General features: G+C 41.4%; 1 protein-coding gene and 1 long non-coding RNA gene across 6 annotated transcripts; one reads left to right on the forward strand and one right to left on the reverse strand.

Annotated features, from left to right (window-relative positions):
* Positions 1 to 7,096: 7,096 nt before the first annotated feature.
* Positions 7,097 to 42,676, reverse strand: SERP2 (stress associated endoplasmic reticulum protein family member 2). 3 transcript variants are annotated; one of them, XM_075199744.1, is made up of 4 exons: positions 42,593 to 42,676; positions 34,296 to 34,317; positions 22,634 to 22,706; positions 7,097 to 7,493 (listed from the first exon to the last, which is right to left on the reverse strand). In XM_075199744.1, exons 1-4 carry the CDS (start codon positions 42,674 to 42,676, stop codon positions 7,370 to 7,372), a joined length of 303 nt encoding a protein of 100 aa, XP_075055845.1. In that variant the 3' UTR covers positions 7,097 to 7,369. The 3 variants fall into 3 exon arrangements, with proteins under 3 accessions (XP_075055845.1, XP_075055846.1, XP_075055848.1); XM_075199745.1 differs by lacking the exon at positions 34,296 to 34,317 and having other exon boundaries at positions 7,361 to 7,493; XM_075199747.1 differs by lacking the exons at positions 7,097 to 7,493; positions 34,296 to 34,317 and adding an exon at positions 22,219 to 22,306.
* Positions 42,677 to 42,961: 285 nt separating this feature from the next.
* Positions 42,962 to 59,870, forward strand: LOC142141353 (uncharacterized). 3 transcript variants are annotated; one of them, XR_012688655.1, is made up of 4 exons: positions 42,962 to 43,319; positions 56,844 to 56,908; positions 58,063 to 58,155; positions 59,387 to 59,870. It is a non-coding gene; the product is annotated as an uncharacterized LOC142141353 (long non-coding RNA). The 3 variants fall into 3 exon arrangements; XR_012688653.1 differs by lacking the exon at positions 42,962 to 43,319 and adding an exon at positions 54,175 to 56,681; XR_012688654.1 differs by lacking the exon at positions 42,962 to 43,319 and adding an exon at positions 54,175 to 55,684.
* The last annotated feature ends 12,219 nt before the right edge of the window (positions 59,871 to 72,089 follow it).

The following is a 72,089-nucleotide window of genomic DNA, read 5'->3' on the forward strand; positions in this document are numbered from 1 at the left end:
TTAAACGCGCCGGGTCATTATGACCCAACCTCAATGACACTGGGTTACTTGGAGCACATAAACCAATAACAAGACTATTGTTTAGTAATTCATTGAATTGAAAGTGATTATCTTTTTGTGAAAGTCTGGTCCACTGAAGGAACATGTAACCATGCAGATGTAGAGGGTCTGTAACAGTGATCACATGTAGGCATTAATGTAGCCCACACTGTTCTCTCTTCTCCGTACTGTAGAGACACACACACGCCCTCTCACTCTCTGATGATGGTAGTTTATGTTTAACAGAGGCTTCCATTATTATAACCCTATTTTCAGATGCTGAAAATAGGAAATATGGAAATATGCATATGGCATGTAGAGGGATATTGGTAAGGTGATTTCATTTTATTGTATTATCAGTGGAATCAGTTCAGCCACTTTTGAAAAAGAAACAGAGAGCAGTTTAAATTTATAGAGAAGGAAAATTTACTTTTGGAACTGTAAAAGGTCTGTGTCGCATGATCATGTTTTATTGTACCAAAGCACATTGTATCATTTGATCTTATCACTGAACTAAAAATATCTATAAACGATGGAACGATGTCGGACAAATTCTGAAGTGTGTATGCACTAGCTACCAGCAGTGTAGGCAGATCTCCATAGAGTATGTAGTGTTACAATCTTTTCAGCAGATGGTTTTGACAGATGAAGAGCACAGATCTAAAGGTAAATCGTGTAAAATCATGTAAGTGTTAATGCATGAATCGGCATACTGATCGGGACTTTAGTCGTTAGTAAAATCATTAAAATTGCATCGGGAGAAATTTTCTATAGTGGGTACCTAGCTTTATTTTCTTTGAGTCTGACACAATTTTGAGCTACTGGCTACATTGTCTCACATGTCAGTCCAATTTACACAGCCGGTCTCTATATTGGCTTTCCACTTAGTGGAAAAACTGAGGCACAATCTATACTTTATTTACGTGCTTCTGAAGATATGGCCTCTAGAACCGAACATAGTATTTTAGGTGATGATGAATAAATGACTTCTATATTTGCATTGCTACATCTTCCTGATATTAAAGAGCATCTGTCCAAGTACAGATCCCTATGGTACACCGCTGGTAACCTTTCCCTCCTCTGAATATCTCAATTTACAAACATTCTCTGCTGTGTATAATTCAAACAATATCATATCCACTCACCATCTCGAATTCAATCTCATACTTTCCCATTTATTTATCGGTTAACCATGTGGAACAATGTAAAAGGCCTTTCAAAAACTAGATAAGCTACATCTGCATTTTGATCTACCTTGATCTATTACTTTAGTCACCCAGTTAAAAAGGGTGTAGTACCATTTAACGATACTGACTACCCTGACAGCGACTACTACGACATGAGGATTCCAAAGACTACCTTACCTTTACAAGCCGAGTCTGGCTTGTAAAGGTAACGTTAACCCTAACCCCTAAAAGAATACTTACATTAGATGATTGGCACCTAGGTCCATCCATCGCCGCTTTAAGAGTCGCGTTTTGACGTGACGTCATTATCCACAGTCGGCAACACATCTGGTCGTCACATCACTTCATCTTGGTCATGGCAAGTCGTTCTTTTTTTCAGGTCAGGGTAGTAGTCACTGTCGGGGTAGTCAGTATCATTAAACTGACTATCTCTGGTTAAAAAAGTCACATTTCTTTGACATGATCTTCCCCAGTAAATTCATGCTTCTTGAGGTCTTATAAGTTGCTGCATTTTGGATATTCTACAATTCTTTCAGCAGTGCTTCCCTTATTATTCTACTACTGATATTAGATTCACTGGTTTGAAATTGCCAGTGTCTTCCTTACTTTCGCTTTTGCGCAGTAGCACTACAGTAACTCTTTCCAGTAATAATAGTGACTGGGTGAATAATTCTTCTAATGGTGTTACCAGCTCATCTTTCAGCTCTTTTAGGGTCATTGGATATATCCCATCTAGTGCCACTGACGTATCCACTTTCAGCTTTGAGGGATCATCATCATCATCACTGGGATCTGTTAATATATTTGTATATCTAATTTTTTTAATAGGCATGTTACTTAACTGTGGTCTCTTCCATTCTCCTTCTTCTGAATATTACATAAAAATAGTAGAGATTTGCACTGACCCCCGTGCTTTCGTTTTAGATGTAGTTTTGGTTCTAAAACGTCTTCATGTTTTAGTTTTGTTACAGGTTTTACCCAAAAATTCTGAAAGGTTTTGGTTTTGGATCTGGATTTAATTGAAAAATGTTGTTTCTTGCTCCTATATTACTATTTATATCATTAACATTAATTTACAGTTATTTAGTCTATTTTTTAATGATCTTTTCACAACTGTCCAAATTTTCACTTATTTTGGCCAAAGCCTGTAGCGAGCTGGCTGACTAAAATTAGTGACAGAGTCTCAAAAGTACATGGCAGTTTACTAAAAGATGCCATTTCTGCTTTTAATTCAATTCCATATCTCACATTATAAGTTGACGTTTCGGTCCTACATTTGGACCTTTGTCAAGACAACCACATAGAACAACAGAAAAGACAGATATTAAAAAAACTTGACTTCTTATGCAATCCCAGATTGTCTTCGGCTGCAGCTCATGATTTATCAAAAGGTGATAGTCTGCATATCATTGCAAAATATATGAGACAATGGCTCCCTTGTATTCTCTATGAGGAACTTCAAACAATATACATTCCACCCTTGAACGCATAAACCGGACATGCTAAAACCGGAAGTACACAAACAGGTTTTCACTATAACAAACAAACATTGCGATTCCTAGTTTATCGCTGGGACATATGCCTAGCAGATGTGTATTCCACATGAGTACCACATGACATGTACCAAGGAGGTGCAATAACACACCTCCACTATCAGTATTCACTCCAGCTTGGAATGTATTAACAGGAAGTGCAATGATGGACTTCCTGTATAACAAGCGTTTTGGTTCCATATTTTCCTGGAACTCACATTTTGCCTCATTTTCAGGTCAAATTTCGACGCAACAAATTGAGTCGTGTTTTGTATCTACTCGGAACCCAAAATCTCGGATATGTTGGATTTGTCCGAATCCGAACCGTTCACCTCTAAAAATTAGTAATTATGATGATTTTGTTAAGGCTGACGGCAAATATCATAAACTCGTAGAACAGGTAGCAGAGGTCTTCACCTATAGCAGCCGCCTTTCCCGTAGAGCTAAATGTGCTCACAGGTACTCGGATGCCCCCAGTTCTTAAACTCAGAGTAGTACAAGTTTATAATCTTACCGTAGCGCAGGCGAGGGCCAGGAAGGAGAAACAGCGAAGTTCAAAATGAGCCGAAGTCAAAGGGTACACCAGGCAGCGGTAGTGAAGTCCAGGCAGAGGTCAGGGCTGGCGGCAAACAACGTATCCAGGTAACAGGCAGAGATCAGTAAGCGAGCCGAGGGTCATAGACAAAATAATCAATCCAAACAGCAAGAGCAGAGGAGCAGAGAAAGAAGCAGGCCAGCAGTCAGAGACTGAAGCTATAACCGGCAGGGAGGCTAAGCCCTCCCTGCCTTAAATACCTGAAATGGCCAATGGGAGCTGGAGGCATGAGAAGTAGCATTCCCCAGCTGGGGGTAAACTAATTAATAGAAGATGTGCACACGCCCGGCTGTCCAGCTGGCCCGAGTCGCGGCAGTAATGTACTGAGCGTCCTCGTTGCCTTGGCGACGTCCGGGATGAAAACCGGAAGCGACGCCCAGGTCGTCATGACGACGCCCGGGACGCGTCTGAGGGGCCAGAGTGAGTCGCTTAGGTGCCAAGCCACCGCGGCTCGTAACAGATTTGCTATACCCTTGTCTCCATCACCCTATGTTTTTTGTCTTACTATTCTACTACAATTTTGTTTCTCTTCTTTCCCATTATTTACCTAAAAAGGCTTTGTCCCCTTTTCTTGTCTATGCTGTTTCTCTTCAGTTTTTGACTTTGCATATCTGAATACTTTTGTGCTCCCCTTCTGCCTAGTAAGATATACATGTGTTCATTCTTCTGAGACTGCTTATATTTCCTGAAGGCTTTGTTTTCTTCTTTTACAATACTTGGTACATTTATTGAGAACCAAATTGCCTTTCATTTACATAAAGACTTTTTAGAGCAGTTAGTACAGAAGGTGTTAAAAAATGAGGTTAATATGGAGTTAGGGACTGGAGAAACAGACCAGTCTAATGATGGGGGTCTTGAGAGAGCGTTCTTTCCTCAGTACAATTCTTAATGTCATTTTGCAGGTATGGACTGCTGAACAGTATGTACTCTCTTGCCCTGTATGCTTATCTCTCAGCATCTTTTCTCATTTTGTATATGTAAAAAGTTGTACAGTACCACTTCTCTTTACATATATGCTGTCGATTCCAGTATCTGTTCATATTCTATATGTGAAAGGACAGCTGCAAAATACAGCTTCTCATTTTCTTGTATCCTGGAAATAATTTTCAGAATCTGTATTTATGGTTAATGGTATGGTACCACTAGAAGCAATAAACTACTTGATACATCAGACAATGGGAAGAGAGGTAGTATAATTCTGTGCACGGATCAACCATTCTCTGGGAACAAGATTTATAGAGAGGGCCTCCTAAAGATCTTCAAGCTTTGTAATGCTAATTTGCAGCATCTTTTCAGTTACATTTAAAGAGATTTTCTAGATATACAGTATTTGTAATGATACTTCTTAAACAGTACCTCAATTGTTTTTAGTTTTTCTCAGGACAATTGAGTGACAGTTCTTCCACTTACAGAATTTGCTTATAACAAAATTAAAGAATTGTTCCATCCAACAACCTGCCATGTCTAGTAATGGTCTCCAACATTTTACATACCAATGTGACTCTTCCTGAACATGATTCAAAACATTTCTCACATACTCCTACAACAAACCATAGCTCCAGCTAAACAAAATCTTTTCTTATGGCTCTGAACAGAAATACACACAGAGGACCTCATTCATGTTCAGACGCGACTTGCACACAAGTTGCTTTTTAAAAAAGAGAACAGAACTTGAGCGTAGTTCTGACTGTGTTCAAATCGAAGCGGATCTCAACATGTGTTTTGAATCATGAGCTTTCACATAGGAGTATAACATTGCCCTGGATATGAGCCTCAAATTGGAATTAGCAGCATATTATTCCATTTAATAAATACATATAAAAAATGGCTGCACTAAAATATTACCATTCACTGTAAGTAGTAGACACATCCTCAACAGCAATAACTGATATTGATTTCAAGGTCTGGATTAAGTCAAATGAGCTAAATAAATCGTAGTAAATATCACAATAAGTCACTTAACAGTTTCTTGTTTGTAGGATTTCTGTAGAACTGGTTTTATCATTAACTTACTCCTTCATCTGGCATCTGATGAGTAATAGAGACCGATACATAGTGCCCTCATAAATGAGACATTTCAAGTACATTCTTACTGCATTAGTCATTGCTAAGCCAATCAGTAAAACAGGTACATTAACTGCTCATTTTGCCATTACTGCATCCACCCATCTTAATTGTTTAAGAACAATCTCTGGTCATTTCACAATGAAATATTTATATGTTTGTGTTGTGAGAAACAGTTCACAATTCCTAGTATAGAATAGGTATGGCACAGGATATTATTTGCAAAAAGGCAAACCGGGCCTAGTCTGGTAACTCACAGCGAGCAATCAGATCTATTTGCTTTAATCAAGAAGTTGCTAGTGGCCGTATTTTTGTACAACTGCCACATTTGTCCATGAATTGCCTCCTTATTCATGGCGGTTTATAGTACTATATTGACTTCTGAAGATTGCCCTCCTTTGTGTCACTGGCAAGACTCCAAAGCAGCTCAGCAGTTTATCTGAGAAAACACTGCTACTCTCATAGAAACTGATCACAGGCACTCACTCATTAAAGCTGCTGTCTGGCTACTAAAATAGTATAACTGTAAGCTACACTAGTACTTTGTAGCAACGGACAGTTGCTGGAGATGCTTCGCTGTAGATAAGGATAGTGCTGGTAGATCAGAGGAGTGGAGTCTAACAGACCACTGGTATTCACCAGGAACCCCAGCAAGGAGGTTTGGACTTTGCTGCAGTGTTCCACGGATCGCGGCCCTCTGAACTGCCCCCTGGAGTAACAAGCTAGTAACTACAGGATGCATAGCACAGAATCAGTATGGAGAAGATAGGTCAGGCGATCTGAGGTCTTATACACAAGCAGACACCGTAACACAAAATTAGAAACCAAGAAAAGAGTCAGGACAAACCGGTGTCAAGAACTTGGAGTGCTGAATCACAGAGCAGAAGGGAAATCTAATAAGTCAGGTCCTGTACACAATGAAGCACAAGCCACAGAAAACTCATGAGAAACACTGGAGCTAGGAGACCTCAATAACCTAATAGTCTAGCACTGAAAAGTATACAGAGTCCTGTTGAAATAGGCCTACCTGATTTGAAACAGACAGGACTGGTGACATCATAGGTCAGTGCGCCCGCTGCTATAAGCAATACTGGAAAAACAGCAGAGAAGCCAGGAAGAGAGCGCCGGATGTCACTTTGGTATGTCAGACACAGACACAGAGCTATTTTACCTTAACTAAACCAATAATTGCCTTGATGGGTATTTATTCTTTGAGAAAGTCAGGTTCCTATACATGTCAGGGTATATATTCAGTATATTGCAGCAGTGAAGGTCACATCTGGGAAAGGCGATCAACAACCTTAAACTAGAAGAACATGCTACCACCTAATATACACGCAGCAGCTACAAACTGTTACATCAAATTGATCCTGGAATAGACCAAGCTATTTTTTACTGTTTATTGCCATTGTAAAAGCCCACTTGCTGCACTAAATAGAAGATACCACATTACATACAGGACACATTCCTACACTTGTGATCTGTTTACTCCACTTACTTAAATACAATGCTCTGTATATAACCTATTAATTATAATTTGCCCTTTTAAGTTATCAATCTAATTTTAGCTTAAGAAGCATTGAAAAATGAAGTCACCTGTCATGTCATGCAAAGCTTTAAGGTTTTAGATAAACATTATACTAACCTATTGTTTAAGTAATTAAAAAAGACCCAGTACATCAAGAAGTTTTCTTTATTTAAAAGCAAATACCTAAAACAACACTAATGTATTCATGTAATTCTTTTCTTTTGCACACCATCCGTATCTAATAAATAGATATAAAAAAAGGCAAAACAAATAAATTAAATAGTAACAGTGCTTTAGTTGACACATTTATAGAAAAGAAACAAGTCCTTCCTTGGAACAGAAGTTGAAGTGTTAATGCACCAAGACGAAGCAGAGCCTCCGTCTTCAAGGTAAACTCCTTAGGCACAAAATAATTAATGGGTTCTCAAGACTTCCACCAACTCACAGCTGTGGCTTTGTCCGCTATGACTGCTAACGTAAGGCAAATGTCCAAACTCTTCTTTTTTCTCACATGCCCATTCTGATGCTCTGGATAATTTGAAAAATTGCTGAAACAGAGATGAGAGACACTTCAGTCGGCACACAGAATCCAATAGGTTATACAGTGTGTTAAAAACACAAGTAGATTATTATATGAATAGCTTTACATACTCCACCTCTTGACTATTATGACAGTACAAGTAAATTCTTCTGATATTTTTGAGATTAGCTTTAAATATATTTATTGACAATAGTGCATATTTTGGTGTAAGTCTGACATTTTTAGTATTTCACTTCCGAACAATTCGGTATGGATCTCTACAACGGTCTTGCACATGACAGTACTAATTTGTGTGATTCATTGCAGCACCTCGGTAACTGTAAAGTTTAAAGGGCCACTAACCTTATGTACATGCTGCCTTAAGTAAGAGATGATACTATTCACAGATCGTTGGGCAGCATGGTGGCACAGTAGTTAGCATTGCTGCCTCACAGCACTGGGTTCATGAGTTTGATTCAGTGCCCTATCTGTGTGGAGTTTGTACAATCTCTCCAGGTTTGCGTGGATTTTCTCTGGGTGCTCTGGTTCCATCCAAAAATGATATTTATAGATTTATTGGTTGTTGACTAAAATGGACTCTAATATATATGTGTGTGTGTGTGTTAGTAGAGAATGTAGACTTTAAGCTCCAATGGGGCAGGAACTGATGTGAATAGAAAATATTCTCTGTACAGCGCTGCATAACATGACAGCGTTATATATTAGCAATAGTAATATATTATATATATATATATATATATATATATATATATATATATATATATATATATAGTTTCAGGAGCTTAACAGAAATTACAGTATTTAAGATGAAGTTATAATCATGTGTGTGGGGTGTAAGATATTTTTCTACATACAGACTTCTGATGATAGTCCAGCTGAAGGACACTTCAGTCAGCCACCAGTTGCACAAATTAGCAGATAATAACTTGGCATATATAAATGGGATGCCAAACATCTTAAGATTGCTTAGTATTTGGTTATATTTGCAAAAAATAATATATAATCTTTTCTATATGGCAACTTGTATTTTAGGTTTGGTGGTCCTTTAAGCACGATGTTACATGGATAAATTAAGCTGACAGTGATTCTTCCCCGTCAACCCCCACAGCCTTGAAAGAAATCGTACATCACTCTGCATATTTCCAAACATGAAGTGTTTTGTATGTTTCCTGCTGTTGCCTACATGTTTCACAGTGCAGGGATCAATCTTTTGACAGTGATTGTTTGTTCAGAAAAAAGCTCACTTCAGATATTAAAAATTACAAAGATAAATAATCCCTATTTGATAGACGGTCAGTGGTTCATACAACATAGCCTACATAGAAAATAACACTGGCTGAGGTCTTCTGCTGAACATAGCCACGTCTTTACATGAAGGTGGCCACTTCCTCACATACCAGTGGCCACTGGACTGGGAATACACAATGATTATTCAGGCGTGCCAGCATAGCAATATTTATGAGTAGTCACAACCATGGATTTCTTGTTGGTAGGAATACGGACAATGTTTGTAGACTAATGTCTTTATTTTATGTTGTTTCAAACAACACACAATCAAAACCTCACATTTGATAGCCAAAGAATGCAGCACAAGAGCAAGCAGTGATGTATATTGTCTTTCTGCTTACATAACTGTTTTCCAGTGAACAATAATGTTGGCCACAAATGGGCTAATCCTGACACTTGGCCAGAGCACATACATGTAGGTGGCCAAATTGTGTGGCGCACAGAGCAGCCAGATATCTTTTGACATGATAATAGTGCGGGAGGAAGATGACTGCACACACAGGCCAATAGTTTCTTAATGCATTTACCAACATACTCTATAATGATCCATTCAACTTAAATCACATTATCATTGGGCATTAGGATATTGCAACATAGTCAGTTTAACAGCAAGATAAGATTTATTTTTCTATTGGTGCAGATAGCTCTATTAAGGTTACCTCCCACAAGTTAAGATATCTTTTAAAAACAATATGTTAATCTACACATGAATGTGAACAAGTGAATTATTAAAAATCTATCCTATATCTCAATCACCACCTAAATTGTCAACACTCCCCCAAAGACCTCCTAGAATGAAGAGCTATTTGGACCAATGTAGGATCTGGAAGAGTTAAGACATGTCCCAGTAGCTGGTCCTTTATACAATTCATTTTCTGTTCACACTGAGCATAGATATGATACTGAAGTTGTCCTTCCAGTGGAGGAGGCATGTTGTAAAAGCTTTAAGATTCTATTTTATTCGATTATATACCACTGGATCTAGAGTGCTTCCAACGCATTTTTATTTCACTTACACTTTGCACATATTAGTCACTACATTTTCGCTATTTATTTTATTTATTTATTTTATTTATTTATTTGACCAAGAAAAGTTATGTTTTAGACCTTGAGTATTATATAGTTTCAAATATATCCTAAAACCTTTCTTCTTCTTTAATATACATGTTGTAAAAGCTGCCAGAAATATGATAGTTCTAGAAATGGCAAAGTAAGAAGAGTCCTTTGAATGAAGGAAACATTGAAGTATACTAATAATATTGATAATGCAAAACAAAAAAACAACAAACTGTGTTCTACAAACTAACTGGATTTGCTCAATGCTGATTGAACAAGTACAGGGCCCAGGCGCAGGCTGGGATACTTTAGGCAGGGGGGCAAACAGGCGGCTGCATCTCATTACATGGGATGCTGCCGCGTCATTGATGACGCGGCCGCATCCAGTGTCATGAGATGCGGCCGCCTGTCCCCCCGGCCCTAAAAGCGGAAAGTCTGAGCGGCCCGGGGGGGGGGGGGGGCGATGCCCCCCTGCCCAGCCCGCCCCTGACAGGGCCCTAAGGGCTACTGCAGGGCCATCTTTTCCATTGGGCACGATGGGCAGCTGCCCGGGGGCCCTACGGCACGGCTCTTAATGAGAATAAATAATCCTGCAAAAGAAAAAAAACTGCAAAAAAAGCCTACAAGGGTCACTGAGCAAGTACATCTATCTATCTCTATCTCTATATATCTATATCTGTATCTGTATACATCTATATCTAGGGGCCCCGGTGCACTGCTTTGCCCGGGGGCCCATAATGTTGTTAAGATGGCCCTGAGCTACTGTATGTTGTAGCACTTTATGACATTGCTACACAGATAATATAGAATCTACATAGCAATGTCTGCTGATGGAACTTCATCCCTTCTCAGTTATAAGGTATGTAAAACTGAAAGAACAAAGATCCATTAATAGAAAATATAGTGTAGAGCAGAACGGGCTATATATACCTGGTTGAACAAGCTATTAGTTAAAACATTAGAAAGTGATTTCCAGAGGTCTCAAATAAGGACAAACCTACAATGCACTAATGGAAAAACAATGCCAGCGAATGAACAAATAAAAATACATATACAGTAGAACGATAAAAGTTGGATTTATCATCCACATCATCATTTATTTATAGAGCGCCACTAATTCCGCAGCGCTGTACAGAGAACACATTCACATCAGTCCCTGCCCCATTGGAGCTTACAGTCTAAATTCCCTAATATAGACACACACTCACACACAGACATAGACATAGACAATTTTATGAACTTTGTTTTATATAAAGGTGCGTTTAAAACACCAATCTTCCTGCTTCAGTTTGAAAAGAGCCTCACATCACTACTCTGTGTTGCTGGGGGGCTATGCTGTTTCCACTATCTAACTCTCAGACTTTAGATTCCCATTTACCTACATCAGGACACTGCCTCTGTCACAGGCAGCCCTGTCCTCAATAACAAAAATGTAGGTCACTACTCCCGTAAAATCAGTATAGTTATCTCTTAAAATACTATATAATGCTGCTAACAATCCAAATGATCTGCCAAATAATCTTAGTACAAAAACAAGCAGGAAATGAGAACACATTACAATAAAAAATATACCACACACCAATCAGCCACATTAAAACTACAAGTGAATAACACTGATTATCTCGTTACAATGGCACCTGTCAAGGGTGGCATATATTTAGCAGCAAGTGATCAGTCGGTTATTAAAGTTGATGTGTTGGAAAGAGGAAAAATGGGCAATCGTAAGATGTGAGCAACTTTGACAAGGGCCAAATTGTGATCGCTAGATGACTGGGTCAGAGCGTCTCCAAAACGACAGGTCTTGTGAGGTGTTTCCTTTTTGCTGTGGTTAGTACCTACCAAAAGTGATACAAGGAAGGAACCAGCGATAGGGTCATGGGCGCCCAAGACTCGTTGATGGGTGTGGGAAGCATAGGCTAGCCCGTCAGGTGCAATCCCACAGTAGAGCTACTGTAGCACAAATTGACGAAATAGTTAATGCTGCCTATGATAAAAAAAAGTGTCAGAAGACACTGTGCATCACAGCTTGCTGTGTATGGTTCTGCGTAGCCACAGACCGGTGAGAATGTCAATGCTTACCCCTGTCCGCCAAAAGCACCTACAATGGACAAGTGAGCGCCAGAACTGAACCATGAAGCAAAGGAAGAAGGTGGCCTTATCTGATTAATCATGTTTTCTTTCACATCATGAGGACAGCCGGGTGCGTGTGGGTCGTTTACCTTGGGAAGAGATGGCACCAGGATGCACTATGGGAAGAAGCAAGCCCGCGGGGGCAGTGTGATGGTCTGGCAATGTTTTGCTGGGAAACATTGGGTATTGGCCTTCATGTGGATGTTACTTTGACACATACCACCTACCTAAACATTGTTGCAGACTAAGTACACCCTTTCATGGTGATGGGATTCCCTGATGGCACTGGCCTCTTTCAGCAGGATAATACACCCTGTCACACTGCAAAAATTGTTCAGGAATGGTTTGAGGAACATGCCAAAAAGTTTATGCTGTTGACTTGGCCTCCAAATTCCTCTGATCTCAATCCGATTATCTGTGGGATGTACTGGAACAACAAATTAAAGCCATGAAGGCCCCACTTCGCTACTTACAGGACTTAAAGGATCTGCTGATGATGATACTAATGTTGTGGCTGATCGATGTATATTTTCTAAACTTCAAGTCTATTTTAGAACTAAATTACACAAGTGATTTTCATTTGCTCGATTGCAGATGACTAATCACTTGTCAGTAATCGCCCATCTATACAGGCGACTTTTAATTGCTGTGTAGCTTGACCATTGCCTTTATTGGTGCTATGCCATAATTTACTTCTGTTGCAACAATTCAAGCGATTAATCATGTTCCTTAAATATAATGGACGAGCGATTAATCACTCATTAATGTAATTAATTTTTAGGCAACTCAGGACAGGAAATGCTATTCTGACCCGTGTAATGAGAGTTTAGAGAGATTAAGCTCAGGCGATTAATTGGGCAAAGAAGCATAGTGTTTTCTAAGCTATTAATCTCCAGAGATTTAATTACATAGACTAAATATTGCCCGTGTAGTTTATGTTTTATAAAGCAGTCACCCTTCAAAAACATTACATTACAGAGATTCTCAAAATATGTCCTGGCATCCGTTTGAAAAATATGTTTATCATTTTTAAATTTTTAGATCAGGAAAACATTAATTTAATGCAAAATATCTTTACATACAGGTTTATAAAAATGCAACTTAAAATCCAATTCTCAATGATTATTTTGCAGTAGCTTATTATTAACCTTTATTTATAAGGCACAACATGAATTCCCCAGCGCCATACAGAGGGCAAACAACAAAACAGTACATGGTGTAACAGTACAATTCATTAAACAAATAATACTACAACTCTCAACACAGCTACTGGTGTGCAAGGGGTATATTCAACGCAGGCAGAAACCTGTGCCCATTAGCGTGGGCACAACTAACATGTTTAGAGACACTGAAACAGGTGCAAAGAGAATGGAGGAGTGGAATCAATGGACGGAGAGCCCAAGGAGGAGGTGTGCAGTGTAGAGCATACAATCTAAAGGGAAAGGGGCAGACAAACAATTGACACATGGGGGTGAGCCAATGTAAGGGGATCTGAGGGCAAGAAGCAAGAGTGGGAGAGATGGAGGATGAAAGAGGGTGAGGTAAACTATATGGTTAAATGGTTAAGCGGAGAACTGGTAGGCTGGGTTTTCAATGACAGTTTGAAGCTATACATAGTCTGGGCTAGGGTATAGTCTGATAGAACGAGGGAGATGGTTCCAGTGTTGGTGGGCAGCACAGGAGTAATCTTGCCTAAGGCAGTGAGATGTGGTTACCAGAGGGGAGGAAAGGCAACGGTTATTAGCAGACCGTTGAAGGTGGGAGGGTGTATGTATGGAGAAGAGGTTTGAAATATAGGGAGCAGTGGAGTTGGAGAGGGCCACAGTACATAGTAGTCAACAACAAAATGGAACCATATTATTCATGTTCCTTAGTTCCACTATTCTAAATTATTAAATGCACCATTTTAAATAACAATATAACATCCAGGTGGAGGGACGTATGTGCAGATAATATATACTTCAGACATACTTACTGTCAATGCCAATGGGTTTACCAGGTACAGGTGACTTCTTATTGCTACAGTCTTGAACCTTAAAATGGCTTTCACACTGCCAGCATGTAACTCATAAGGCAGAACTTTGTTGGAGCACAGATGATACTAGCTGACATCTCATAATAACATTTTTTGGAAATCTTTATTTAATTTTTCGATAATATATTGAAGAAACTGAAGAAACTTCTTATTTCAGTCTCCTGGACAAAACCATGTTACAATGCAAGGGGCGCAAATTAGTATTCTGTTTTGCACATAAGTTAAATACTGACTGTTTTTTCATGTAGCATTTACTTTTGTTGTGTTTACACACTGTGTGATAACCATCAAATGCATTCATCCCTAAGCTAGATGTTGTAAATGTGTCCTCAGGCATCAACACTTACATATATGTTAGGAGAACACTGTTGATAAGATCTGATGGCAGATGTGACCAAAAGTAGTCCAAAGCAAAGGTGCACAACCTGTCTGTGAGGATAACAGGTCTATGTCTAGCTCCACTTATTGCAGGCTGGTCTGCCTGAAGCCACCTTATGTGCTGCCCGAGAGTACCCAACACCTGTGTGAGTTCTGAATCACTTCGGAAAAGACAACTGGAAAGCTGCAAAAACATCTTTATTTTATATCAAAATTAGAATCCAAGACAATGAACAATAGACTGAGGGTTCACCGAAAATTAAGACTACTAGACTAGCCGAACCAAAAGGGTCTACAGTCACTGTTCCTCTGGACCACTAAAAAGGCCACTGAGCCACATTGTTCACTCCTCTGCCACAAGGCAGGGACCAAATGCAATGTAATCCTGCAGGTCTACAATGTAGCAAAGTCCTTTGGACTTTAGGATTAGCAAATTTGATAATTGTCACAATCCTAGACCAATCAGACAGGAGCCAAAACTCTTAGTCAGAATGCCTGAAGAAGAAGGTAGAGCCACCCCTGGATAGACGGGATCCCTCTTTTAAACCCACCTCTCCAGTTCCCACGGTGGTGTGAGCTCAGTGGTGCTGGTTCCAAATAACAACTCCCCACTGGATTAGGTACATGCCTCATGCAGGGTGGCAACTATGCCTCCCTCAAGTCCTCAGATTGCAGTAGGCACTGTGTGGATGTTTGGCTAAAGATGAAGAACAGCGGGCATCCATTTGTCATAAAAGCTAACTCACTTAAGTGCATGTTCGATCCCTGATTTAACCCATGAGTGACGTTTTGGATAAAAGTGATTCTCGAGCTGATCTGCATTTCTGGCTCGATTGGTCTGACCTCTAGTGGAGGAAGTCCCGCAAAATCTTTAGCCAGTGGTCGGAGCAAATTCTCTTAGTGCCTCCTAAGCCCAGGTGAAAATAGTTCTCTAAGGAGCTATGTTACCTAAAATGTACAATTTAACGGTACCTAAAGAACCCACCTGGCGACCTTTAATAACAGGCAAACACCACACTTTAAAAATTAACACAATGGATTATTATTATTATTAGTTTTTATTTATAAGGCGCCACTCAGTGTCCATAGCGCCGTACAGGGACAAACAAGTACAATACAAGGTGGGACGGCACGGTACAGTAAACAATAAGCACAGTAACTCAGTAAGCTCAAAGCACAGCAAGAGTGAGGGGGGAGGGAAGACCGGCAGGCGCCGGAGCCCAAGAGGAAGGTAGCTGGAGAGCAGAGTTAAAGGTGCAGGAAACAGGAGGAGAGATGGCCCTGCTCAAGGGAGTGTACAATCTAAGGGGAGGGGTAGACAGACAGACAGACACAGGGTGAGAGGGAGAGAAGGGGGAACGGAGGCAGATTCAGGGGAGGGGAGAAGGGGAGGGGGAAGAGGGGAGGGAGGCAGAAAAGGTAGGAAGTTAAGTGGGAGACTGGAAGGCTTTGAGAAAGAGGTGGTTTTTAGAGCCCGTTTGAAACTGGACAGAGTAGGTGATGTTCTGATGGAGGGAGGGAGCTTGTTCCAGTGGAGGGGGGCAGCGCGGGAGAAGTCTTGGATTCGCGCGTGTGAGGAGGTAATCAGAGGGGAGGAGAGGCGACGGTCATTGGCAGATCAGAGAGGGCGGGATGGAGCGTGAATAGAGATGAGGTTGGAGATGTAGGGAGCAGTGGAGTTGGCGAGTGAGAGTGAGGAGCTTGAACAGGATTCTGTAGGGGAAGGGGAGCCAGTAAAGGGCTTGGTAGAGGGGGGAGACAGAAGAGGAGCGGCGAGAAAGGTAGATAAGCCTAGCGACTGCGTTAAGAACAGAACGAAGGGGAGCAAGATGAGAATGGGGGAGGCCAGTGAGGAGAAGGTTGCAGTAGTCCAAGCGGGAGAAGATCAGAGAGTGAATAAGACATTTGGTGGCATCTTGGGAGAGGAAGGGCCGGATGCGTGCGATGTTACGCAGCTGGAAGCGGCAGGATTTAGCAAAAGAGAGAATGCGAGGGGCAAAGGAGAGAGAGAGGAGTCAAGGATGACACCGAGGCAGCGAAGTTGGGGGACAGGGGAGATAGAGGTGTTGTCGACAGTGATAGAGAGGTCAGAGGGGGAGGAAATATGAGGGGGAGGAAAGACAATGAGTTCGGTTTTGGCGAGGTTGAGTTTGAGAAAATCGAGAGGACATCCAAGAGGAGATGGCAGAGAGGCAGGCGGACACCCTAGAGAGGAGGGAGGGAGAGAGATCAGGAGAGGAGAGATAGAGTTGAGTGTCATCAGCATAAAGATGGTACTTGAGGCCGTAGGAGCTGATGAGTTCACCCAGGTAAGAGGTGTATAGAGAGAAGAGTAAGGGTCCAAGGACAGAGCCCTGTGGGACCCCGACAGAAAGGGTAGAAGGGGTGGAGACAGACCCAGAGGTGGTGACAGAGAAGGATCGGTCAGCCAGGTAGGAGGTGAACCAGGACAGGACAGGGCCGGAGAGGCCAAAGGACTGGAGGGTGTGGAGCAGGAGGGGGTGGTCGACGGTGTCGAAAGCTGCTGAATGATCAAGGAGGATAAGGGAGAAGTGGCCCCTGGCTTTAGCAGAGAGGAGGTCATTGGTAACTTTAGCCAGGGCAGTTTCAGTGGAGTGAAGGGGGCGGAAACCAGACTGGAGAGGATCAAGGAGGGAGTGAACAGAAAGGTAGGAGGAGAGACGGCTGCAGACGAGCCTCTCGAGTAATTTGGAGGCAAAGGGGAGAAGAGATATGGGGCGGTAGTTAGAGAGAGAGGAGGGGTCGAGATTAGGTTTCTTAAGAATGGGAGATACGAGAGCATGTTTAAAGGAAGAGGGGAAGATGCCGGTGGAGAGGGAAAGATTAAAGAGGTGAGCGAGGTGGGAGCAGGTGGTGGGGGAACGGCAGCGAAGAAGGTGGGAGGGGATAGGATCAAGGGGACAGGTCGAAGGGGGGGAGGAAGAGATGAGGGAGTGGACTTCTTCACCTGAGGTGGGGCGGAAGGAGTGAAGGGAAAGGTGGCTAGGGGGAGAGGACGGAAGAGTGGGGGGGGTGGACGAGAGAGTGGAGGAGGAGATGTCAAGTCGGATGGCCTCGATTTTAGAGGAGAAAAAGGAGGCGAAATCGGTGGCACACAAAAGAGAGACAGGACAGAGGTTATATACCGGGGCACTCAAGGATAATTGGTTAGAAAAGGTATAGGTATAAATAAAATATAGATTTTTATTAGTATACATTAAAATGAAGTCATCCTAGCAAGGTAAAGCTACGCGAAATATTAAAAAAAAGACAAAGACAGTGAATTAAAAGTTGCAAATCAACTGCAACAATCGCTCTGTGGTCAAATTCTAGGAACTGATAGATCATATAATATGATATAAATATATGAATCAGAGGGCAAATTGAGATATTAGGCAGAACTAGTAAAGACTCAGATGTCCCCTATATGTTATAATGTGATAAGTATCATGGACGGGAAAATCTCCTTTATTAAACCATGGGATTATAAATCACTTGTTCAAGTATAGTTTGATAAGATGGAAATCTCATATATTGAAATAAAAATATATATACATATAAGATCTATTAGGTGAATGCTGCAGTAAATAACAGACTCACTGACTGAATTACAGAATGGTAACACTGTATACCAAAGCACTATACTCTGCCTCTAAAGATAGACACTATTAACAGTGTGATTCCCTAATGTGATAGTCTTGACTGTTAACAGACTGAGTCTAATAAAACAGGGGAATCACCCGTGGACACTGTGATTAGTGACACAGATACTGGTAGTCTATCAGATTGATAATATATATTATAAGCCCTCTGATCCTAAATAGGCAGGAGCGCTAATCGCTATTGTGTCTTAGGAACCCCACACATAATTAGTCTCAAATGTGTTATTATAAGTCTGTGAGGACCAGACAAAACAGAGCACTATCTACATAATAGGATCACACAGAGCGAACGCCAACGCGCGTTTCGCTTAATTAGCTTTCTCAAGGCAAACCCGAGTGATGGAAATCGGTGGCAGTCAGGGAGGAGAAGGGGCCAGGAGAGAGCTGAAGGTGGCGAAGAGGCGGCGGGGGTTAGAGGACTGGGAAGAGATGAGGGATTTAAAGAAAGATTGCTTAGCGAGTGAGAGGGCAGAGCTGTAAGAAGAGAGGATGAACTTAAAGTGGAGGAAGTCAGCCAGGGAGCGGGATTTTCTCCAGAGGCGTTCAGCAGTACGGGTGCATTTTTGGAGGAAGCGGGTAAATTTGGAGTGCCAAGGTTGGGGTTTAGAGCAGCGAGGGTGGAGGTGAGGGTGTGGTTGTAGAGGGAGACCGCCTGGTTGGGACAGGCCTGGGAGGAAAAGCGGGAGAGGAGAGTATCGAGAGAGGAGGACAGAGTGGCTGGATCGAGCGTCAAGATTGCGAATGGACAGCGTAGGTTTGGGCTGGGGGCGGGGAGCAGGTGAAGAGGAGAGTGAGAAGGAGAGGAGATGGTGGTCAGATAGAGGAAAGGGAGAAATGGAGAAGTCAGAGAGACTACAAAGGTAGGAGAAGACAAGATCAAGGGAGTGACCAAGGCAGTGGGTAGAGGAAGAGTTCCATTGAGTGAGACCAAGAGAGGAAGAAAGGGTGAGCAGTTTGCTGGAGGCGGGGTCAGAGGGGTTGTCGATGGGGAAGTTAAAGTCGCCGAGGATGATGGAGGGGAGGTCGGAGGAGAGGTGGTGGGGAAGCCAGGCAGCAAAGTTGTCAAGGAAAAGGGAGGTGGGGCCGGGGGGGGCGGTAGATGACAGTGATGCGGAGATGGATGGGGTAGAAGAGGCGGATAGAGTGGGCTTCAAAAGGAGGAGAATGAGAGGGAGGGTTCAGGAGGGATGACACGAAAAGTACAAGTGGAGGAAAGGAGGAAGCCCACTCCACCGCCAGGGCGGGCCCCAGGTCTGGCGGAGTGGGTGAAGGAGAGGCCACCATAGGAGAGGGCAGCAGGGGAGGCAGTGTCGGAGTCAGAGAGCCAGGTTTCAATAATGGCAAGAAGGTTGAGGGAGTTGGATAAAAAGATGTCATGGATATCAGTCAGTTTGTTTTGGACGGATCTAGCATTCCAAAGGGCACAGGAGAAAGGGGGAGAGGAAAGGGGGGAGATGGGAATGAGGTTGGCAAGATGAGCAGTGCGAGGGGGAGTGCGGGGAGAAGAGGGGGATGTGGGGCGGGGGGAGAGTAAGGGTATGGGGCGAGAGCGGAGAGGCATAGCAGAGAGAGAGAGAGGGCAGAATAGAGGGTGGAGGAAGGGAATATGACGTTAAGAGACGCCAAGAATTAAGTGGCGCAAAAGGCAAAAGGGGAGGCAAAAGACGTGAGCAAGAGAGTGAAAAAGAGAGTGAGATAAGGGAGTGAAATAAGGATGGGAAGAGAGGCCTAAGATGGCACATAATACAGTATTGAGTGGCAGAGAGTACAGATGGGCTTAACCTTTAGTTTCAACATGCCCAGCACTCTGCTCTCATCACATTCCCCCCTCTAATTATGACTAGAATCCGGTTGTCCTGCCTCCGGCCAAGTGGCAATGATGGGGCCGGTGGAGTTTGTATGAGGGAGTCCGTTTCTTCCTGCCAGGACAGTCCATTCACATTCCCATGATCTTTTTTGTGCAAGAGTTAAATCCTTGCAAGGCCAGGCTCCAATGCAACAGCCATCCATTATCACCCTCAGTCTGGTTTAATCAGCAAAGTGAATTATGTTCAGTCACCATGAGAGCTCCCTCCTGTACGGGGGTACTTCTTTTCAATGGTGGTATAAGTCATCTCCAAATCTATTCGTTTCAGGGAGGGGAATGCAATGGGGTACTCCCTACTATCATCCGCTATTTGGCTATGCACTTCTCCCCGTCAATAACTCGTGACATCAATCTGCAGTTAAATGGCTGCCTTTAACTGATTGAATGCTTGATCGCATTCTGGGGTCCATAACTGCTTAGCTTGCTTCTTTGACATCAGGTCTGTCAGGGGCTTGTCAATGGAGCTACACTGTGGCACAAACTTCCGATAATACCTAGCTGTCTTTAGGAAGGCCTGGACCAGCTTCTGTTTGGAGGACGGGGCCAGGATAAGATAGACTTGACTGTGGCCGGCTCTAGACAAAGTTTGCCTCCTCCAATTTGTTATCCCATGTATAGCTACTCTGCTGTCCCCATTTCGCACTTGTCAGGATGGATAGTCAAATATTTCTTGCGAATGCACTGGAGTACCTGAGTGACATGCCTGAGATGTTCTTTCCATGTCTTGCTGAAGATGTCTATCATTCAGATGTGCCTGGGGAAAGCCTTGACATCCTTCCAGGAGGTGATCCCGTCTGCTGGAAAGTGGCTGGGATGTTCTTCATCCAGAAGGGTATAGCAGTAATCTCAAATAGCCCAAATGTGTGATGAATGCAAAGTGCGCCTCCCTAGTAATAGGTATCAGACAGTACCTCTTACTCTGATCCATGGTGAATAGTTCATCTATCAGGGGCATGGGATAAGCATGTCAGTCATGTCCAACCGGGTCAAGGCGCAATCAGAACGGAAGGTTGGGACAATGGCAGTCTGGTGTCCACCCATGGACAACCCTGAGATAGACCCCTTACCCAACATTAAGTGAGAGATAGGGGTTGAGGCAGTACAGATAGGAGAGCCGCTAATGAGAAGCAGCATACAGAGAAGGGGTAGGTATTGGAGGCACAATAACCCCATTTTACCAGCAGGTCAGTACTCATGTAGGACCCCATGATGACATTGGAGAGATCAGTCTATTAGTCGAACCGAATATCAGATGAACTCCAAGGTCCTCAGTATGGTCAAGAAGGTGGTGTATGAGATGCTGGAACTGGGGATGATTGTGGCTCCATGCAGCCTCTGAGCATCGACTGTAGTTTTAGTACTGAGGAATGACCAGACCACCTGGTTCTGTATGGACTACCGAAGGCTGCACATGTATCTGTATTTACAAAATCATACCGAAATACAAGACAACTTACAATAGCCAAGGTACTATCTCTGATTTAACCCATGAGTGTATTTTTGGGTAAGAGTGGCTCTCCAGCTGATCGGTATTTCCTGCTCAACATTAAAGTCCCACAAAGTCTTTAGCCAGCTGTTGGCATAACTTCTCTGTGTGCCTCCCAGTGACTGAATGCCCTTACCAGTATAGGTAAAAATTCTGTGACGTGTCCTCTTAGAGAACAGGTTACAGAATTTAGCGGTACCTATTTGGTGACATTTAAGAAAAGGCAAAGACCACACCTTAAAATTAATGGTATATAATACAATATTGAGTGAGAGGGGCTGCCATGCGGGATTAACCTTTATTTTCAAAATGCCCAGCAACCTGCTCACCTCACAGGGTCAGGATCCCAAATAGGGTCCCAGAATCGTTTCTAACGATACTCTGATTGTCGGATATGCAATACATTCTACTGGAAACAGTTTCTTTTGGGTTCAGGAAAAAAGTCTCACCGACACTTGTAGTCTTAGCAAAATAATGTTTAAAATAAATTGAGCACAACTTCTCTAATTCAATGTATCTTCCACCCTACCATGACATAATTTTAGGATTACCAGCTGTAAAAATAAAAGTGTAAAATTACTGGTGGAGATTCAATTCAGGGCAATGTTGCCTCAGAATGTCCACTGAGACATATCATGCCAATGTTATGGCAGGAATCTCACTCCGCATAGAGGTGCACAGCAAAATGAGCGGAGATTCCTACTGTAATGGCTGGCAATATGTGCAGCCGGACATCGTGATGATGACAATAACGTTCAGATATAAACAGAAGTGGCAAACAGGATTTGCTATGTGGACCAAATTTACCAGTGCAAAGTATCAATCGAAGAATGGAAAGCACCAATATTTTATGCAACAGGATGAGGCATTACAAAAATATAAATTCATCTTGTGTGGGTTTCATCTCCAGTGCGTCATTCTATAAATAAAATAATGATTACAATTGGTGAAAAATGAAGCATTAAAAAACGAGTAATTCTATGACCAAATTTCTGCAATAGTATGCAAAACTTCAAATTACATTGGTCTAATACTTGCAGCTAAACAGTTATAAGAACTATTCAACATACTATATTTAGTTATGTAAAAATATTTGCATTATCAATTCATGTATTCTCTTTACTTAGTTCAACAGCTTTCTAAAAACTCAATAATTGATTGTTGGAATACTTAACATTTAATTCCCATAGGTGGCTAATGAAAATATTATAATGTTCCTTAGTCTATGCTTTCTTTTAATTCATACCTGATCCACAGACAACAAAAACAAACAGTGCCAGAAGCCAAGGTCCTACAGGATATTTCTCTTCTTGTGGCCTCTAAAATATGGAAAAAAGAATTTAAGTGGTTACCAGTTTGACATTTACTATATGTGTGTTTAGAAAAATAAGTATAGAAATTGAAAAAAAAAAAAAGGTAGAAATGTTCTACAATACACCTTTATTTACATGTCAATCTGAATTTAGATACAGAAAATATGACTGGTGATTTAATATGACTGCACCATTTAATTGTCTGTTTTTAATGCAATAATCATGAAAATGGTCATGAAATAAAAACCTTAACAGATTTATTACAGTAAAATAATAGTATTTATATTTCTTCACTACTTAATATTTTAAAACTATAGTTGTATATCATAAGTTAAAAAAAAGGTATAGATCAGAATTTCACACTCAGAATACAGATCTTTATAACTCTGATTTATACTGAACATTCCCACTCACGGGGTTATTCTAGAAGATATTTTAGATACAACATTGAGTAAAGAACGTTTTAGATTTTTTGGTTCAAGAATTACATCAGGAATTCTCAGTCAGTGTGTCATGACACATTTGTGTATCATAATACTGAACTTAGAGGTGAAATGTGAAAATACTAAATTATACACTACATGAGAAATGAAATGATTCGCTTGGTAAATAAAAATATTTATATAAAAAATACTATATATTTTTCATGATTATTGTGTCATTTATTACAAAGTAAAGTTTGGGAACCATGAATTACACAATATTTTACATAATTTGTTTAAAATGTTAGAGATTTAATCCAATGCCAAGGATCAATAAAATGTATAAAATGTTAACGTGCTTAAAACTTTTTGCTTACATTTTTTATTAAACATAATTATTATACATAATTATTATTTATTTATTTTTTTGAAAAATAAACTTTCAACTGTGGCGGCCACTGTATTTATGGATCATTTTTAGCATTTACCATCCTTATTTAGTCTGTACATTTTACCTCATTATTCTTTATATTTGAGTATCAGACAATGGCTTTATTAATTCTATGTCTGTGTGTTCCTAAATTAAAAGCTGTGTTATAAAGAAATATGTATTCTCTACAGTAGTTGTTACTGACATAATAGGACAGAGTTATATGACCTATATATAAATTAACCTCCTCTGTGACCTCTAATATCCTTAAAATTTATAGTACATTATCCCATTTATTATTTGAAAGTCTAGTGATTTAAAATATAAAAATAATAATAGCTCTTCTTTAAAATTTACTGAATCCAACTATACCGACCAAATTTTACTTTGATATTTCTCTATGAATTGTTTTGATTTAAAATATTTTCTACATTACATAGCACTAGAAAACAGATACAATATTACAGCTGAATTTGTATAATAACTATACAATGTTTCTATCATTAGAGGCTATGGTCAGGGGCCGGCTGTCAAATTTTAGCCCGGGGGGGGGCGAGACTCGGCTCAGCAGCCTATTAGTAGCATTTTAACAAGAAAAAAAAATGCAGTTGGTCCAGTGACCCAGCCCAAGGTATCCCACTATCGGACAGGCACGAGGGGCAGATGTATCCCTGCCCCTGCCTATGGCTGAGTTAGCATTCAGGACAAATATGGTTTTATATATATTTTCCACGACCTGGAAATTAGATACTTTTAGCAGTGTTATCTCAATTATGGTGCTTATTGTCTTTATAAACAGGAATGACAGAATAACAATAGTAATAAATTGCCAGTATGCAGACTATTAACACAATTCCTGGACGGTTATCAAAATAAGCAGATGTTGTGTAAAAACCCAAAAATATGTTTGCTACTTATTTAGGCAATTAGTAAGTTTAATGGTCATAAACCATATCAATCCACACTTGGAAACATTTATTCCCTATAGGACAATAGTGTATTACAAAAATGTTATATTGAATTACAATACTGAAGGTGATTTACGAAGCAGTTTTGCACTAGTGCACCTGGATGTTACCCCCCATTTCATGGTGTGCACCTTGTCTTCACTTTCAGGTGCTGCCACTGCATACTAAAAGTGTAGGTGAATCAATTTATTATACTGCTTGGATCGCACCTTGTGCTTTTCTGAAGTACAACATGGAGGCACAAAACTGGTCCCAATAAACACACAGGACAAGACCTGGTTTTTGCCAGCTCTAAACTGGTGCAAAATGGAAGTCCATTTGCTGAGAGCAAATAACTACATGGACAGGGAACGTTGCAGAAAATGCGTCTCCCCACACTTAATTTCAATAATCTCACTCTGTAAACTAAAATCTCGTTTCTGTGCTGCTCTGAAAAATAAAGCATATCGGTGAGCCTACTCAGTACTTCACTATAAACACCTTTACACCACCCAACTCCTCTCCACTGCCTGTGCAAACTGCTGCTCCACCACAAATGGGTCCATCTTGCTCCATAAACCTACAGTCCCTGGTGCAAATTAAGGCAAGTCATGAGTCCAATAGCTGCTTTTGTGATGCAGAAAGGTCGTTTTGCACTTCGAAAATTACCTCTTTTGTGTAACAAAGAAAAAAACTCACAAGTCACAGAGAAAAACAATTAAAAGTTTGTCTACCATGAGACAGCCACTGATTTTCGTTGCTACATAACAGACGATATGTATTAAACATGGCATGTGACTAAGCATGTACCAAGGTCACATTCAACGCACACATTCTACCATGTATTTCTTCTTTACATTGTGTTAAAGTTGGTCATTATGTATGTTTTTTTCTCTGCTTTCAATGCATGTTGAATTGCAAAACTTCCTTGCCTCCTTCAGTAGGAGAGCTGCCCATTGTCCATGTGCCAATGAATTTTTATCTCACAATTTTTTTACTGAGCAAGTATTAGATGCTCAGAAAAACTTCAGTCAGTGGGGGGAATTCAATTAGTTATTAACTACAGTAGAAATCTCAGCTCACATTTCCTCGCGCCCCATAGACTGGAGATTTCCGTTAAAATCTCTGCCACAGCTAATTGAATTCCCCCCAGTGTAGTAAAAAAAAAAAAAAAAAGGTATTTAAACATGCTTTGCAAACAAGTCTGTCCTAAGATGAAGTGCATACTGGATAACAATATGTTACTATGATCATTTTATATACAGTTTTATGTGATTACCATTCTTGGTATATCAGTTATATGTTTTCTGTATACTTTTTTTTCAACATTTAGCCTTCAATTATTACCTAATGTATCATGCACTTTGTTAGGTAAAAGCCATCTAAATAGTTCAGTAAAGAATAATAACAGTCGTGAGATTTGTTACTGCAAGGTAGGCAAAAAGGCCTCAAACATGCTTATATTTTGGTTAATGGGCACTAAGTCACAGGTTATACCACAGAGCAGAGGAAGATTATTTTTAAAATGGAGAACTTCCAAACTACATGTTTGGCTGGAGAAGTATATTAGGCCTACATAAAAGTTGGTCGCTAAGTTCTGTATTCCATAAAAATAAATGAACAAAATATATTTATAGATTTCATAATGCAATTGCATCTAATGCTATCACTGGGTATCCCCTAGGAGTGAGAGCCCACAAGTCTGGCATGACCCAGGTCACCTGTCAAACCAATATACATATATGAGATCAAGTGTAAACTTCACTTAATATATAAAATGACAAAAGAATGCACTCAGGGAATGGTACAATTTCATAAAAGCAATGCAACAGTTTACATACACCCTACGTACTGTAAATAAATACATGTTGTTATAATAAACTGTACCTTAATATTGCCCTAAGCATAATAAAACAAACAAGTAGGCCCAAGTTACAAGACTGTTTATGTAAAACATTTATTAAATGGTGTGTACGAGTGTGTTGGGGGAGTAATAATGACAGGCCTACCATATTTTTGTTTTGCAAAACACCAATGTTAAAATATTGAAGATGCCATTAAACAAAAAGAAAATAGAGCATTAATTTAATTTTCAATTAAAATCTTGTTTGCACTTTTAGCATTCCCACTAATTTTCTATTTGTTTTAAGACATTTAATCCATGGCCTCTACAATACAGTCATCCTGATATGTATGTACCCCAACTAGAGATGTAAAATCCCATAAAAAAAATCAAAAAGGAAAAATATTTTTTTTGTTTTTGGGACAAAAAAAAACCAACCTCAAAACTACATTATCATAGTGATCAATACAATCATGGTGACTAAAACATACCCAGATAGGTATGTCACTGGGTAGGTGCGGGCACTGGTGAGAGACAGTCTGGCAGTGAAGCAGAATGAATCGGCTGCATTATGATTCACCGTCAGACTGTCACTTATATACAGCACTGTAGAGCTCTTAATCTCGCGAGAGAGACAAGCTTAATGTCTGATCTCGTGAGACTAAACCTAGCACCTCAGCAAGCTAGAACATGTTTAGTTTATTTTTAATTCAAGCTGTTTTTATTGAATATGAGAAAGAAGCAATACAACATAAAAAAAAGCTTACAGCTGTACAGCACCGCTGCGGACGCTTCTTTGACAGCGCCGCGGCTGCTGTATAGGACAGCACTGCCAAAACGGAGCGGGCGCATGCGCAGCAGCTCTCTCATGTGTTTTTTTTTGGGGGTCAAACCCCCCCCTTGACAATCCTGCGTGCGCCCCTGTGAAGGGATTGTGGTACCAATCCTCTCTTATGAAACAAAACTATTTGTGAAAGCTCCTAAGGATGAGCTCCTTCAACAGTATTCATTCTTCTATTGCACCATCAATGGGAGAAATGCTAGCAATGCAGTGTAATTGATTAGTGCCAATCGCTGGTGTCCTTCTATTATAAAAGGGGATCATAATGACAATACCTATAATCCTACTGATGGAAGCATGTTGTACCTGCAAAATGCTTTCAGGACTTTTAGGTCATTCTATTGAAACGAATGTGGGACATTTTTATTATTATTATAGTAGATTTGTAAGGTGCCACAGTGCTCCGCAGCGCTGTACAGTAAGGAAAACAGAACATACAAAGTAGACAAAATAAATGCAGACATGAAAACAAAGGGTATGGAGGACCCTGCTCATTAGAGAGCTTACATTCTAAGTGGAAGAGGGCACAGCTGAAACAAAAGGAGCGAGTGGAGTGGAGATTGGGACAGTTGTGAAAATGCATTAGTGTGAATAGTATTATCGAGGATAAGGAAAGCTCTAAAAAAAGAGATTGGTTTTCAGAGAGCGTCTAAAGATTTGAAGGCTGTGGGCATGTCTGACTGGGCATGGTAAGGATGTAGAAAGTCTTGTAGGTGGGAGTGAGAGGTGGTTACCAGAGACGAGACAAGGTGCAGGTCAGAGATCTAAGAGGACGGGAGGGAGAGTATTTTGAGATTTGAGATGTATGAAGAGGTGGCATTGATATCTCAGTTTACACCACACTGATTTTACAACACAGAGGCGGATCTTTATTCCTCAACGACAGAGTGAGTTCCTCTTTCCCTGTCCACATAATGCTGTTCTTCTTCCGCTTAGTAAACGTATGCTACGTTACTATTTAATAAATGGGATACTCTCGTTTTTTATTTAAGATTGCCTTCAAATAGTGACCAATCACTATTTGAGGAAAATAGTCTTGTGTGGCACCATTTTTAATACGTGAAAATGTATTTTGGGAGGAAACTTTTAAACGGCAAGTCCTAAAATAGTGACGCTCAAAATATTAAAACTAAATATGGATGTTTACTAAAAAAAAACAAGGAAACTCTCCAAGAATCAGTACCGATTGAGGATCTTTAATTACCCAGAAATGTATGAAACAAAGTACTTGATGAGGATGTCTTCAGATGCAGAGCTCCCTGAAGATTGTAAAGCTAATTTCTGGCAGACATTCTTTATCATATGCGCCAGATAAAATATATATAGCATAAATCTCTGTGCAAGTTTGAACTGGAAAAATTAATATATGATGTAGTAGGTACCATTCTCTAAATGTATGTATATGTATTTGATTAGGATGACACTCAAATACCGTGAACCTTGCTAATGCTCCAAAGAACTTCACAGAAAGATATCTACTCAGGGCTGCAGACTGAGTTCAGTAATTCCACAGTTTGATGCAAACTTTAAGGCATCAATCCCATTTTTACATAAATCACTGTGGCAGACTATAAAAATGTTGCCATTTACAATTTTCTCATGTTTTTCCCCCCTTCAGACTGACATTAATAACTTATGATTCTGGACTACTATGGCAACCACAGTCACATGGCACATGATGTAATGACAAGAGAGACTTTGGAACACCCCTATGAGCTCTATCTGCACTGTGACATCCTCCTTCTTCCGCTCTGCCACATGACATGCTGAGAACTGTGGGTCTGTGTCTTTATAGCAGACAGACTGTGTCTGGCAGCTAACCAGAGAGCCATTGAAAAGGATAAAATGATTTGTAGGATAGCTAAGAAAAATTATATGAGATGCTTGCTTAAAAGATTATTAACCTGATATGTAAAGAAAATAATAATCTTCTATATGGGATTGCTGCTATAAAACTCCCGGCAGTAATCACTTTTCCGAAGCTATAAAACCCGACAGTACTGACCCCGGCAGGATGAAACCGAAGAACTCATAGCCGACTGACACCTTCAAAATGTTAGGCGGATGGTCTGCTCACAGAACTAGTTGGCGGAGGTCTTCACCTTTAGCAGCCGCCTTTCCCATAGAGCTTTATACGCTCACCGTAACACAAGTTTGTAATACAGAACCGTAGCGGCAGGCCAGGAGACAGAGTAGATGGCAGCGGATGGTCGGACGTAAGCCGAGGTCAGAGGTCACTAGCAAGCAGAATGGTCAGATAACACGCCAAAGGTCAGGGTCACAGGCAACACAGCGGGGTCCAAGGTACAGGCCAAAGGGTCAGGGTCACATGCAGGGCAGGCAGAGTCCAAGGTACAGGTAGGGGTCAAACACAGAAGTCAATCCAAAAGGCTATCATCAGACACACACAGGAGCAGGTTAGCCAACAGCAAAACTGGACGCTATAACTGACAGGGAGGCTAAGCCCTCCCTGCCTTAAATACCAATGCTGGCCAATCAGGGCTTTGCCATGTAACTAGACTAGTGGGAGCCTAATTAATTAATTAGCCCGCAGGCTGACTACTGCAAGCACGCGCCCAGCTGCCCTGTATTGCCGGGGCGTGCTTATCCAAGTACTCGGTCTGGGCTGAGAACAGGAAATGGCGTCCCGGTCTTCATAGAGCCAGCCAGGATGCCAGGATCAGAGAGGAGTGAGCCGCGACATTGCCCGCGGCCGCCGCAACTCCTGACAGTACCCCCCCCCTTGAAGAGGGGTTAAGGAACCCGGACACCCAGGCTTACTAGGGAATTGCTTGAAGAACTCCTTTATAAGCTTCTTAGCATGGAGGCGCCTTCGAGGAACCCAGGACCGTTCTTCCACACCACAATCCTTCCATTGAACTAGAAAATGGACCTGACTCTCTTCGAATCAAGAATTTTCTGAACAATAAATTTCCGGGAACCATCTAGATCCGGTACCCGAGTATTTCAAGGCCGAAGATGCTAAGACTGGCTTGAGTATAACACTGGCTTGAGAAGAGAGCAGTGAAAGGTGTTAGGAATCCTCAAGGAGCCAGGGATATTTAACCTGAAGGCTACAGGGTTGACTTGTTTAATGATCGTGAACGGTCCAATGAAATTAGGCCCAAGTTTCCTGCAGAGCTGTCTAAGCTTCATGTTGCATGTTGAAAGCCAAACTCTCTGCCCTACTTTGAAAGAACAGGTTGTACGGTGGCGATCAGAACATTTTTTAGAGAAAAATGAGGCTCGTCTTAAAGAGGTCTGAACTTTCTTCCAGATAACTTTGAGATCTGTAGCTGTAGAACGTATCTCCGGAATACCAGCGGACCTAAGTGAATATAAAGAATTGGATCTGGGGTGGAACCCAAAATTACAGTAGAACGGAGAAGTATAAGTGGATGAATGATATGAATTATTGTAAGCGAATTCTGCCCAGGGTAACAGAGAGGACCAGTTGTCGTGGAATTCTGTGGTGTATAACCGTAGGAACTGCTCCAGGGATTGGTTAATCCTCTCAGTTTGACCATTAGATTGAGGGTGGTATGCGGATGAAAGGCTGATTTTGATTCCTAGAAGGTTAGAGAAAGATTTCCAGAATTGTGCAACAGACTGAGAGCCACGATCAGAGACAATATCAACCGGGAGTCCATGGAGTCTAAATATATGTTGGACAAAGAGAGTAGCCAGATCTCTTGTGCTTTGAATTCTGGTCAATGGTATGAAGTGGGACATTTTGCTGAACCGGTCTACAACCACCCATATGGTGTTATGTCCTGCAGAGGGCGGGAGATCAACGATGAAGTCCATCGACAAGTGTGTCCAAGGTTTCGAGGGAATGGATAACAAGCTGGCCTGAAGGACAGTTCCTGGGGACCTTACTCCTTGCACAAGTTTCACAGGAGATGCCAAAATCCCTGACATCTGCAGATAATAAGGGCCACCACACGGCACAGGAAAGAATTTCCAATGTCTTATAGATTCCAGGATGCCTGGCAGTCTTGCTGTCATGTGCCTCAGAAAGGGCCGTTTTCCTTAAGTGGACCGGAACGAACAGACAATTCTCCAGAGTGTTAGCAGGAGCTATCCTTTGGAACCTACGGAGAGTCATTCCTAAGTCCTGAGTTAGTCCATAATTATGAAGTTAAACCGGCTAAAGAAGAATGCCCAGCGGGCCTGTCTGGGATTCAACCGTTTGGCTGACTGGATATACTGTAGGTTCTTGTGATCAGTTATCACAGAGATTACATGCATGGCTCCTTCTAGAATGTGTAGCCATTTTTCAAAGGCACACTTAATGGCCAACAGCTCCCGGTTACCTACATCGTAGTTAGCTTCCGCAGTAGAGAATTTGCGAGAGAAATATGCACAAGGATGAAAACGGTGAGTACGGGGGTCCTTCTGGGAAAGGATGGCACCAGCTTTGACATCAGAGGCATCAACCTCTAGTACAAAGGGCATCTCTGAATTAGGGTGTCTAAGAACTTTAGCAGAGACAAATGCCTTCTTTAGGGCCTCAAATGCGGTTACCGTCTGAGGAGGCCAATTAGTTGGATCCGTTCCCTTCCAAGTAAGGGTGACAATAGGAGCCACTATATCAGAGAAATCGCAGATGAACCTTCTATAATAATTTGCGAAGCCCAAGAACCTCTGAACAGCTTTGAGGTTTTTGGGTTGTACCCAGTCTAGAATGGCTTGGACCTTAGTTGGGTCCATGGAGAAACCAGCAGAGGAGATGATGTATCCCAGAAATTACACCTTCTGTACCTCAAATTAGCGAAGAGATGATGCTCCAGGAGTTTTTGGAGAACCTGCTTAACATGACCCCAATGTAGAGACAGCGACTGGGAATATATCAGGATATCATCCAGGTACAACAACAACGAATTGGTCGAGGAGTTCACGGAGTACCTCATTAATAAGATCCTGAAACACGGCAGGTGCATTGCTGAGACCAAACGGCATGACCAGGTACTCCTAGTCGCCAGAATGTGTGTTAAATGCCGTTTTCCATTCATCTCTCTCTCTGATGCGGATGAGGTTGTATTCCCCTCTGGAGATCGATTTTGGTGAAGATGGTGGCAGTTTTCAGTTGGTCAAATAGCACAGAGATGAGGGGAAGAGGATAGGTATTCTTAACCGTGATCTAATTTAGACCCCGGTAGTCGATGCAGGGCTGCAATCCACCATCTTTTTTCGAGACAAAGAAGCATCCGGCTCCCACTGGAGATTTAAATGGCCTGATAAACCATTTTCCCAGATTTACCTCTATGTATTCCTGCATGGCCTTGGTCTCGGGACCAGAGAAAGCATACAACCACCCTTTGGGTAGTTTAGAACCAGGTCAATGGCACAATCGATGTCACGATGTGGAGATAGTCAGCTGCTTTTTTACAGAACACATCCCGGAACTCATGATACTGTGGAGGGAGCTGCTCAGGAACCGGTTGCAAGATCTGGAGGGGCAAGGTCAGGCAGGACCTTGAACAGAAGGGGCTCCATTGAATAATTTCTCCTTTAACCCAATCCACTACAGGGTTGTGGAGAGAGCCAGGGATGCCCCAAAACTAAAGGAGCCAAGGTGACTTGTGGAGTCCTAGAGGCTTCCTCTTGAGCAGACAAACGCTGGGATAATCCCTGGACGATCTGTGACAGGGTCTGAATTTGACAAGCCAGGACTTGGGCTGGGGACAAGTTGGTTCCGCTTTCATCCATCCCGAGGATTTCCTCCTGGAAATTTATTTAGGCCGGTTATGTTAGGCTGACGGTCTGTTCACAAACTCACAGAACTAGTTGGCGGAGGTCTTCACCTTTAGCAGCTGCCTTTCCCATAGAGCTTTATACGCTCACCGGTACTCAAAAGGAGTACGCGCCTGTACAAGGTTCATTACTAAAGAATGTACTACCTTAAGAACTCGGATCACATTCAGTCTCTTCAAGGTAACGTCATTGCCCACTGCCTGTGCCGCAATTGAGGAAAGTCTGCGTTTGAAGGTGTCAGTCTTTTCAGTCAGTTGGCTGTGAGTTCTTCGCTTTCATCCTGCCGGGGTAAGTACTGTCGGGTTTTACAGCTTTGGAAAATAGTACCCAACCCAAAACTCCACTGCATTGAAAGTGCAATTGACTATTTATCCTAAAACTGTTTTGTATGATATCACACTATTTTAGCATTCTTTGTACAATAAAGTCAACTTGTACTGGAAATCGATGGATATTTACTATATAAATGCTTGATTGAGATTTAAAAAGGTGAGCAACTATCCCTATTGGAATCAAAAGTCCTAAAACACTGTGTACATCATGTTGTTTCTCTGTTTTTCTCCTTCTCCCTTTGACATTGACGGAAACTTCATACACCCTCGTAATAAGGAGACACAACTGATTGGATTGAGTACATATTTATGCAAAGCCCAAGCCTTTGAAGCAAAGGTGAGCATATTTCATCAGAAATGTCACTATATTCACTGTTTACCATGAGGTTTTTTTACATTGAGTATCTTTAGATGATCACACACAGCATTCACTATAGTTGAGCATCATTCTAATCAAATAAATATGCATCTTTTTAGAGAATAATCCACATTATATTATGTATTAAATTTTCCGGTCGCAACTCATGCCAAGAGATTTGTGCTGTATTGAATCTCTTCCGTGAAAGGACTCTGGGAACCCTCCTGTTCCCTCTTGGCAGCAGACAGGAACAGTAGAATTTACTTACATAGACGGTGCCAGTCTGTTAGGTGGTGCCAGACAAACAACATTTTAACCAAGATAAAATCAGTTGCTGTGGAAAAGCTAAGTGCATCTCCTCTTACAAATACAGAAGGAAAAGTTAAAGACCTTAACAAATAAATTTCTCCCCATCTGTTAATAATCAATTCATGCTGCTGCTAATCTCCTAGATCAAATATTTAAAGGAAGAAACGTTAGTGATTATAGCACTGCTACCACATTTGACTTTATTGCAAGACAAGCGACACACTTATAACTATTTTGGAAAGGTACTTTCCTATGTTGCAGAATACAGAACATCTTCAGGAATGAAGCCTATCGCTCCTGAAACATAGTGACACGTCCTTTGCATAAAGCTGCCTCTGATGCCTCTTGCTTCTCACCTGCTTGAGATTCCTCCATCTTCTGCAGCATGTGAAACAAAATCTAATTTATATTTGGAAATACCCACACAAAATCAAGAAATAGATCCAAAAAGTTATAAAGTAGAAAATCATGAGGAATCAGAAGCTACTGATAATAGCTCACAAAATTAGAACGATGAGACAAAGTTACATGATGTGGAAACCATTTTATTCAAAGTAATTTCTAACTTTTTTTATTATTTACATAACAGCCCTTTTTGTTCTTACAATATTGATAACGGTTTCTTGAGCAACTTACACCCCCATTCATAACAGAAATGTAAAACAGTTCACAGTAAAAAGAATTAGTACATGCGCTAGTCCTCTCTGAATATGCTGTCATATTTGGCATATTTAATACATTTAAAAGTGTAATGCTAATGAGCAAACAAAGTTCTACACAATGCATTAAAGTAGCAGTCTACAGCTGTAAATAATGGCTGCAATTTTTCACAGAATTTATTTGTCCTAAGAAGGAAAAACAACTTTTTTTCCCATGGCTTCAAAATGTCCAGACATTTTACCTCACTAGTCTTGGCACACTGGTTGGGACCTGGGGCTAGATTTACTAAGAATCGTGTTTGGTGGCAGTTTCAAACCGCCACCCATCGCCGGCGGTTTAGTGGTCCAAACCGCCGCATTTACTATAGGGCGGCTTGAGGCTGGCGATGTATGGCGGATTGAAAAAGTTAAACCGCCGGCGAATTGGATGAAACTGCCATCAAAACCGCCATCAAAACCGCCATCCAAAAGACAGGACAGGACAGTTTTAATACCTGCTTCAGAATTGCTTGAGAGCTTAAATATGCTGATTGAACTATTTTGCCATTCAGAACATTAGAGAAAGCATTAATAACATTTCAATTATTTGGCAATCATTATTTATTGATTAAGGGGCAAAATTAATAAATATTAACTTATGAGGGAATAAAAAATGTTCATTATATTAAGTGAATAAAATTATTTATTTATTATATTATTTGGACAACATGTCATGACAAATTGTGCAACATAAATAATTATATCCACCATTAACAATCAGTTAATAATATTATATATTCACATTTTCTACATAATATAATGCTATAATAGTGTCCCTTTAAAAAAAAAAATATAAAAAAAAATAATTCTCTCATAAATTAATATTACATTTATTTTGTCCCTTTAGCAATAAATAACGAATCTCCAAATGATTAAAATATCAATGGTGCTTTCTCCTATGTTCTGAATGGCAAAATAGCTCAAACAGCTTGCAGTTTGATCAATCTCGCCTATTGCAACCACCTCTTTCATTTTGGCCGTTTGGATGGCTGTTTTGCGGCGGTTTTGAAAACCCCAGCTTAGTAAATCCTGCTGTTTGTATGTTCATCATTGTTAAAAACAGGATGGCGGTTTGTAAAGTGGTGGTTTTGAAAAATGTAATTTCTGGCTGTTTTGACGGCGGTTTGAGCTTTAGTAAATCCGGCGGTTTCAAAACCGCCGGAAAATTAGCCGAAAAGCGGCGGTTTGAGCAAATCGCCCTTTAGTAAATCTAGTCCCTGGTCTTTATAAATAGCCCCCATATTGTTGGTCTAGTACTTTGTATAACAGCTGCCTTCTCTCACAACTCTGTTCATGCTACTCTCTTTCACTGCTGCATCTGTGAACCATCTATGGTGGGCAAGTTTCTGATAGGCAGCCCCTCTCCCCTCATTGCTTCCTCTGTGCATCGTTCTTCACTATTATCTCTCACTTAATGTTGTCAAAGAACCATGTATCACCACTACATGCCTGCTTAAAGTATATCCACAGATATGCTAGCCTCACAAAGATGCATCCATCTCTTTCTGCACGGGCTGCTCAGTAGCTGCTCCCTTCAACCCCTTTTTCAGCCCTTACTCTGCCGGCCTCCTGAACAATAATATCACAAGCTGTATTGAAGTGAATGGAGCAATCTCCCTGCAATTGTTCAATTTACTTCAATCCAGCTTCAGAGAAGTACTTACATATGGCATCAATGTAATCTGTACTGCTCTAAAATGGTTTTCATCTGAATGTATCAACCATCAGTAATCCATTCACTGCAAAGCACCTTCAGATGAGGACAAAAATATATTTATATTATTGAAGTAGCGATCTCCATACACTCTACAGTTATGGCCAATAGTTTTGAGAATGGTTGGTTTTCACAAAGTTTGCTGCTTTTTGACCTTTTGGTCAGATGTTGCTATGGTATACTGAAATAAAATTACAAGCATTTCATAAGTGTGAAAGGCTTTTATCGACAATTACATTAAGTTTATGCAAAGAGTCAATATTTGCAGTGTTGACCCTTCTTTTTGAAGATCTCTGTGCAATTCGCCCTGGCATGCTGTCAATCAACTTCTGGGCCACATACTGACTGATGGCTGCCCATTCTTGCCTAATCAATGCTTGGAGTTTATCAGAATTTGTGTGTTTTTGTTTGTCCACCCGCCTCTTGAGGATTGACCACAAGTTCTCAATAGGATTAAGGTCTGGCGAGTTTCATGGCCATGGACCCAAAATTTTGATGTTTTGATCCCCAAGCCACTTTTGCCTTATGGCAAGGTGTCATGCTGGAAAAGGCATTGTTCGTCATCAACTGTTCTTGGATGGTTGGGAGAAGTTGGTCTTGGAGGATGTTTTGGTACCATTCTTTATTCATGGCTATGTTCTTAGGCAAAATTGTGAGTGAGCCCACTCCCTTGACTGAGAAGCAACCCCACACATGAATGGTTTCAGGATGCTGGAATGTTTTTCCAGATGCCCCAAACAATCTGAAAGGGGATTAATCAGGGAAAATGACTTTACCCCAGTCATCATCATTTATTTATATAGCGCCACTAATTCCGCAGCGCTGTACAGACAACTCGTTCACATCAGTCCCTGGCCCATTAGGGCTTACAGTCTAAATTCCCTAACACACACACACACACACACACACACAGACAAACAGACAGACAGACAGACACACAGACTAGGGTCAATTTGTTAGCAGCCAATTAATCTACCACTGTTTTTGGAGTGTGGGAGGAAACCGGAGCACCCAGAGGAAACCCAGGTAAACACAGGGAGAACATACAAACTCCTCACAGATAAGGCCATGGTCGGGAATTGAACTCATGACCCCAGTGCTGTAAGGCAGAAGTGCTAACCACTTAGCCACTGTGCTGCCCATCCTCAGCAGTCCAATCCCTGTACCTTTTGCAGAATATTAGTCTGTCCCTGATGTTTTTCCTGAGAGAAGTTGCTTCTTTGCTGGCCTTCTTGACACCAGGCCATCCTCCAAAAGTCTTCGCCTCACTGTGCATGCAGATGCACTCACACCTGCCTGCTGCCATTTCTGAGCAAGCTCTGCACTGGTGGTGCCCCGTTCCCGCAGCTGAATCAACTTTAGGAGACGGTCCTGGCGCTTGCTGGACATCCTTGGGTGCCCTGAAGCTGATTTAGGTGCAATCTTACTAGCAGCAATATCCTTACCTGTGAAGCCCTTTTTGTGCAAAGCAATGATGACAGTACGTGTTTCCATGCAGATAACCATGGTTCACAGAGGAAGAATAATGATTTCAAGCACCTTTTAAAGCTTTCAGTCTGTTATTCCAACTCAATTAGCATGACAGAGTGATCTCCAGCCCTGTTCTTATCAACATTCTCACCTGTGTTAACAATAGAATCACTGACCTGATGTCAGCTGGTCCTTTTGTGGCAGGGCTGAAATGCAGTGGTAATGTTGTTTTGGGTATAAAGTTCATTGTCATGGCAATGAGGGACTTTGAAATTAAATGCAATTCATCTGATCACTCTTCATGACATTCTAGAGTATATGCAAATTGCCATCATAAATCTGAGGCAGCAGACTTTGTGAAAAATAATATTTGTGACATTTTCAAAACTTTTGACCATGACTGTACATGCAAGGGTTATTTAATAGTGATACAGGGAGATTGCAACATTCATTATATGCTGGAAACAGTACTTATTACAAATGTCTCTTTCACCAAAGGTATACCCAAACACTACCCACATCAGGGACTTTCAATGACCAGTTTGCTTTTGCTAGTCGACTATATTTTCAACTTCATTAATTGAGGACTTCCTTTATCACAGAGATCATATATGTCACTTTCCCTTTTAGCAGAAAACTTGAACAATACATAAGTCAGATACCCAGATTCTGCCAGTTACAGGGTGCACTGGATCAAATCCATAAATCATAAGTCCCCAACAGTAGGACAAGTTCTACCAGTTTTAGTTGCTTCCCTGGACGCAGTTCCTTTCCTCCAACCTATGACAGGATGACGACCTGCTATGGCTAGTGATTGGTGATTTATCATCAGAGATAACTCTCTGGAGCCTTATGCTCCTTCTTTCCAGTCCCATATCATTGTTATCTGTTCTCCCTTGAGTAATGCATGTATATCAATACACATTTGTTTTAACGCATCACTTGTGAAGTGTTCAAGAATGACTAGCACCTATTGGAAATAAAGCAAATAAAGCAACGATGAAAAAAACAAACATAAAAACAAAAAAAACTCAATTTCATTGCTTTTTAAGTGTGAATAATTTTTTTTATGATTATGGCTTTGTTTATTACAATGTTTAACATTGGTATGTCACAAATAATCACATGAAAGCAATGGCAGCAGGTGCCACAACATAAAAGTTGACCAGCGCTGTGCTAAGTGTGGTAGTCAGAATGGAATGAGCTAAGTAGATAGTAGTCTCTGCACCTTACTGGATCAAGATGGAGTTGCCGCATATGTGATTTCAAAAGGAGTGAGTGATGTACATATTGGAATACCAGATAATTTAAGAAACATTATCATCTACTTGAACAGAATTGTTAGTTTATCCAGGATTTCAACAATAAGTCAGGTCTACCTGATTATTTGCAACTTTCTACACTCTGCATTCATACGCATGTGAATTCTGGACTGAATGCCATCTTCCACTTCAGCAGGGAACTTGGATTTTTTTTTACCACCTTATCTGGATGTTTATTTTACTGAACTTTATATTTCAGTGTAATAATTATTATTGGAATGCAAAACATTTATAGCACCCCTATATAAGTGGCTCTTATATAGGGGTGCTGTTGAGATATGGCATGTTATCATATCAGGTATCTTGACTTACATGAGCTCTGATGTGGTATATTTCTACGACATAAACTCTATTATGTAAAGACAAGAACAGCTGTAACATAAATCATCTTTTTCACTATAGCACAATATTATTACATACCATCATTAACAGAGTAGAATTATGATATTGCATGTGCTGTTAAATTCGAAAATCTAAATAATAGTGCAGATTACGAGATACTAATTTCAAGGTTACTACCTTATCAAATTTGAGTCTGGTACGGAAGTCTGCTCTCATATAAATAAACCCTTGACAGACGCAGTAGTGCCCTCTTAAAATTATGTACATAACTACAGTAAGTCAATTTCCAATACTAAAATATGTAACATTATCCAAAGCTTTATCTGAAAATCATTGTCTGCCATAACACATTAAAACACATCAATCTCATTATACTTTGACAAATGTGTAGCATTTATTTTTTTCCATTAACTACATAAATACCTTTCCAATATCCCCCTTTTTATTATGTAACTATTGCAACAGCACTGGTTGAAAACATGTATCACTATGTAGGGGTATGCAGAAAAAAAAACATATTTAGACTATATAGTAAAAGAAATGCTAATCAATGTTTCCTGCATTATATGTGTTTTCTACACTAATGTCCCTGAGAGATGCAGCTTGGTGTCTTTATTTTTCAAGAACCAATTTATTCCTGTGTTGAAAAGTGCAGATTGTTTCCTCAAAGGAGTAACAAAATGGAATTCTGCTCAAATACTAAATACGACATTGGGAGTAATTTACGAATAAAATGGAAAACTTAATTTGCAGTCGCCGATACCTACTAATCAGAAATTAGCTCCGATTGTAAGTGCAAACTAAAACCAAGACAAACATATCAGACAGGTTTGGTTTCTGCTAACACCAATAGGACTAAGATCATGTTTGCTATGAAACCACATTTCACGAGACTGATTTTTTCACCAAAACTTTGTTAAAATACTATCAATGTAATGATATGTGATTTCTATTTCCTGTAGAAAAATATGGGTAAATAGCAATGGGATTTAGCATGGCTATTCCATGTATTCCAAATGTAAACTACAATATGAATTACTACTGTATATTGACTATATTCATATAAGGGTTTTAAAATGTTGGTCAGATTGGATTGCACAGTCTCTGTATATATATATGTATATAAAATCTCCATATATTTTTAATTACTGTAGAAATTGTAAAACCTACTGTTTTCTACAAACTCATGCCTATGAAACTAAAATTCTGTTATCCAGCAATGGTATACAACACTGTAACTAGTGCTTTTGGGGTATACACTTTTATTGGTTCAATTGTCAGGACATGCAAGAACTCATTGTATAAAATCATGCAGATCTGGTCAAGAGGTTCAGTTGTTGTTCAGAGCAAACACCAGCATGGGGAAGAAATATTATCTAAGTGACTTTGACTGGGTGATTTGTATCTGAGAAACTACAGTTTTCCTGGTATTTTCATGCACAGCAGTCTCTAGAGTTTACAGAGAATGGTGCACAGACTAAAAAACATCAAGTGAACAGGAGTTTTGTGGGCAAAAATGCCTTGTTAATGAGGGTGGTCAGAGGAGAATGGCCAGACTGGCTGAAGATGACAGATAGGCGACAGTAACTAAAATAACCATGTGTTACAACAGTGGTATGCAGAAGAGCATACCTGGATGCATAGTACGTCAAACCTTGAAGTGGATGGGCTACAGCAGCAGAAGACTATACCAGGTTCCACTCTTGTCAACCAAGAACAAAAAACTGAGGCTACAGTGGGCACAGGATCGCCAAAACTGAATAGACGGAAATTGGAAAAACATTGGTCTGCAAGATTTCAATTTCTGCCACGACATGCAGATGGTAGTCAGAATTTGCCATAAATAACATGAATCCATGGATCCATTGTACCTTGTGTCAACGGCGCAGGCTGGTGGTGATGTAATGCTGTGGGGAATGTTTTCTTGGCACATATTAAGCCCTTTAATATCAATTAAGCATTGTTTAAATGCCACAGCCTACCTGAATATTGTTGCTGATTATATGCATCCCTCATTGGCCACAGTTCACCCATCTTTTAATGACTACTTCCAGTAGGAAAACTCATCATTTTCCAAAGCACACATTATCTCAAGATGGTTCCATGAACATGGCAAGGAGCTCAATGTACTCCAATGGCTGCCACAGTCACCAGCTCACAATCCAATAGGGCACTTTGGGATGGAACAGGAGCTTTGTTGCATGAATGTGCAGCTGACAAATCTGCAGCAACTGTGTGATGCTATCATGTCAACAAGGACCACAATCTCTAAGGAATGCTTCCAGCACCTTGTTGAATCTATGTTATTAAGCATTCAGGCTGTATATGTAGGTGTATTGTGTGTGTGAAAAAACATGTATTGTGCAGCTGGTTAACAGTTTATGAACTGGCTCCTGAATTTTATTTTATAGAGTCCATACCTGTAAATTGCTGTAGTTTAGTTCAAGAGGCACAATGCAATGCTCAAAAGATTTATAGATCACACAAATTGATAAGCACCAACACCTGGCAAAATACATAAGTAAGTACTACATTTAACCCCTATGATGCAGTTTGCTGAAACAAAAAGAGTGTCTCATATACTAATACTGATTACACTTTATATATACAGTAATGCAAAAAACATTACAGCTGTACTGGATACTTACAGTACACAGGCCCCAGTGGTACGCATCCCATTTGGCATATGAAGTATTAAAATGTACTAGGTATAACTACAATTGTCAAAATCATTTATCCATTAACATATATCAGAGTTAAGCACCTTGTGGGTATCTAGCTCTTGTTTGAACTACAAGTCCCAATGATGAAATGACATGCTGGGACTTGTAGTATCAGAATATAACAGCTAAAGAGGCACAGGACGCTACCTCTGGCACATAAGATTGCACTGATTGTACATGCATAGCTTCCATATGCCAACACAAAGCCGGCATTTACAGGAGCACTATATGCCCAAAGAAGATGACACCTACCAAGTCACACACATCCACACACCTTACACTTCCTGTGACACAATGCGCACAAAGCCTGTTACTTGCAAACACATACACACTGTGATCCCCCAGATGTGTGATGATGGCATCCGCCCCCTTCTCTTTTCTCACCAGGGTCTTGGCCACATTGCCTCTCTGCGTGATGTTCTTGCTGTGCTTCTCGTTCGCCATCCGGATCCTTTGCTTGGCCACCATGATCTCTACGGGAGGTAAGGACGGCGAGGGAACAGCGGACCCTGCGCAGTAACTGACAGCCGTTAACGGTTCACACACCCCGGCTGTCTAGAGGCGTCATGACGTCATCAACACCTGTGTCTCGCTCCTCTGGTATCGTGTCATCACAGACATCCTCTCCTCCACCTGCAGCCCAGGGTTTCTTACTTCTTCTGGAGTCTTTCAGCACGCACGGGACGAGTCTGGCTCTACTGATAGACTTGCAGATAGGCGAACTATTTACATATGGCGGAATGATCTGCAATAAAATAAAGGGAATTACTTGGAATGGGAAGCCAGCTGTTGGTTTCCATGGTAATGGTACTCACTGCTAGTCGCGTAATGAGTAAAACATACCTGGGACGTTCTGATTGGACAACACGCCTCGGAAGGGATGTTGTGATAGGCTGATTGGATTCGCGCCAATTGTTCTTTTGATACCTGGCGAGTGGCGAGGCTGCGATGTTTATTTCATGACGTTTGAGTGAAATAACGCTGAAGGCTGATGTGTTATGTTGTGTGTGGACCAATCGTGGTTCTTGTGTAGCACAAGGACTTCTAGTATTCACTTGTAAGTGATTATCCGTGTTGATGCTATCGGATATACAGTATCACGGTGTAGAATGTGCGTGCATAATAACTAGTGGAAATCCCAGGCTGCAGTCCTCTGCTATCATAGGTTGTAACATGGTCCGAGTATCTGAAACACATATGCTACCCTTTTAAAAATAAAAACATTAAAAAAGTAGTCAAATTTATCAATTTAAAGTAATTTGTTTATATTTGCAATGAAGTTAGTTCTATACTGAATTTACATAACACACTTGGGCCATTTATTTAAATATCCTTCAAATAGCATTATATACCAGGTTTGACCCAGGTTAGCTCAGTTGCATTATTAGCACTGTTTGCCTTCCCCCATAAGTGCTACACAACCTTTAGAAAATGTACCCACTTTCAAGTAAACTTGCCCACTTTTTGCACCATTATAGCAAATATATATATATATATATATATATATATATATATGTATGTCACAAATAGGCCCCTCTGGCTACTCCCTGATTTAATATCTTATCATATATTCACACAGTCAAACAATATATCACCTCTAATTTGTCAAGAAACCTCTCCTGACCCCCTTTATCTGTCACAAACCGCACTCAGGACTTGGAAGCTTACTGTAAGGGAACACACAGCATTTCAGCCTAAACCTCTGTGAGGATACCGGCTTTATCGTAACCTGCGCCGCACAGGTAGCCTACCCGGTACCTATCCAAGGTTCAAAATCACCCTGGCAAATATCCAAAATAAAACAAATAAGTTTATTTAACAAAATGGTAGCACAAAACAGCAATAAACATATTTAACTAATAACTTGCAACAAATAACACTACAGTCTGGCACAGACAACATACAGAGTATAATGAAAACAGCTCACCAGTATCCTTGTCACTTTCAGGAACTGCTGTATATCAATCCAAGCTTCTCCCCTCTCTCTTTTAAGACTACCAGCAAACGTAGCGGCCCTAAGTCACTGTCACTCCGCTTTTGGCGGACACACAGCTCCCCAAGACCTGGAGAGGTAGATCAGGGCAACAGCAGTACTACAGAGACCGATTGTCCCATTCTTGTCAGGGGCAGAGATCTATATCTCAACGCCAGCCTGACTTCAGCTATCACTTGGTAGTGAGTGCTAGAGCTCTCTTTTAAGCCCAAAAATAACCTCATCAGCAATTCCACGACCTGTCTGAGTGGTCCTTTTCTGTGTTTACCTTTTCACAGGTAAATATACAGACAAAGGCATAGCAGATGAGTCACTCCTGATTTAATTAGGGACAGGTATTGTTCTGTGGCTATACAGTAGAGTTTGTTTAAACAGGAGAGATCACAATCCAGACACATTTACATTTAAATACGCAATGCAGTTGTCACAATTATATGCATACCTGCTATTGTTGTCGCAACTCGGAGGAAGGTGCGGAGTCTAACGTGCCCCTGGAATTCACCAGGAACCCCCGCAAGGAAGTATGGGCTTCGCTGCAGGGACACGCAGGTCGCGGTCCTTCCACGAGTCAACAGCGAGATACAGGGAGATGTCAGACAGGCCGGGTCAGTAACGTTCTGCTAGTTCACGGTACACAAGGATGTCCAGGAGAATAGTGAGACAAGCCGGGTCGGAAACGTTGAGGTAGCACAGTACAGAAGGAGAATCCAAAAGGAGTGGTCAAACGGTCCGAGTCAAAGGGTCACAGGCAGCACTGGAATAGTCAGGAACAAGGTAGAATACTGGCACACACACACAATATGCTGGAGGCAGGAAGACCTGATACTCTGGCACAGGGGTCAGGACAGGAAGTGCTATATAAAGCCCAGGGGACCAATAGCAGGGATGGGCGGCACCTAATTAGCGCTACAGCGCTATCCAATAGTGTCCTGAAAAGGCAGCCCTAATTAGCACTGCTGTGCTGGATCCATAGCGTCCCGTTGCCTAGCAACGGGACGCGCATGCTCGGATGGCCGCGCCGGGTGGCGGGGAACTTCTGCGTTTGGTTGCTAAGCAACCATACGCGCCGGGTGATGACGCAGGCAGCAGGACAGCGCCTGATAGTATACCCTCCTCTTCTTCCCTCTCCTCTTGTTTGGAGAAATTTTTTAAGAACCCTAGGAGCATGGAGATCTTGCTTGTCCACCCATGATCTTTCCTCTGGACCATATCCTTTCCAATGGACGAGATATTGTTGTCTCCCATGAGGAGTACGAGAGGCCAAGATCCGATTGATCTCAAATTCTGTTCCGGCAGAAGTTTGTATTGGTGGAGGCTGACAAGGAGGTCGGAAGAATTCATTGAGCACCAGTGGTCGCAGTAAGGATACGTGGAAGGTGTTATGACATTTTAGGGAAGGAGGCAATTTCAACTTGAAACACACAGGATTGATGACCTGCAGAATGGTATAAGGTCCAATGAAACGTGGAGCCATCTTCATTGAAGGAACTTTTAATTTCAAGTCCCTGGTGGATAACCATACCTGATCCCCTATTTTCAGAAGAGAAGTGGCCCTACGATGGTGGTCTGCAAAGACTTTGTGATGCTGTGTGGCTTTGAGTAACGCTGTTTTAGTCTTGGCCCAGTTGAGCGCAAATTTCCGATAGAGTGTATCTACAGCTGGCACTGATGAGGGAGATACAGGAAACGGATCTGGATAAGTAGGATGATTTCCATAGACAATGAAGAACGGGGAAAACCCTGTGGATTCATGAACATGTTGGTTATGGGAGAATTCCACCAAAGGAAGAAACTGAGACCACTTGTTCTGGTTGTCGGAAGTAAAACATCGAAGGAAGGTCTCCAGATCCTTGTTGATCCGCTCCGTCTGCCCATTTGTATGGGGGTGATACCCCGGTGAGAACTTTAGCTCAATACTCAACTTGCGACAAAAGGATCTCCAGAATCGGGAGGTAAACTGGACTCCACGGTCCGAAACAATCTCCTTAGGACAGCCATGTAACTTGAATATCTCTTTGATGAAGATATCTGCAAGACTTGCGGCCGTAGGCAATCCAGTTAGAGGAATAAAGTGTTGCATCTTAGAGAAGCGATCAATGACCACCCAGATAGTGGTAAACCCTGCACAGGAGGGTAGATCTGTGATGAAATCCATGGCCACACTCTCCCAGGGAGCATTAGGAATAGGAAGTGGAAGGAGTAATCCTGCCGGAGCTCTCCTAGAAGTTTTGTGTTAAGCACAGGTAGTACAAGAGGCCACAAACTTGCATATATCCGACCGTACCGTAGGCCACCAGAAACGAAGACACAGTAAAGCTGTAGTCTTTTTTTATTCCAGCATGACTGGCAATGCGAGATGAATGGGCCCACTGTAGCGTCTTGAGCCGAAGATGGGGTTCAACAAAAGACCGGCCAGGAGGAAGTGAGGATGGCTTAGTTCTAGTGAAGGCTACAATCTTAGAAGGATCAATGATATGCTGAGGAATCAAAGGTTTTAGGCGATCCGAATCGTCAAATGAGTGAGACAGAGCATCCGCTCGTCCATTCTTGGTACCAGGACAAAACGTGAGTGTCATGTTGAATCGGGCAAAAAAGGATGCTCACCAAGCTTGCCGTGGGTTAAGGCAACGTGCCTCCTGAATGAAAACTAAGTTCCGATGGTCAGTAAACACGGTGACAGGATGTATGGCCCCCTCCAACAGATGTCGCCATTCCTCCAGGGCAGACTTGATGGCCAACAACTCCTTATCCCAAATTCCGTAATTGCATTCACTAGGAAGAAATCGTCTAGAGAAGAACCCACATGGGTCGTGCGAACCAGAAGGAGATTTTTGAAATAGCACAGCTCCAACGCCTACAGAGGATGCATCCACTTCCAGAAAGAAAGGTTGTTCCTGGTCTGGCTGGGAAAGAACAGGGGCTGAAGAGAACGCCTTTTTTAATCTTGTAAAGGCAGCGGTGGCCTCAGGGGACCAAACCCTAGGATTTGCAGCCTTCCGGGTTAAGGCAGTGATTGGTGCAATGATGGAGGAGAATCCTGGAATAAATTGGCGATAATAGTTAGCAAAGCCAATAAACCTTTGGATAGCTTTAAGCCCTTGTGGTTGATGCCAATTCAGGATAGCCGTCACCTTAGAGGGATCCATACATAGACCTTGACCTGACACAATGAAGCCCAGAAATGGTACTTGAGTTACTTCGAATACGCATTTCTCTAATTTGCAATAGAGATGGTGCTTCCGGAGTCTGCGTAAGACCTCCTTTACATGTTCCTGATGGGTTTTCAGATCCTTAGAGAATATTAATATGTCGTCTAAATAGACTACCACAGAAGTGTACAACAAGTCTTGAAAGATGTCGTTGACGAATGTTTGGAAGATAGCCGGGGCGTTGCAAAGGCCGAAGGGCATCACCAGGTACTCAAAGTGCCCTTCTCTGGTGTTAAAGGCCGTCTACCATTCGTCACCTTTCTTGATGCGAATCAAATTGTAGGCCCCACGTAGGTCCAATTTAGAGAAAATTTGAGATCCACTGAGTCTATCAAAGAGGTCAGAGATGAGAGGTAGTGGGTACCGATTCTTGATGGTGATGCGGTTGAGGGAACGATAATCGATACACGGCCGGAGTGACCCATCTTTCTTCTTGACAAAAAAAAAAACCTGCACCAGCTGGGGAAGTAGACTTACGAATAAATCCCCGTTTCGAATTCTCTGCAATGTATTGGGACATGACTGATGTCTCAGAACGAGATAACGGATAAGTCCGTCCCTTGGGGATCGGTTGGTTAGGAGACAATACGATAGCGCAATCCCAGGGACGATGAGGAGGTAGGGTCTCTGCTTCAGTCTTGCTGAATACATCTTGGAATTCCATATAAGCAGCAGGGATACTGGTTAATTTGGAATGAGCCATAACTTGGGATCTCGGAGGCAAGACTTTGGACAAACATTTAAGACGACATCCGGAACCCCATGCAATCACTTGGGCACGACCCCAATCCATTTGGGAAGAATGTATCCTTAACCACGGTAGCCCCAAGATGAGGGTATTAATGGACTTGGGTAGAACCAATAGTTGGATCATCTCGCTATGAAGTGCTCCTACCATCAACCGAACAGGAGATGTCACGGAGGAGATGGAGCCGTGAGTGACACGACTACCGTCGACTGCCGTCAAGGATAACGGTTGAGGCAAAGTCTTTAAAGGTATTTGGAGCTGCGATGCCAGATCCGCCGAAATGATGTTCCCGGAGGAGCCAGAGTCCACAAAGGCTGTGGTGGAGAAGGTACCTTTAGGGGTGCTCAAGATGACAGCCATAAGGAATTCTGGAGAATTACTGGAGTAGGGAGCAACAGTGGACTCTACTAAAGCGGCCTCCCGGCCACCGTTTAGGAGCAAGAGTTTCCCGGTCTCTTGGGGCAAACTCTTAGAAGGTGTCCCGGATCTCCACAATAAAGACATAGACGTTGTTTGAAGCGTCTCTCTCTTTCCTCCGAGGACAATTTAGAACGTCCTACTTGCATGGGTTCATCCACTGGTAAGATGGGATTTTGAAACTGAGGTGCTAGCCGTGGCATGAACCGTTTGTCAGGGGTGCGTTCTTGCGTGTGCTCCTGGTAGCGCAAGTCCACCTTAATGCACATTGAGATGAGGGAATCTAGATCAGCCGGAAGTTCTCTAGAAATCAGTTCATCTATAATTCGGTCGACCAGACCCTGCCAGAAGGTTGCCACTAGTGCTTCGTTGTTCCATTTTAACTCGGAAGCCAGGGTCCGGAATTGAACAGTGTATTGACCCATGGACAGGTGCCCTTGACGGAGGTTTAACAAAGCAGTAGCTGCAGATGCGACTCTCTCGGGATCGTCAAAGACTCTTCTGAACGCCTCAATGAAAGTCTCAGAGTTGCTAAGGAGGGGATCCCCACGTTCCCATAATGGTGAGGCCCACGCAAGAGCTTGACCACTGAGGAGGGAGATAAGAAAGGCCACTTTGGTGCGTTCTGAAGGATTACACTCAAATTGAATGGCGCATTGGTTCAAAAAACCCCTGCATTTTCTGGGATCTCTGTCAAACTTCTCGGGTGCCGGGATGCGTAAACTGGCGGCCGCTGTAGAGACCGTAACCACACTGGAAGATGCAGACGTAGAAGAGGTTATAGCAGGTGTAGTGGGTAAGGACCCATGTAAAGCATCAAAACGAGTTGCTATGCATTGAACACAATGCAGAAGATGCACCTGGGCTGCTTCCTGGTGTTCCACTCGCTTAGCCAGATGCAGGAGTAAGTCCCGAGCCGAAGGTTCACCAGACCCCTCAGTTGTCATGGCCAGAGTATACTGTCACAATTATAAGCATACCTGCTATTGTTGGCGCAACTCGAAGGAAGGTGCGGAGTCTAACATGCCCCTGGTATTCACCAGGAACCCCCGCAAGGAAGTATGGGCTTCGCTGCAGGGACACGCAGGTCGCGGTCCTTCCACGAGTCAACAGCGAGATACAAGGAGATGTCAGACAGGCCGGGTCAGTAACCTTCTGGTAGTTCACGGTACACAAGGATGTCCAGGAGAATAGTGAGGCAAGCCGGGTCGGAAACGTTGAGGTAGTGCAGTACAGAAGAAGAATCCAAAAGGGGTGGTCAAAGGGTCACAGGCAGCACTGGAATAGTCAGGAACAAGGTAGAATACTGGTACACACACAATATGCTGGAGGCAGGAAGACCTGATACTCTGGCACAGGGATCAGGACAGGAAGTGCTATATAAAGCCCAGGGGACCAATAGCAGGGATGGGTGGCACCTAATTAGCGATACAGCGATATCCAATAGTGTCCTGAAAAGGCAGCCCTAATTAGCACTGCTGTGCTGGATCCATAGCGTCCCGTTGCCTAGCAACGGGCCACGCATGCTCGGATGGCCGTGCTGGGGAACTTCTGCGTCTGGTTGCTAAGCAACCAGACGCGCCGGGTGATGACGCAGGCGGCCGCCCTGGCCTGACAGCAGTCCTCTGTAGTTAAACATAGAGCTCACAGCTAAACAAAGACAAGAGACCCCCCCCTGGTGTGATGTACATTCATACAGGACTGGTGGACAATGATTCTTTCGCCTAGACTGAAACAATGGACTAGTCTGCTAGATAACAATACATGCTGGCAGATATTTTAGCTACTTTCAAAATAGAATATATAAGTCTAAATATGATTGAGAAATATGGGGAAAAAGAGGGCTAGAAAAAGTATATGTTTTTATAGTCCGCAGTTTGTGAGAAACGAGGTGCAGACAGGTTCAGGCGATATTAATACCTTGTCTTCCCACAACCTCCCTCTCACCTATCTCTTAGGCTACAGATTTAGCTGGCCCCTTTTCCAACACAGACCCCCACTTCCACACTTCTCCGCAACTGCCACAAGCTACGTACAATTTCTTGTAATTAGTAATCAACTTTTTTAAAGACACCTTTACACCTTACCCCACCTCCAGGGGTTGTGGTCTGTGACACTTTACAGTTACCATTTGCATGTTCTAGTTGATCTATAGTTGATCTAGACATGCCCTACAACAACAATTTGTCCTCACGTTTTAAATTTACCACCCCCTCCAGCGCAATATGGTTTTGTCCAGGATTAAACTTTTTCCTTTTTTTGCCTTGCTCTACTTAATGACTCAGGCCCATTGTTATCACAGTTTACTTTTCGATTTTTAAAAAATCATGAGCACTAAATAGAAAGTCCAACACCATAGATAGTGGATCATGCACTTGGTGTCTTGGAGTTTTCCTTATACTGTTCACCCAACACGTGAGAAATTTTCACCAATAGTTATTATGATGATAGGGCAATCAACCCTATATAAACACTTCTTATATATAGAGTCTGGACCGTGTACTGTATACTGGATGCATGAAATAAGCCTAATTGAGAACAGCTGAAGAGTCTACATCATGTTGAAATGTTTAACCCTATATACACGAAGTAAGTGTTTATATAGGGGCGATTGCTCCGTCATCATAATAACTATTGGTGAAAATTTCTCACATGTTGGGTGAACAGTATAAGGAAAACTCCAAGACACCAAGGGCTAGATTTACTAAGCTGCGGGTTTGAAAAAGTGGGGATGTTGCCTATAGCAACCAATCAGATTCTAGCTTTCATTTATTTAGTACCTTCTACAAAATGATAGCTAGAATCTGATTGGTTGCTATAGGCAACATCCCCACTTTTTCAAACCCGCAGCTTAGTAAATATAGCCCCAAGTGCATGATCCACTATCTATGGTGTTGGGCTTTCTATTTAATGTTTACGATTTTTTAAAAAAAGTCACTGCACTATATTGCGGTTTTGTTTCTTTCTTGTCTTCATATCATTGAGTTGGAGACATTTATGAGAAGAATAAGAACTGCATGAGTTGCCTTCTAACATGAGAGAAAGGGACGTTTTACTTTGACTTTATTTTAACAAAGGCATTTTATTTATTGATTGACTGACTGATATATATATATATATATATATATATATATATATATATATATATATATCCTGATTGTGCATATGAATTGACGCTCTTGGATACACGGTTTGAAAACTTCTGAACGTGGAAATATCTAAGGACACATTTGGTATTGTGCTTGTGATATATATCTATATGTATAAAATTTGTGTATCATAGAATAAGTGAAAGTGGCACTTTTTAAATGTATTTAGGCAGTAATCCTAATAGGAGCACTGAAAAGACATCATATCCTTATTTATTTATCCCACTTCACCTGACTAATTACTGTGGTGGGGTGTTTTTTCAGTCCTGTGCGAGTGTATGAATAGGGTCAGGTAGGGTTTGTGAGTCGACCCTTGGTTGACGACCTTGGTTGACGACCCTTGGTGACAACCTTTTCTCCCTGACAATCAAGTAAAGAATTTGGGTGTAGGCACTGTGCGAGGAGACGCAGTAGAAAGGCCTTAGGACTAACACAACTAGACACTTACCAAGTGCAACCCCCTGAACACATGTATCCTGAGGGTTACATTTAAATTGAAATAGAATAATTTTTTTTCTACATTTTAAATACCGCTCTTCAACAAATAACAATATATAATGCCCAAAAAAATAAGAAAAGAGGTTAAGAATTGCATCTAAAAAAGGCAGAATAAAGAAATATTTGACAGCTTTTGGTTGATATTGAAAAATAGGGACATTTCCAGGGAAACATCTTTAGAACCTGTAACTTGCCTTGGATATTAGGGACAGTTAATAATTATCATCATCAACTCTTTATATAGTGCCACTAACTCCGTTGTGGTGTGCAGAGAACTCACGCAGATCAGTCCCTGCCCTGTTGAAGCTTAAAGTCTAAATTCCCTAAAATACATACACAGAGAGAGAGGCCAAGATCAATTTAATAGCAGCCAATTAACCTGCTAGTATGTGTTTGGAGTATGGGAGGAAACAGGATATGGGCAGGCTCGGTTTCCTGAAAACCGAACCCAGTCGAATTTTGGGGTTCTCTCGCGTCTATTCGGATTCCAAAGCGAGGCAAAACGTCGTCGTCGACATCGTCGGATCTTGCGAGCTTTGATTCAATAAATACCCGCCTCTGCGGCGATCTAGCGCCATTTGAGAGCTGGACAGAGAAGGGTTAGGTCAGAGTATTGAGCAGGCAAAGTGATCGAATAGATGTAGGAGTGCTGAAATATAGCAGTCATTGCACTGTATTTTTCTGAATTTGCACTAGAAAGTGTAGGGTCTGATATACACCCTTATAAAAGTTCTGAATTTCTGAGTGCTGAAAACCTAATACAGCAGTCATTGCACTGTATTTTTCTGAATTTGCACTACAAAGTGTAGGGTGTGATATACACTCTTATAAAAGAGCTGAATTTCTAAGTGCTGAAATCCTAATATAGCAGTCATTGCACTGTATTTTTCTGAATTTGTACTACTGTCACAAGCCGCGACTCACTTCCTCCTCTGCCCTGCGTCCCGTCCGTCACCTTGCCGACTGGGACGTCACTGCCGAGCAGAACCCAGGACGCTTTTGTTCAGCGCTGCGTCCCGGCAATGAGAGGAAGCCGGGTGCTTGCGCAAGACCCCCCTGGCTAGCCTGCGGGCTAATAGTAATTAATTATGCAGAGATGATTGGCGGTGATTGTGTCAGAGCTAGTCTCTGATTGGCCACATGAAGTACTTAAGGCAGGGAGGGCTTAGCCTCCCTGCCGGTTATAGCGTCTGTGTAGTGCACTTGCTGACCTGCTCTCTGTTTCTGCAGGATTGCTGTTGTGACCATTGCCTGTTTACTGGATTTTGCCTTCTTGCCTGTGTCCCTGATCTTTTGGCCTGTACTTCGGATTCTGCTGACCTGCTCGTGACCCTGACCCTTTGGCGTGTTCTGACTATTCTTCTTTGCAAGTGACCCCTGACCTCCGCTAGTTTACTGGATTCGCTGTCTGCCAATACTCCTCATTCCTGGGTTCTCCGCAGCCGGTACCCATCACACAACCCTCCGTTTGTCTGCAGCCAAGTCTGTCCCCACCACTAGGGGCAACAGTGAACACCAGACTTTCGGAGCAGACTCGGGTTTTGTGGTATTGGCTGCTGGGGTTCCTAACAACTACAAAGTGTAGGGTCTAATATACACCCAAAGATGAGTGCTCAATTGCTAAGAGTCATTGATGAAGAGGAAGACAAGCAGGCTTGTCTGTAGAATTTGCAGGCAAATTCTACTGCGTTATATAGATGACACCCAAAGACGAGTGCTTAATTGCTAAGAGTCATTGATGAAGAGGAAGACAAGCAGGCTTGTCTGTAGAATTTGCAGGCAAATTCTACAGCGTTATATAGATAACACGCAAAGTGAAGAGCTCCATTGCTAATTGTAATTGCTGAAATAGAAATTATAGGCCTGCCTGGCTTGGTCTAAATCTGCAGTTACATTTTATTGTACCATAGCTCATACAGAAACAGGAGGGATGGCATTGTTCTTGTCACTCTCCAATCTCAGTCATGATGATACTAATCCTTCTACCACATGTACTAAAGTCTGTGTTCAAGTGCATACTGTTTTTAAGTCAGGGAAACAAAAATGTAAATAAAAATCTTGTACCTTTTTACAGAAAAATAATCTCTCTAAAAAAGGTGAAAGTTTACTGTAGAAAAACATAAAATTGCCAACATGCCATTCTACCCAAAATATGAATAGGCATACCAGCATCAGGCAGCTCCCTTCTCTTAGCTAGATTTCAGTCCCTGCTGCAATCTACACTGTCATCATAATCACCCTCATCATTGTGTACATCTTCCTCAAACAATAGTAATTCATCCCCGCTGGAATCCATCATAGAAGTCTGTATACTTTGATGTAATTGCCGATAATGGCCCCCTCATGGAATTTATAGTTCATTTTATGGCAGAGCTGTCACAATTTGGGCAATTCTTTTAGAGCAGAGCAAATATTAAAATGTTGTGCGGACTCATCTGCATCAACACATGGTTGGGAATCAAACTCTTGGCCCCATTGCTGTGAGGCAGGAGTGATAAGCACTAAACCAACGTAATTTACAAATTTGCAAAATGTAAAAGGGGCACTCTGCAATGCAAAACTGTTATGGATCACTGAATGCCTTTATTTGTGGGAGTGTGCCTAGATTTCTTCCAAACCACATTGGTTTGCATAGCACTATGGCTACGTTTGTGGAGGAGCAGCAATTTGCAGATGCTGAGGTTAGGAGACAGACTGAGTAAGGAATATTCGCACCAATGTAACTAATTTTGTGGATCAGTGTAGAAACAAGAGTTGATTTTGCAGAGCAAGATTATTGTAAAGGGGTAGAGAGGGCCCCTCCACACAATTATTTTCACTCTGCAAAAGGACTCTGTTGTTTTGTGGGTCTTGCCCTATATTTAATTATACCTGTTTGTACCTCAGTGGAAATGCTCATTTCCTGGCACAGTTGGATCAGTATAATGAAAGTTCACAGTGTAATACAGACAGTCCTTGTGTCACCTCACTGTCATAATCAGTAAAATGAGGCTAAACCGAGAACAGAAAACTTTATTAAAATGGAAGAAGCTTAGACTTTGATTTGACATTTACACTTTTATACAACAATCATCATCTTGATTGTTGTTGTTTAAACTGTTTTTATTAAAAGTATATATTGAATATAAAAACAGTTGTATTAATAAATATAGATACAATTCAATACTTTTCCTTTTTTAATATAATTTATGCCAAATTTTTTAGGGTTAATACATACAATGAGGTAATGGGGGGAGTGAACGGAAAAAGATTGAGGAAGAGGGAGGAAGATTAGGGTAAGAAAGGACAGAATGTTCTGCCTCTCTGCAGACCTTGGTGCACTCCAAGGTTACACAAGCGTCTCCTGGGAGCAGAGGATAGGCATGCACCTTGAAATATGCTGAACAGACCATCCAGGCACATTGGTTTCCTTTTCCCCTCTTCCTTCCATTTGCCAGTGTCGCTGGAGAATTATTAACAAATGTAATTGTTAACTGATTCGCTGTTATTCCATCAATACCAGAGATTTCTTAGCCATAAAATTTTTGGACTTTTTCATTCGACAGACTTAATCCTTCTCAATTACTAAATTGGGGTCTAGTTAATCTAGAGACTCAGTCTATTATAATATATTTCTGTATCTTATGTTTTATGCATTTCTTTGGGCGAGATTAAATTAGTCGCGATTTTCCTCAGAAACGTCCATCGTACGTTTGGGAGACATGGAATATACAGTAAGAAAAATCGAAGAAAAATAGTGTGCTGATATTTAATCCTGAAATCTTTGAAAACCAGAAGGAAAAAAAGAAATTACTTGCTGCTGTACTGTAATGTCATACATTAAGACCTCCTGCAGTCACAGGGCTATTTGGTTGGGATTGGTGCCTTGATTTATACGAGGGTGCTTAGGTTTTCACCAAAGTGCCTAGGCTTGCAGGAACAAGATGGAGGCATTTGCAGAGCAGCAGAGGTTTACACCAGTTGACAAGAGGAGTCGTGTAGAGCGAAGGTATTTCTTGCTTAGGAGTAGGTGGCAGAGACTCTTTTGAGGGAGCTTACCTTGGATGTCTGCGCTTGATGTGGGTGTCTTGGGGGTTGTTGCTGCCATTACAGATAATCCGGGTGTTCCAGTTCTCGATCTTGTTGGTTGTTTCGTTGTATTTCTTGCTTAGTATGGAGTAGGCGCAACAATATGTAAAGCTTTACGGAGCAGTGCAAATCAAGATTTAGGTTTGCGGAGTGAGATTGAAATGAGAGAAACGAGTGAAGAGATTTTTAGGGGTGTTGCTTATTATGTAGAGAGAGCAAAATCTACTCAGCAAAGGACTTGGGGCTATAGTTACTAAAGGGTGGTTTGATGAAACCGCCTGTTTTCGGGATTTTTTTCTGGTGGTTTTTAAACTGAATTGGAGAAGAAAGTGACCCCGGGATTATCTTTCCACTTGTTATCTATACAGCACCTTATACTTCCCAACTTGAGGTACGGGCATCCACCATAATACATGTAGTTGATTAAAGAAACAAGTTTATAATGTGTGCTTTAAACATTTTATAATTGTTTTATTATACATCAAATAATAAAAATAGTTTTTCCCTTGTGATTCCTTCTCTATTCATCTGCATGAAAATTGAACGAAAAAAGAGCACTGGATTGGAGTCAGTAGAAGACGAAGACTTTCAAGAAAGCCTGCTTAAGCACTCAATATGGTGAGCTCACTTACAACGGGGAGTGGTTTGATCAGTCACTTCTGATGTAGAGATATGTAGTGTTGTTGTTTTCAAGGTGTTTCACCAAGATGAAATTTCATTCATTATATACTTAGCTTACACACATGAGAAAAATACTGCACTATATTACTGTTCTTTTTTTGTTACATGTTGAATAAGTATTTTTTCCTGATAATATCGTGGCTTCAGGAATATAAAGACATTCTGGGCAGATCAAATGTGACCACCTATTTCATTGATTCTTAACTTTGTTTCATTTGAATGAGCATTTATTCTCTGTGGTTTAATTGCATGAACACACCCTTACTGTATTCGGCCTATGATAAACTGCCCTTGTTGCGTCGTCCAGGCACAAGCAGGTGTAGGTGGCAAAATCACGCAAATCTCCTCGCGCCCACTTTTGTGGATATGCGCAGAGCAATTTCACACAAGATATAAGCTAGCCCAGTACTCACACTGCGTCAGCTTTATTATGTTTTCAGTTTAATGCTTCTTTAATTTGCTTCTTGAAAATTTGGAAATAGGCACCAAGAGGTCAGCAGAATATGCTTCATACCCCAAACCTGTGCAAGGAGACTGGACTCCAGTCACAGTAATGCAATCTGCAGTTGTTGTACAGTAGCTGCTCAAAGTGTTGAAAAAGTGAATCATCTCCGTTAGAAAACAACACTATAACCTTGTTGATTGTTCTGTTTTGGCAAACAGCTAAAGCTACGCGAACAAGCGACTCTGTGTGTAAGAGATCTGACTAGAGGGCACATAATAGTTACTTTAAAATACTTTATAATGCTCAGTTTCTAAAATGAATTAAAGACAGATTATTCAATCCATCCTGTCTATTTTGTAACTCATGCACTAATCTGTTTATGTACATCCAGACATTTACATAATAAATGTAAAGAGTTACTATTTCATGCAATTATTACTTAGTGCCATAGAATAATAGGTGGTTTTTGCTTTTGTAAATATTTTCTAGCAATGTAGAGATATATTGAAATGTAAAGAGCAAGCAAGGCCACTATTTTATAGTTATATCAGACTGTGTATGCTTAGCTGAATAATATACAGGGCATAACTACATTTGTTATGATTAACTAAGCATGTCCAGCATGTTCTCTTTCTTTCCTCTACAGCAGATTGCGAAGTTCGGACACAGAGTGTCTGACAGCTTGGCAGACTTGCTTTGTGGAAATGAACTATATGGATTGGTTGACGCATACACAGAGGTGAGCCAGTGATGTCACAGTATCTTAACTAACTGAAATCTAACTTTTCAACCTGTATGAGATCCCTTTAGAGTGCGGTGGTAGTACTTTACTTTTTTTCAGAGCTCAGAGCTATATCATAAAGTGAGAGGGAGGTTGGCTCCGCACCAAGTTATGACCTTCCTCACTGTTAATGTTTATATATTACTGTATTGTGAGGGGGTGCTTCATTCAACATATAATTATCACATAGAAAAGAAAAAAGGGCAAGAGTTGAATCTTGAAGCACTCCAGTCTAAACTGTAGTACTTCATGATTCAACTCTTGCCCTTTTTTCTTTTCTATGTGATTTTTATCAGAGCTGCAATGGAATATCATGGTAATCCTGAACAATGCACTTTATCTTTGTGATTCATAGCTGAACAGTTTTGGGTGTTAATAATCCTTAAAAGCCCATTTTAAAGTAAAGTAAAGATATTTGACTACTGTTATATTTGCATTGCAAACATTGAAATATCCCCCTAAACTTCTTTATCTATTTTGGTTCTCACTATTCTTTTAACCTATTGTACCTTTAATCTTTTCAATGTAAACCTGTGAAATTTTTGGGGACATTAAAAAGCCTAATGTTAACAAAGCAAATGTTGGGTGTAATCGATGAAGAGAAGAATGTGAGTGATGAAACCGATCTATGGATGCACAATGGGCCTGATTCATTAACGAAAGTAAGGCAAATAAAGGAGTAAGTTTGCTCCTGGACAAAACCATGTTACAATGTAAGGGGTGCAAATTAGTTTATTATTTTGCACAAAAGTTAAATAATGGCTGTTTTTTCATGTAGCACGCAAGCACCTCATAGCTTTATTTCTTCACTGAAATTTAAAGTTGATCACAAGCCCTACCCCAACTATAAATCTGCCATCACATTTTAAATTCACCTCCCCCTCCAATGCAACATGGTTTTGCCAAGGTGCAAAGTTACTCTGTTTTGTTTTAGCTTTACTTTCCCTAATGTATCAGGCCCAATGAGTTTATTTTTTTATGGATCCTCATATAAACCATTGAGTAATTTTGTACCGATTTTGTGAAAGTGCTTGACTTACAAGAGGGAAACATAAACTGAAATGACTTTCTATCACATTTAACCTATTTCCCTCATTAATTTTATATTTTCCATTATTCTTCCCAATTTACTGCTTGATTTGCCCTAATTTGTGTTTCATATAACCATAGTCCATTTTTCATTATACAGTGGCCCTAGGGTGTTATTATTATCCAGGCCCCTACAACCGAGTGGCCCCAGAACTTTCCAGCACAGGAATTTGAGTACACATGAACAATACTGTTTTCTGGAGGTGCTATGGGTATACAATGTCACCTTCTTGGATGTTTCGCAATGCAATTAGCAGGGATCTCATACAGTAAGCTTCCTTAAAGTAAAATTAAAGTCATTATGCTTATTTTTCCAAAATTGCAAATATAAATGTGGTAAAAATTAAGTTATCAGTCATATTAAAATGACATACCTGATATTGAACGGGCAAGAACTGCTGCTAAATTTTTTATTTGCAGAATGTCAGTCTATCAGTTATAATTGCTTCACCTGACCCCAGGTGTTCATTCGCCCAAATAATCCAAATGCATAAATGGATTAGCCCAGTACATTATGGATTATCTAAATCCTGTTAAATACATCAAATAAACATCTCCAGAATATATATGTATGTTATTTATGACACTGCAAACACTTCAGTTCATGTACTTAAAATGTTCTACATTGACTATTGCAGTTCCCTCCATACTTGTCTTCTCCTAACCAGACTTCATTTCTGAGCATGCGCAGAGGTATTTCATGCAAGATATGCAATTATTATTATTATTATTATCTTTTATTTGTTAGGCGCCACAAGGTTTCCGCAGCGCCGCACATAGTACAAACAGTAGACTATACAGGGTATAACAGTACAGAACAATAAACAAAAAGTACCAATACTTCAGAAACTCCAGGCCGGCAGAAGCAATAGACACGGAGCAGAAGAACGGGTAAGGAGACAGGAGGAAAGAGGGCCCTGCTCATACGAGCTTACATCCTAAGGGAGGGTAAAACAGACCAGGCACAAGAGGAGCCAGTTGAGGGAATGAGAGAGAGGGGAGAATGAGCGGAGGAGATGGGGGTTAAGTGGATGGTTGGTAGGCTTTGAGAAAGAGGTGAGTTTTGAGTGCACGTTTGAAGGAGCACAGAGTAGGAGAGAGGCGGATGGAGCGAGGGAGGTCATTCCAGTGAAGGGGGGCTGCACGGGAAAAGTCCTGGATTCTGGAATGGGAAGAGGTGATCAGAGTGGAGGAGAGGCGGCGGTCATTGGCCAAGCGCAGGGAGCGGGCGGGAGTGTGAATGGAGAGGAGGTTAGAGATATAAGGGGCAGTAGAGTGGGAGAGAGCCTTGTAAGTGGTGGTGAGGAGTTTGAAAAGAATTCTGTAGGGGAAGAGGAGCCAGTGTAGGGCAAGGCAGAGAGGGGAGGCAGAGGAAGAGCGGCGTGAGAGGTAGATGAGTCTTGAGGCCGCATTGAGTATAGAGCGGAGGGGGGAGAGAGTAATCCAGGCGGGAGATGATGAGTGCGTGTATGATGGTTTTGGTGGCCTCCTGAGAGAGAAAGGGACGGATGCGGGCGATGTTGCGTAGTTGGAAGCGACAGGCTTGGGCAAAAGAATGAATGTGGGGGGCAAAAGAGAGAGAGGAATCAAGGGTGACACCCAAGCAGCGGAGTTGGGTGACAGAGGAGATGGTAGTGTTGTTAACGACAATAGAGAGGTCATGGTGGGATGGGAGGCTGGGAGGAGGAAAGACAATGAGTTCAGTTTTGGAAATGTTGATTTTGAGAAAGCGCTCCGACATCCAGGAGGAGATGGTGGCGAGGCAGTCAGATACCTGAGCGAGGAGGGTGGAGGAAAGATCAGGTGAAGAGATGTAAAGTTGAATGTCGTCAGCATAAAGGTGATACTGAAGGCCAAAGGAGGAAATGAGAGCACCAAGGGAGGAAGTATAGAGCGAAAAGAGTAGAGGGCCGAGAACGGAGCCCTGTGGGACTCCTACAGTGAGAGTGTAGGGGGAGGAGGAAGAACCAGACGTGGATACAGAGAAGGAGCGGTTAGCGAGGTATGAGGTGAACCAGGCGTGGACAGAACCAGAGAGGCCGAGAGAGAGAAGAGTTTGCAGCAGGAGGGGGTGGTCCACAGTGTCAAAGGCTGCGGAGAGGTCAAGGAGGATGAGTAGGGAGAAATGACCCTTGGATTTGGCCGATAGGAGATCATTAGTAACCTTGGCCAGGGCAGTTTCGGTAGAGTGGAGGGGGCGGTAGCCGGATTGGAGATGATCAAGGAGGGAATTGTCCGAGAGGTGCCTGGTTAGGCGGCTGCAGACAATCCGCTCAAGTAATTTGGAGGCATAGGGGAGAAGAGAGATAGGGCGATAGTTGGCAAGAGATGTGGGGTCGAGATTGTGTTTCTTGAGGATAGGAGAGATGAGAGCGTGTTTAAATGAGAAGGGTACTACACCAGAGGAGAGTAATAGGTTGAAAAGGTGTGCGAGGTAAGAGCAGGCAGTGGGAGAAAGAGAGCGAAGGAGGTGAGAGGGGATGGGATCGAGGGGGCAGGTAGAGGGTGGAGAGGAAAGAATGAGAGAGCGAACTTCTTCACCTGTTGTAGGATAGAAAGAGCACCAGAGTTGGGTGTTGGTGGGAGGTGAAGCGAAGAGGGAGGCGGGAGAAGGAGAGGAGGAGATGTTCAGTCTGATGGCCTCAATTTTGGAAGAGAAAAAGGTGGCAAAGTCAGAAGCGGAGAGGGAAGACGGGACAGAAGAGGGTGGGGGGGAGAGTAGGGAGCTAAAGGTGGCAAAGAGGCGGCGGGGATTGGAGAACTGAGAAGAAATGAGGGACTTAAAGAAGGATTGTTTGGCGAGGGAGAGGGCGGAGCAGAAAGAAGAGAGGATGAATTTAAAGTGAATGAAGTCGGCAATGGAACGAGATTTCCTCCAGAGGCGTTCAGCAGTGCGAGAGCACTTTTGGAGGAAGCGGGTGAGTTTTGAGTGCCAGGGCTGGGGAATAGTGCGGCGTCTGCTGACAGTAGAGGCCGGGGCGACATCGTCCAGGGCAGTAGTGAGGGAGAGATTGTAGAGGGAGGACGCCTGGTCAGGACAGACCAGGGAGGGAAGGGGTGATAGGAGAGTTTCAAGAGAGGAGGAGAAGGAGGTAGGGCCAATAGCGTCAAGTTTGTGCCTGGTGAGGGTGGCTTTGGGCGAGGCAGGAGCAGGGAAGGAGGACAGAGTGAAGGAGAGGAGATGGTGGTCAGAGAGTGGGAAGGGAGAGTTGGAGAAGTCAGAGAGATCACAGAGATGAGAGAAGACAAGGTCAAGGGAGTGACCAAGACAGTGGGTGGGGGAAGAGGTCCACTGAGTAAGGCCTAGGGAGGAGGAAAGGGCGAGAAGTTTGATGGTGGCGGGGTCAGAACAGTTGTCAATAGGAATATTAAAGTCACCAAGTATGATGGAGGGAAGGTCAGAGGAAAGGTAGTGGGGGAGCCATGAAGCGAAGTTGACCTTTCCACTCTGCCCAAGATCTCACTAGCAGGTCCAATGGAAAGCACCTGGCTTGACTGCGCCTCTGATCCTAAACCTTTATTCTCAGCTGTGACACCAACTACTCTCTCTGCACTTTTTGAGTTCTAAAGACGCTTTCTCAGAAATAAAACGCTGGTTCTTAACTACATCACTTGTTATAGTGGAGGTCCAGAGCCTCCCTCTTAGTACTCATGCTGACAAGCACTTGTAAAAACAGCTGTTACTATCCCTAGCCCCTGCTATGTCAGGCTAGGTACACACTGGAGAATTTTCCGACAAATCTGTTATCTACAACGATTGTACCTAAGATTGAATGTCCGATCGGTTAGGGCGATTCATGCATACACATTACACACGATTTACCTTCAGATCTGTGCTCTTCATCTGGTCCTATAGTCATTTAGAGTATGGCAGCACAATATGCATTCATTCATTCATTCCTGTAACACTGATTAACTGCCTTGTTATAGCTATCCACATGTCATAACGAATTTCATCAGCTTCTGTAACTCTGAAATGAAATATTCAGTCTCAGAACGAAGGAACGAATTATTACACCTACAGCTGTCTTTATATTTAGTCATCGAATCATCTTCATTGCTGGCATCAACTGAAAGGACGATGACTCTGTAAACTCTATGGAGATCGTGATCATGAGTGCATACACACTACATGATCATAAGGTGATTGGAACAAGATTATTAAGGAGTACGATGAGCCAAATGAAACAACAATTAGCACTTTGGAACGACTGTCGTTCATCGTATAAGTATACACACTAACTCAATATGTGGCCGAGCGGTCAATTATTGGGCTATTGGCCCGATAGTTGGCTGAAAAACCTCCAGTGTTAGCCTTAGGATGGTACTTGATAGGAAAGACACCAGCACTGTAACAAGATTGCAAACCCAAATGTAATTAATTTGGAGGTGAGGCAGTAGTCATTCTTGGGATTATATTTACTAAACTGCAGGTTTGAAAAAGTGTAGATGTTGCCTATAGAAACCAGGTAGATTCTAGTTATCATTTATCTAGTACAGTCTAAAAAATGACAGCTAGAAACTGACTGGTTGCTATAGGCAACATCTCCACCTTTTCAAACCCGCAGATTAGTAAATATACCCCTTGAAGTGTTAACCTCTGCCTGAGTGGGAGTCAAAGTAATTTTTCCAAGCATCAGAGGGGACATTAAAGTGCTCTAGTCCTGCCACTACATCATAGCCCACCCCAGTGGAGATTCCATTCATGTCACACCACTCAGGGCATCCCGGAGGCAAATACTGCTAATGTGGGAATTACACATAAAGCTTTGGACAAAGATCTACTTGAAACATTAAAATTCTGATGGTTGGCTGAATGTTTGAGAAACCCTAGCAGGGAGAAATGTTCTTTAGTAATAGAAGACTTAGCATTAAATGAAGTGCACAAAATGAAACGGGAAATTTCAGGTGGTGTGTTAAAGTAGAGTTGCCATTTTGCCTTTTATGCTGCTAATTGCTTTACAACATTCACCTAGTTGTTCTACTTTATCAAAATAACATACCCAAATATTAGATTTTGGCTTAAATTACCAAACTAAAGAGCATCAAGCTGAAACTTGCACATCATTTCCTATATATTGCCATGTACAGACATTTCTGTGAGAGCTTGACGCACATTAAATGTCACCCCAACCAAAGAAGAATTTTGAGGAATAAAATCCTTCAAAATATTTTACAGTAGAAAACAGTAACTAGCACACTTATATCCATCACTGGCTCTAGTATATGGAGGCTTCTCAAAAGACTGGAATTTAGGCATGCAACCAGTAGTGCAAAAAATAATTGATTTCCAGTGTGCCTTCTGTGTGCATTGTAAATGAATGACAGTAAAGGTACTGTGTGTGCTTCATAATACTATGATTTTTCAATATTGGACATGATGAAAAATGAGAGCGTGCAGTCATATTTGGACAGCACTTACAGACAGGGCCTGATTAAGGGTCACAGCCGCCCTAGGCTACTACACCAGTTGCTGCCCCGAACCTCCCCCCCAACCACTGTGTGTGTAATTTTAAACACACATATGTATAAACACACACACATGTATACACACACACATATATATATATATATATATATATATATATATTATATACACAAAATTGTAAAATATTAATTAATACATAAAACACACTTCATTCTGCACTTCATCTCTTACCTGATCTTGCAGCATAGACTACCTGATGTTCTCTTTTGCTTGTTCTTGGAGCGTTGTCAATTGGCTGGCTTCTGGAAACTTGGAGTTCTCTATTTAAAATGTGAATAAATTGTATTGTAGTGCAAAATTTTAACAAACCCTGTATGATTCCAACACATCATTCCATTATGACCATATAAAAGAACCCCCTAGTACAAATATAGACAATAAAATATATGAAAATTATTTACAATCATATACTAACATCTACCAGCCCTGACTGTCTACTATTTAGCATTCTAGTCACCGCCACACAATACAGAGATCATGCCCCCCACAAGCTATTTCATCAGCTCCCTACACCAGCCACTACATCCCCCACCCATTTTTATCAACCCCCACCAGAAGCTTTATGACCCCCACCATCCATTTCATCAACCACCCACTCATTTGCTCACCACCTCAGTCACTTCATTAACCCCTCCGAGTCACTTTATTTACCCCCCCCATTCCAGTCACTTCATTAACCCCCCAATAACTTCATTAACCCCCCAGTTACTTCATTAACCCCCCTTCCACTCACTTTATTAACCTCCCCCAGTCAAATCATTAAACCCCCTCAGTGAAATCATTAAACCCCCCTCTCAGTCACTTCATTGACCCCTCCCAGTCACTTCATTAACCCCCACAGTCAAATCATTTAACCCCCCAGTCAAATCATTAACCCTCCCTCCCAGTCACTTCATTACCCTCCCAGTCACTTTATTACCCCCCCAGTCAATTAATTGATAATTGACCCCCCCTAGTTACTTCCTTAGCCCTCCTCCCCCCAACCATCAAGCAGTTTACACTTAATTACCCCCCCCCTAGTCATCTCCCTCCTCCTCCCCCTAGATATTTAACAAGTAGAACTTACCTTGAAGTCTTCTGCTCCTCTTCTCTCCGGCACTTCTGTCTTCTTGCACTAGCTGTCCTATCAGTGCAGCAGTGTGGTCTTGTGATCATCTCACATGACCACACTAAGCTTAGCACTGACAGGGCAGCTAACAAAATCAGTTTTGCTGTTAGCTGCCGGCATCAGTGTAGTTGAATACACTGACAGCCGGGTCTGCCCCCTTGAGACAGGGGCGGACGATCACAGAAGAAGCAGCACCGGACATTTTAGGTAGTAAAAATTATTTAATTTTTTTTAAAACCTTGCTTATTGTGCTGGTGCTGCGCCTCCTAGGGACCCAGCGCCCCAGGCTGCAGCCTGATCACCCTAATAGTTGATCAGGCCCTGCTTACTGACAACAATAATCAGAAGTGATTCGCCTGCTTGGACCAAAATTTTAAACATACATTTTTTGTTAGATTAGACAACAATGATTGACCCTTTTGCGGGCATGTGGCTGGATTACTTATAAATAACTTATTGTATAAATACATTTAAATTTACATTACTAGTACAGCGTGCCAATTTATATCATTGCAAATGTACTGATTTTTGATACTCTATTAGAAATGCACTAATTTCTAAGGCATTGATTTGTGACGCAATAGGCATTTGTTGAGGAAATCTGTTATGTAAATTTGAGAAGAAATCCTCATTAAGGCTAATTAAGTTTTTTCATGTGAGTGACTAACATGTCTTTTTAGTCTAAATGCACTGCAGGAGGTCGTTACCTTCCATTCATGCGTAGTCTCCATCCTGTATCTTAGAACCTGTCTGAATAATGCAACCAGCAAGTTTTAGGAAATCAATGTGAATTTTGAAAGTTAAATTGCGTTAACTGCAGGTCTAGAGAAATATCACATCCTGATGTTAAATTATCTGATGTGATATCAGGAGTTTTGGTGCCTGGTCGATCAGGGGTCTGGGCTACCCCCCTGACAACATGTGTGTAAGAATCTGTATAAAAAAGAGCTTTCTTTTACCATGTAATGTATCCTTCTCCATCTGAACTTCTGGATGATAACCAGTACTACAAACTGGTGTGTAAAAGTCCTTGTCAGGACTCTTGAGCACTAAAACATCACTGCTTGAAGATTCTGTCTGCGACTATTACCTGCTGTATCCTGTGACCAACTTATAAGAGCTTACACTCTAATCCGTTCCCCGGCTGTCCTGTGTTGAACACAGCATCTCTGTGTCCATGCTCTGCCCGCTACCCAATAGTCCTGATCCATAATAAGCGGTCAGGAGGTACCAGTCAGCCTACAGCAAAGAGGCATTACAGCAGCTATACCAGCTATCCCAGAAGTAAGTGGTTCTGGGTGCCGCAAAGGAGCCCAGTGGTGGCAGCGAGATTCTCCTACAACTAGTGTGCAGGTGGCATTCACAGTCAGCAAGTGTCTGGTGGCAAGGTGACACCAGTAGGAATGGTCAGTAATGGTCGGTTACTGACCATGAGAAAGCAATGCAGGCAAACTGTGCAGGAAGGACATCCCTCTGTTCCTCTTTTTCCCCTACAGACCAGGTGGCGAAGTAAACCCATCCGGTCACAGGGCACCTTTATTCTCAAGATGCTAGAACCTATCAAGTTCTTGCAGGTGGTCCAACTACAGGAAAGACTTCTTAGGCAACACAACCCCCACACAGGTAACAAAAATGATGTCATGGGTCTATCCATAGATTGTAAGCTTGCGAGCAGGGCCCTCTTACCTCTACGTATGTATGTATTACCCAGTATTGTTTTATTACAGTTTGTTCCCAATTGTAAAGCGCTAAGGAATTTGCTGGCGCTAAATAAATGAATGTTGATGATAATGATCCCGGCCTCCATTTTAGTCCAGGTTTTACTTCTATATATTACTGATTTTCTCTCTCAGCCACTGAACCCTTTAGTTCCTCCTAGAGCAAATATGGAGAGGAAATATCTGATGGTGTATAGCCCATAGCAAAAAATTTTTATATAGTTTTGTTTGTTTAACTTACAACAGACTGAAGCAAATATTTCAGTGGATGTTATGGGTTCCAGTGGGACATATTTGGCTTGCATAATTATTCCTGGTTTTCAACATATTTTTCACCCTCTGAAAAAGTGAGAGAGATAGAATCCTGCACATGGCAATATAATCACTATTTGTGTGAACAGATCTTTGAAACTAAGGAAACTGCTTCTTTATTGATTTTCTTTGTGATTTACATAGTTGTGAACAAAAGAATTGCAACACTGCTAATGTCATTCCTGTTTTAGAACCAAAGTTTTATAGTTTTTAATAGGTTACAATACTACTCTGTTAAGAACAATTGTATGAAATAAACTGGGGTGGATTCATTTCTCATGCCGACCTTAAGCATGAAGGAGAACCCAAAACGTGGCCACTATCAATTTACAGTGTTACAGGTGCAAAAGCTGACTCTTGAATCACTGATAAGATTGGTTTCTTAGCAACCATTTTCAGCTAACAGTGATAATAGCAATATAAAACTCAACCACTTAGACCGATTGTTCTGTTAAAAACCTTGGCAGACTACAGCACATGAATAATTCATATCATCCCATGTGTTTCCACAGCCACCTGAAAATCACAAGTATGGTGGTGTCTAATCCAAACAAAAGCAAAACAGCTTTATTGTCCTTTTTTCCTGAAGCATTATCTTTTAACTGGTAGAAAATAAATAATGATGTTTTGATAATCAAAGTAATCGCTTTTTATCTGGATCACTCACAAGTGGTTAAACTGTCCTAGAAATGTAAAAATAAATAAATTCTATATATTCTCACACCTGTCATATTTGAAATGTACAAAGACTTTGTAGAGCTCAGTTTAAATCCAAGAAAGTTTGTGCATTCCTTAGTAACAGACAGTTGCAAACTGATTTAAAAGACAATAGGGGATAATCTCAAAAGTGGGAAACATTAACATAGTTGGCAACATTTTAAAATAGTTTCCAGGGAAACTTTACTGCTGGGTGTGTCTAAGCTTGGTACTGTTTAGACAGACATTCGGGCACTAAAATCCCCATTGAGACTTGTATACTGAACTGTCTTGCATTTTAAATACATTTTTTAACCTACAATCAATGATAAATTATATTTTAATCATGAATAATAAAAATGATCTAATGAGAATCACATCCAATATGCACCATATCCATGTAGCCATGGACAAATTTTTTTAGGGACAAGTCTTGGGACTATGGACTATCCGTGGATATGAGAGACAGCCGGCAACCATGGTGTTAAGTAATGTATTTGTAGCATACAAAAATGATACGTTATTGTTAGAACTATTGAATCATTTTTTTGTGTGTTAAGAAAATGGTTCCAATAAACATTAGCCTTTGTAAAGGTAATTTACAAAGAACAAAACGTCCACAGTGGACTGGAAGACAACTTTGGACCAGTCATCCACCTAGGTTTGTTAAAGATCGCCTAAATTCCTCCCTGAAGCAGATGGGTTTGGTGAGAAACATTGCGGTGTTTGCATAGGAGGAGATGTTTGCACAGGCAGAGGGGGAGGAGTTGGTAGATTATTCAGACCAGTCGTTGGAGCTGGGGTATATATACGGTGGTATGCTATACCACCACTTCTATGGCCTTCATTGTAAAACTATCACATTCCATTCATGTACATCTCTATTACATTTTCCATACCACCACTTCTAAATGTCCACTTCTATCATTGATTCAGAGCCACTAGTGCAAAATCAAGTGTGCATTACAGGTCTTATGTAGAGTACAATATTCATCTAAAATGCAGTTGTAAATTGTGTCTGAAAAACATTACACATAATACGTACTACAGCAATTCTTAGCAGATTGTAATCATTGTCAGTTTGTCTGTTACATCAGGTATGGAGCACCCATACCAGATAAGTTTTTCGGTGTGCGTATCTCTATCTGCGTCCAGGTCTAGAATGGTCGGAGTTGCTATACTGTATCACGCCCTTACCGTCCTACACTTGCTCATTGCTTACCACCCCCGACCATCTGCAAGCACAATGAGTCCTATACGTAGGATGCAACTGACTGCATACAGACAAACATGTTACAGGGCGGACAGTTTATACACCTACATTATGCCTACCAGGGAAGTTAGTTAATCGATCCAACCTACAAGTGATTGTTGTTGGTCCTAATGTTGTATACAGGAAATACACAGTACACAGGAAATAAGAATAAGAATATTTGAGATCAGTTAAAGGAGAACTAAGATTACAAAATATTTTTTTTACAGTGACAAACGTGAAATATAAACGATATTGCAATTTATTGTACCTTTTGTAAGGACCACATCAAAGTTATAAATAGCAGGCTCATCATCCTTATTACTATACAGTAATGAAAATGGTAAATTAGGGCAAAAGGACACTAATTAGAGCAGTGACAGATTGTATAAATTAGTTCCACTTAAGTAATAACATGTATTGTTATGGGTAAAAAATACTCCCAAAGATTTCACAGAAGGTGGAGATAGATTTTAATTCCCTTTTTCATCACAGAAGCTGCATTCTATGTTCATCTGTTGGTTAATGCATGTTGCATCAATGTAAAAAAGAAAAGTAGATGTCACCTCTATGAGGAAGTGAGTAGGTATAAAAGTGCTCAGCACACAGTGAGTGATATACCAAATATAAACGTTTCGCTTGTTACTGCATTTCTAGTAATATTTAGATCCTAAATACCTGGTGAATCGCCAAAAACAAACAGACAAGAACATTTATATGTAAACAAAAACAGGGTCGGATTGGAAACTTAAAGTGGTCTGTGTTTATTTTTTTAAATGGTATCATGTAGGAAGGACCAATACAGTTGTAGATGTGGCCAACACAAAGTAGGTCGAGTTAGCGCACCTTTAACAGTAGCCACAATTGTGGTAAGCCGGGACAATGCCTGAGATGGCGATGACAGAACAGGTATTGAGTTGGTACGCATATTGATAAGATAATTGGTAAATAGGCTTCCCCGTGCAAAGATAATATTTTGCTTGGGTTACTGCTGGCAACATCACCATTACCGCCGGCAGTAACCCTTTCAGGACAGAAAAGCCCTATTGATTTAGTAAAAGGCTCTTTCCCCCCTTTAATATATCAGCCCCCCCCCCCCCCCGGTGCATGCAAAATCTCCACTGAGGAATCCCAGAACAGCAGTGTCTCAAAACCCCATTAGTGTGTAAACGAATGGGGTTCTCAGCATGATGAATTAGACCTATAACAAGACAAAATGACACATGTCCCAAGCAACTTCATAGGAGTGATTAAGATATGCACCAAGTGGCTTCACCAAATTTATTTAAAAATAGCAATACAGAATTTGGCCCAACATCTTCCCTGTATATTTAAACTATATTTAAACTACTACAATGCCTTCTGAATCTGTCTCTTCCTTATCTCCTAATTTTTGGATAAAGTTCATAGTGAGTCACAGTGAGGGATTGGCCATATATCAAATATAAAAGTAAAAGAGCTTATCAGGAGAGCCTACATTTTTTTTTGTTACTGGATTTCTAGTAGTATTTAGATCGCTGGTAAATCCCCTCCCAAAAAACACACAGACAAGAACATTTATATGTAAATATATGTATACACTAAAATAACACAAATAGATACAAGTGGCGCTATGACACTGCACCAGTAGAGTAATATTAGAGTCCAATGTCTTGAAATGATTCCTTTCTTAAGTAACACTTCCCCTGTGCGGGCGGCTGCCAATCCTCTGTAGCAAGCGGTGTAGCAGGGATAAATCTAAAAATAAAATGAGAGGAGGCGCACAATAGTGTAGTATGGCAGGTTAATTGAGCCAAGTGGAAAAATCCAAAGAAGGAACCAAACCACCAGAAATGGATAAGCCAGAGCTTCCCACCATGTGGATATCGACAGTGTCTAGAGTAAATATGATTAATTCATAAGATGAAAGATCACACAAGGCCAAATAGCATTCAGGAAGATATAAACACAAACAGGTCACACCAATGAAGATGTATGCGTACCAGAAGCCAAAAGTTAAATGGCTTATCTGTAGGATTATCCTGTGGACTGTGAGGGTGTAGTCAATCTTCAGCCAACCTTGATTATCCAATTGGTTACCAGTGGATCGCTGGGAGGCCTGTAGAGGGTTACGTGCCAATTGACTCATACAAGGTACATGTTACCATTTCTCTTCGAGTTTTAGCGTGGATCTGGTCTATATTGAAGGAGATTTTTCGTAACTAATAACAGGAATGGAAACGTTGGAGA

The sequence above is a fragment of the Mixophyes fleayi genome, chromosome 2 (genome assembly GCF_038048845.1).
Source record: "Mixophyes fleayi isolate aMixFle1 chromosome 2, aMixFle1.hap1, whole genome shotgun sequence".
In the NCBI taxonomy this organism is placed as follows: domain Eukaryota; kingdom Metazoa; phylum Chordata; class Amphibia; order Anura; family Limnodynastidae; genus Mixophyes; species Mixophyes fleayi.

Bases quoted from the DNA above. Each gene is read 5' to 3' on its own strand.
- SERP2 (XM_075199744.1), bottom strand. From the start codon at position 42,676: ATGGTGGCCAAGCAAAGGATCCGGATGGCGAACGAGAAGCACAGCAAG. The intron at 34,318-42,592 runs GTGAGAAAAGAG...CACATGCTGCAG, and splicing joins GCAATGTGGCCAAGACCCTG to AAGATGGAGGAATCTCAAGC. The intron at 22,707-34,295 runs GTGAGAAGCAAG...TCCATATTTTAG, and splicing joins GATGGAGGAATCTCAAGCAG to AGGCCACAAGAAGAGAAATA.